Below are 68746 nucleotides of genomic sequence, written 5' to 3' on the forward strand. Positions count from 1 at the left end.
GGCGCCCAGAGACCTGCAGACTGGGGAGAGAAAGGGGGGCCAAGGACAAGTGGGCAGTTGCTTGTGCCAACATGGGCTCTGACCCTGAATGGAGTGTCCTGACAGGCACTTAGGTGGCACAGGAGAGCTGTGCGGCTGTAACAATGCTGCCTTTGGTGGGACACTTCTGAGAGTATCAATTCAGGACAAATTGCTGAGAGCACGGCAGTTACAGCCCCAGGCTGGGGGTCCTTTGCACACCAAGGCAAACCAAACCAGCCAGACAGAGAGGACTTCGGTCTCACCCCACTGGCTAACCACAAGTCACACAAGCAATTCCCTTACACACTCCAGTTTCCCAGTATCCCCACCAGTGCCACTCGTTATGGGGACAAATGGTTATGAAAACCAACACCCAAGTAAAAGAAAAAGGTTCTCCTGATCCCAAAGGACCAAGCCCCAGACCCAGGTCAATATACGAATCAGATCTTACTCACAAATCACGCTGTTACCAATCCTTTAGAATCTAAAATCTAAAGGTTTATTCATAAAAGGAAAAAGATAGAGATGAGAGTTAGAATTGGTTAAATGGAATCAATTACATACAGTAATGCCAAAGTTCTTGGTTCAGGCTTGTAGCAGTGATGGAATAAACTGCAGGTTCAAATCAAGTCTCTGGAACATCCCCAACTAGGATGGGTCCTCAGTCCTTTGTTCAGAGCTTCCATTTGTAGCAAAGTCCCTGCAGAGGTCAGAAGCCGGATTGAAGACAAGATGGAGGAGCTGCAGCAGCCTTTTGTAGTCTCTTGTCATGTGGCCTCTGCTTCCTTTGTTCCAAACCCCAGCTTCCCAGCCCATGGCCTGGAAAAACCTCCGAGTTCTGTCCATAGGCAGGTCCCTGCCTTGCTGAGTCACAAGGCGCATCTGCTTCTCTCAGTGGGTCAGTTGTAGCTGATGGTCCTTAATGGGCCATCAAGCAGGCTAGGCAGAGCTAACATCAGCTTGTCTGGGATGTCACCCAGAAGCATAGCACAAGTTTGAGATACAGACAGTCTAGAGCCAATACTTATAACTTTAAAAACAAAAATGATATATGCACACAGATAGCGTAATCATAGCCAGCCAACCATAACTTTGTCATAGTCACCTTATTTGATCCCCTTTATACAAGATTTGGTGCCACTACAGGACCTTGGTTGCACCAATGATCTATATGGTCCCAGTTCATGCCAGTAACATCACAGTGGCCCTATCACTGGGACAGTCACTGTGTTGTCAGCCTGAAGCAGCCGGGTGCGTGGGTGACACAGCAGAGCTGTGCGGCTGTCACCAGGACAGTCACTCTGCTGTCTGCCTGAAGCAGCCGGGTGTGTGGGTGACACAGGAGAGCTTTGCGGCTCTGTCACCGGGACAGTCACTGTGTTGTCAGCCAGAAGCAGCCGGGTGCGTGGGTGACACAGGAGAGCTGTGCGGCTCTGTCACCGGGACAGTCACTCTGCTGTCAGCCTGAAGCAGCCGGGTGCGTGGGTGACACAGGAGAGCTGTGCGGCTCTGTCACCGGGACAGTCACTGTGTTGTCAGCCTGAAGCAGCCGGGTGCGTGGGTGACACAGGAGAGCTGTGCGGCTCTGTCACCGGGACAGTCACTCTGCTGTCAGCCAGAAGCAGCCGGGTGCGTGGGTGACACAGGAGAGCTGTGCGGCTCTGTCACCGGGACAGTCACTGTGTTGTCAGCCTGAAGCAGCCGGGTGCGTGGGTGACACAGGAGAGCTGTGCGGCTCTGTCACCGGGACAGTCACTGTGTTGTCAGCCTGAAGCAGCCGGGTGCGTGGGTGACACAGGAGAGCTGTGCGGCTCTGTCACCGGGACAGTCACTGTGTTGTCAGCCTGAAGCAGCCGGGTGCGTGGGTGACACAGGAGAGCTGTGCGGCTCTGTCACCGGGACAGTCACTCTGCTGTCAGCCAGAAGCAGCCGGGTGCGTGGGTGACACAGGAGAGCTGTGCGGCTCTGTCACCGGGACAGTCACTGTGTTGTCAGCCTGAAGCAGCCGGGTGCGTGGGTGACACAGGAGAGCTGTGCGGCTCTGTCACCGGGACAGTCACTCTACTGTCAGCCTGAAGCAGCCGGGTGCGTGGGTGACACAGGAGAGCTGTGCGGCTCTGTCACCGGGACAGTCACTGTGTTGTCAGCCTGAAGCAGCCGGGTGCGTGGGTGACACAGGAGAGCTGTGTGGCTCTGTCACTGGGACAGTCACTGTGCTGTCAGCCTGAAGCAGCCGGGTGCGTGGGTAACACGGGAGAGCTGTGTGGCTCTGTCACAGGGACAGTCACTCTGCTGTCAGCCTGAAGCAGCCGGGTGCGTGGGTGACACAGGAGAGCTGTGCGGCTCTGTCACCGGGACAGTCACTGTGTTGTCAGCCTGAAGCAGCCGGGCGCGTGGGTGACACAGGACAGCTGTGCGGCTGTCACCGGGACAGTCACTCTGCTGTCAGCCTGAAGCAGCCGGGTGCGTGGGTGACACAGGAGAGCTGTGCGGCTCTGTCACCGGGACAGTCACTGTGTTGTCAGCCAGAAGCAGCCGGGTGCGTGGGTGACACGGGAGAGCTGTGCGGCTCTGTCACCGGGACAGTCACTGTGCTGTCAGCCTGAAGCAGCCGGGTGCGTGGGTGACACGGGAGAGCTGTGCGGCTCTGTCACCGGGACAGTCACTGTGCTGTCAGCCTGAAGCAGCCGGGTGCGTGGGTGACACGGGAGAGCTGTGCGGCTCTGTCACCGGGACAGTCACTGTGCTGTCAGCCTGAAGCAGCCGGGTGCGTGGGTGACACGGGAGAGCTGTGCGGCTCTGTCACCGGGACAGTCACTGTGCTGTCAGCCTGAAGCAGCCGGGTGCGTGGGTGACACGGGAGAGCTGTGCGGCTCTGTCACCGGGAAAGTCACTGTGCTGTCAGCCTGAAGCAGCCGGGTGCGTGGGTGACACGGGAGAGCTGTGTGGCTCTGTCACTGGGACAGTCACTGTGCTGTCAGCCTGAAGCAGCCGGGTGCGTGGGTAACACGGGAGAGCTGTGTGGCTCTGTCACCGGGACAGTCACTCTGCTGTCAGCCTGAAGCAGCCGGGTGCGTGGGTGACACGGGAGAGCTGTGCGGCTCTGTCACCGGGACAGTCACTGTGTTGTCAGCCTGAAGCAGCCGGGCGCGTGGGTGACACAGGAGAGCTGTGCGGCTCTGTCACCGGGACAGTCACTCTGCTGTCAGCCTGAAGCAGCCTGGTGCGTGGGTGACACAGGACAGCTGTGCGGCTGTCACCGGGACAGTCACTCTGCTGTCAGCCTGAAGCAGCCGGGTGCGTGGGTGACACAGGAGAGCTGTGCGGCTCTGTCACCGGGACAGTCACTGTGTTGTCAGCCTGAAGCAGCCGGGTGCGTGGGTGACACGGGAGAGCTGTGCGGCTCTGTCACCGGGACAGTCACTGTGTTGTCAGCCAGAAGCAGCCGGGTGCGTGGGTGACACGGGAGAGCTGTGCGGCTCTGTCACCGGGACAGTCACTGTGCTGTCAGCCTGAAGCAGCCGGGTGCGTGGGTGACACGGGAGAGCTGTGCGGCTCTGTCACTGGGACAGTCACTGTGCTGTCAGCCTGAAGCAGCCGGGTGCGTGGGTGACACGGGAGAGCTGTGCGGCTCTGTCACCGGGACAGTCACTGTGCTGTCAGCCTGAAGCAGCCGGGTGCGTGGGTGACACGGGAGAGCTGTGCGGCTCTGTCACCGGGACAGTCACTGTGCTGTCAGCCTGAAGCAGCCGGGTGCGTGGGTGACACGGGAGAGCTGTGCGGCTCTGTCACCGGGACAGTCACTGTGCTGTCAGCCTGAAGCAGCCGGGTGCGTGGGTGACACGGGAGAGCTGTGCGGCTCTGTCACCGGGACAGTCACTGTGCTGTCAGCCTGAAGCAGCCGGGTGCGAGGGTGACACGGGAGAGCTGTGCGGCTCTGTCACCGGGACAGTCACTGTGTTGTCAGCCTGAAGCAGCCGGGCGCGAGGGTGACACGGGAGAGCTGTGCGGCTCTGTCACCGGGACAGTCACTGTGTTGTCAGCCTGAAGCAGCCGGGTACGAGGGTGACACGGGAGAGCTGTGCGGCTCTGTCACCGGGACAGTCACTGTGTTGTCAGCCTGAAGCAGCCGGGTACGAGGGTGACACAGGAGAGCTGTGTGGCTCTGTCACCGGGACAGTCACTGTGTTGTCAGCCTGAAGCTGTCCGGGCGCTTGGCCAGCCTGTCTGCTGGGAACAGCCCAGAGAAGGCAGGCAGCTGTGCACCCTGGCAGTGCCCCTGCAGGAGGGAGGGGAACGTGGGTTTCCAAGGGGGCCCTGGCTAGGGGGCTGGGGCCCGAGCGTGCCGGCCTTGCTGGCCCCCTGAGGGGAATTACAGGCGCAGGGGCCCTGGCGTGTGGCACAGTCACCAAGAGCCCAATCCGCTCCCCTGCAGCAATGTCAGCCCCTGAACCCTGCAGCTGCACCCACCCAGCCGGCCTGGAGTAACCAGCACGCGCACGTCCCGGCTTGGCCTCCCTCTGCCTGGTCTCCCTGCGGTGCCTCGCGGCCTGGCCTGGGAGCACATCTGGGCAGGGCCGGCGCTGCGGGGGCTGCTCCCATTCCGGACCCCACGGAGCAGGCTGCCCTCCAGGGTCACCCCACTGCATGGGGCCCTTTTCCTCCCCCCGGGACAGCACCGCAGGGCCACTGGCTGCGATGGGGAGGAGCACACCGGCCTGCCAGGACCCAGCGTCACCAGCCTGGCCCAGAGCCCCCGGCAGCACAGGCCGGGACAGTGAGAGCTGGGGCAACGCGCCACTGCATGAGCGCCTCCCCGTCCAGCCAGGCCCAGGACCCAGTGGCTGGGTCTCGGCTTAGCGCCTGGCTCTCCAGCTGCCCCCCAGCAGTACGGGGGCTGCCCGCTGCCTGCCCCCAGGCTCCCCGCTGGAGCCAGGCCTCACGAGGCAGCGTGACTCAGTGTCACCCGACGCCGCTGACAGCTGCAGCCTCGGCCCGGGATAAAATTGGCTCTGGGATTCCACGGGGCCCACGTGCTGCTAAAATTAGCGCCCGCGCTCACCGCTGGGGCTGGGGCCGCGGCCGGAGCGGGCAGCGAGTGCAGACGGGCAGGGGAGCGGCTCTGGGGCAGACGGACGCAGGGAGAAAGAGGCCCAGACGGGGCGAGTGCAGGCCAGGGCCAGGCAGCCCAAGGGGAGGCCGGGGCAGAGCGTGGGAGCAGGCGTAGGGCACAGGGCAGGGCCGCGGGGATGAACTTTGCGGTGGGATTCAAGCCCATGCTGGGGGACTCGCACAGCATGGACAGCCTGGAGAAGCAGCTGATCTGCCCCATCTGCCTGGAGATGTTCAGCAAGCCCGTGGTCATCCTGCCGTGCCAGCACAACCTGTGCCGCAAGTGTGCCAACGACATCTTCCAGGTGTGTGTGTGCGGGGGGGGGGGGGACTGGAGAGACGGGCTACGGGGATGGGTGGCATTGGGGCTGGGGGCTGCATGGGGGCTGGGAGCGGCACTGGGGGATGGGGATGGGGCTGCGTGGGGGGCCAGGCCCCCCGACACTCATCCACCCCGCAGAGCCTGGTCGGAGTCAGCGTCACATGGCCGGACCTGCAGTGGCCCCCAGCCTTGTCTCATCTCCATGCAGCCACCCCTCACGGCTGGGGAGGGGGGCTCTGTGGTTTTCCCCAGCCCCTGGCGCTCCCTGTGGCCTGCTCACAAGCCTGCGCGTCCCCTCTCCATCTCCAATAGTAACTGGCCTCTGCCCTGGGCTCCTGCCAAGTGCCCGTCTGGGGCTCCCCAGGGCACCCTGGGGACCCCGCCTCTGCAGCCCCTTCCAGAGACATTGGCACAGCTGGTCTATTGGTGTGGGGCAGCCTCCATGGCCGTGAGTGCCCAGCGCGACCAGCAGGGTGGGGGGCGGGAGGGGGCCTCTTGGGCACGGCAGGGTGGGCGCCAGGGGTCCCTGGGTCCTGCTTGGTGCCTGCTGCTTCTGCTCAAGTTGTGGGGGGCCCCTGCTTTGGGTGATTAGTGCAGCCTCCGGACTGGAGGGGTAAGTTAGGGGGCTGGGGTTGGGGTGTTCCTCAGCTCCGGCCGGGGGGAGGTGGGAAGATCGGCCCAGGAATGGGCAGGTGGATCAGAATCAGGGTCCATCTAGCCCCACGTCCCCTCCCTGGTTGGACCAGCACCCAGCCTGCAGGGTCACTGCTCCAGTGAGGGGCCCAGGGGCCCGTGGGCTCGGTTCTGGTCCATGGGGTGCGCTGCCCTCTGGTCCGACGGCTGGCCCTGGACATTGGCCCCAGCTCCTGCGATCGGCATCTGAGACCCCGACGTGCTCCCACGTTCTCCACACGCTGCCAAGGCTGGGGGCTCCCTCGGCGGCCAGTTTGCCCCTCCGGGGTCACCGTGGCCGGGAGGCAGGGAACCGCCTCAGCTGTGGGTTTTTTGAGCTGCCCGCACAGCCCTCAAGAGTCACAGCTGCCGGCTCCCCCTGCGACTGCGGCTCGGACGAGTGTCTGGTGAGCCTGCGTTCACAATGTGCCCCGTCCCTGTGCCATGTGCCCCCCGTGGCCAGAGCCCGCTGTCCCATGGGGGTAGTGCGAGTCAGCCGACGACCCTGTCAGCGAGACTCTCCCCCACGGGCACTGGCTTCCCTGAGCAGCCCCCACTCCTGGGCCGAGGCCTGTTGCATTGATCTCAAGTTATTTATTGACTCTGTCACTGTCCCACCTTAGAACAGCGACTCTCGGGTTTGGGGGGTTTCCAGAGCCCGTGGCTGGCTCAGTGTCACCGACTCACAGGTCGTGGCTCACTCATGGCCCCATGCGGTCCGTGGGGGGTGCCCCTTCCAGTGCGACAGCCCTTCTCGGGGGTCCACTCTCTCCCGGGGTCAGGCCCTCCACCTCCTGGAGCCGCACCTCTCTGAGCCTCAGCACATCTGTCTCTGCCGTGGGCCCCCTCAGGGAGTCCCCTCGCTCTGGGACCCCGGGGCCTCCACCCCCGAAGGGGTTGATGCAACCCTGTTCTCTAGACCGGAGTGACTCTCAGCCAGCATGAAACAGGAGGGTTTATTGAGAGTTGAACACAGCACAGGAAATGCTCAGGGCCTCAGGCCTGGCCTCTCTCAGCCCAGCACATCCCAGTCTCCCTGCATCCAGGGGGGCTCTGCCTGCTCCCCCTCTCCAGCCCAGAGCCCCCTCTGCTCGCAGCTGGGCATCTGAGCTCCCCGGCCCCAGGCCCTGCCTCTGTCCATTGTCTTCTCTCCAGGTAAACAGGGTCGTACACCGGGCCTCCTCTCCTTGCTTCTGTCCTCTGGCTGGAACCGGCTGGTCAGGTCACTGGGGTCCTCTCTTCACTGCCCATGGTCCTCCCACTGGCCAGAACCGGCTGCGTCTCCTGAGCTGGGCCTCTGGGTCACCAGTCGCTGGGGTGTCCGTCCTCCAGGCCATCGGCTGGGGTCCCAAGGTCCCTCTCCGGTCCCGTGTAACAACAAACTCCCTCTCCCTCACCTCGTTAAACCAGCAACACCCAGGGAAACTGAGTCCCACCCCCTCTGCATGCAAACCATTGGAAAAACAAGGAAAAACCAAGAACCCCCCCCAACTTCGTCACACTCGGGTCCTTGGCAAACACCCTCCCGCCCCCCTCCCCTCCCCATTCTTTCTGAGCCCGGCAGGTTCCTCGTCAATCAGGAACGAACAAGAAATTCAAACAAGCATTTACACAGAAACGAAACTGAGTGATTGTGGAGCACAAACGTACGCGAAAGTCTCTCTGCTTTGGCAGTAAAATACCTGCGTCTCCTTTTCATCGCTGAGCGGCCTTGCGGGGACGGAAAGGGCTCCCTGGCCACAGACCTGCTGTGTGAAGAGGGATCACCAGCCGGACACAAGGCGGAGGAGAGTGGAGAGGGAAGCTGGGGAAATGCAACTTTGGAGCACGGGGCAGCTGGTTGGCCACGGACAGGGCTTTGGCTGGCAGGGCGCCCCTGGCCCCTGGTTCACACTCCGGGCTGGGACGTCACATGGCTGGGCCTTGTCTCCTCCGGCCGGCCGGGCTGTGGCCGTCTCGTCTCGCGGGGCCGATGCAGGGCAGGTTATTCAGGCGTTGATGGAAAGTCGGGCGCACGAGACAGGCAAGGAGCAGCTCGCAGGGCCTGGCAGTGAGTTTCCCAACTGTGGGCTCAGGCCTGGCCGTCGGGACAGACCAGGCCCATCCAGACTCCCAGGGGAAGCGTCTTTCAGTCTGGGCTGCTGTCACGGAGCATTGGGGAACTCAGGGCCCTGCACCCCCGGCCTCCTGCGATTCACCATAACTCTCAGCCAGCCAGTAAAGCAGAAGGTTTATTTGGATGACAGGAATACAGTCCAAGACAGGTCTTGCAGGCACAGACAACAGGGACCCCCTCAGTTAAATCCAGCTTGGGGTCCCAGGGCATCCCAGCCCAGCCCCCCTTGGGAGGTCAGAGCCATCTCTGCCCCCCAGCCATCTCTCCAGCCTGCTTCCAGCACTCTGCCTTCAGCGACCCCTCCCACCGCCTTTGTTCAGTTTCCCGGGCTAAGGAGTCACCTGGCCTTCAACCCCTTCCTGGGTTCTCATGTTACACACTCAGGTATGCGCCCTCGGGCAGATCCCATCCTGCAATGCAGACTATCCCAGCCACACTCCCCTGTCAGCATTCACAGACCACAGTGAGAACAGTCCCAGTTCGTCACATCTCCCCCCTTCGAGACCGAACTGAGCGGGGTCACTTTAGCCAGTGACCCGGGGAAGTTCGAACCTACCCCCATTCCCATGGATGCCCCCGCATCCCTCCCATTCCTTGGTGAGAATTACACCAGGCCCCTTCAGTTTCATGCCCCCCCTTAGGTCGGGGGTGCTTGATGGCACTCGCAGTTCGCATGTGGGAAGGTTTATACGGCCTGTGCCCTTTTTCCACCCCCATACCTCTGGGGCTCTGTCACGGAGTATTGGGGGACTCAGGGCCCTGCACCCCCGGCTTCCTGCGATTCACCATGACTCTCAGCCAACCAGTAAAGCAGAAGGTTTATTTGGATGACAGGAATACAGTCCAAGACAGGTCTTGCAGGCACAGACAACAGGGACCCCCTCAGTTAGGTCCATCTTGGGGTCCCAGGGCCTCCCAGCCCACCCCCCTTTGGGGAGGGTCAGAGCCATCTCTGCCTCCCAGCCATCTCTCCAGCTTGCTTCCAGCACTCTGCTTTCAGCGACCCCTCCCACAGCCTTTGTTCAGTTTCCCGGGCTAAGGAGTCACCTGGCCTTCAACCCCTTCCTGGGTTCTCAAGTTACACACTCAGGTATGCGCCCTCGGACCATCTCCCATCCTCCAATGCAGACTATCCCAGCCACACTCCCCTGTCAGCATTCACAGACCACAGTGAGAACAGGCCCAGTTCGTCACATCTCTCCCCCCTTCGAGACCGAACTGAGCAGAGTCACTTTAGCCAGTGACCCGGGGAATTTTGAACCTACCCCCCGTTCCCATGGATGCCCCCGCATCCCTCCCATTCCTTGGTGAGAATTACACCAGGCCCCTTCAGTTTCACGCCCCCCCTTAGGTCGGGGGTGCTTGATGGCACTCGCAGTTCGCATGTGGGAAGGTTTATGCGGCCTGTGCCCTTTCCCCACCCCCATACCTCTGGGGCTCCAACTGGGCTGTGGTCCTCTCCCAGCGCTCCAGTCTGGAGGTCTGTGCTTTGGGCTCTCTTGGTTTAGAGCCGCCCTTTTAACCTTGGCCACCCTCCGGAAAGGATCCTTTATGATGGGCAAGGGTCCTAAAGCTGTTTTCCCCTTGTCCCAGGCCTTCCTCCCCCTCTGACAGGGGTCACAGGATCCGCAGTACTGTCGGACAGTAACAAAGACCCCAGGCCAGTAAAAGCTCCGTAGCAGCCTCTGCTGGGTACGCCAGGTTCCCTGGTGCCCTGAGAGGGGAATGTCATGGGCCCGGCACAGCAGCTGGCGGCGATACTTCTGGGGTACCACCAGCTGCCTCCTGATCCCCCCTGACTCCATTTTCCCTGGGGGAGCCCATTCTCGGTACAGGAACCCCTTCTCCCACAGGAACCTTTTCCGGCCACCTCGTCCCATGGTCTGTACCGCATTGAGGTCGGCCAGGTCCCTTATCTTCCGCAAGGAGGGATCTCTCTGTAACTCGGCCTGGAACTCAGCAGCTGGGACAGGGATGGCCACCTGCTCTTTCTCGCCCGCTGGGTCTGAAGCTGCAGCCTCCCTGAGCCGTGTCCCTGGGCGTTCCCTCCCCACCAGGTTAGGGTCCTGCGCCTCAGGCAAGGCACCCCCCCCAAGGCCAGGGCGCAGTGCCCCTCGCCGGCTCTGACTGCGGGTCACAACCAGTGCCCTCTGGGGGTTGCTTGGCCAGTTCTCCAGGTCCCCCCCCATCAACACCTCAGTGGGTAAATACGGGTGTACCCCCACATCCTTGGGGCCCTCCTTGGCCCCCCACTTCAGGTGTACCCTTGCCACGGGCACTTTGACTGGTGTTCCGCCCACCCCCGTCAGGGTCAGGTAGGTGTTGGGCACCACCTGATCTGGGGCCACCACCTCGGGCCAGGCCAGCGTCACCTCTGCGCCCGTATCCCAGTATCCATCGACCTTCCTCCAATCCACCTCCAGGGGAACAAGGTACTCTCTCCGGAGGGACAGCCCCGCGCCTACCATATAAACCAAAAACCCTGAATCTGGAGCATCCAGCCCCCTAGAGGAGCTAGCCTCCCTCCTTAGCAGGTGGTACTCTGCCAGCCTCCCTTCCCTGGGAATGCTGCCTCTCGCCGGGCTGGGTCTCTACCCAGTCAACCCTCTGTGGGTTCGGTCTGCTCAGCCTGTCTCTGAGCCTGGGGCACTGGGCCCATATGTGGCCCTTTTGGCCACAGTGGTAGCAGCCCATGTCCCATGGGTCCCCTTGAGTGGGACGGATGGTCCTGACGCCGGATGTTCCCCTCTGATGGGGTTTTTCTGTATTTTCCCACGGGGAGGTCCCATGGTGACTCTCTCTCTGCGTTGTGGTGGGACTGCTCCTTTGGGACTCCTCCCTTTTATCTCCTGACCGGCTCTTTACGAACTCATCGGCCAGCCGGCCTGCATGTCGCGGGTTCTCTGGCTTTCTGTCCACCAACCACAGCCTCAGGTCAGATGGGCACCGCTCATACAGTTGCTCCAGTACCAGCAGTTTGACCAGGTCCTCCTTCGTCTGGGCCCCACCAGCCCACTTGCTGGCGTATCTTTCCATGCGGACGGCTAGTTGCAGATATGAGATCTCAGGGGTTTTATCTTGACTCCGGAACCTTTCCCGGTACATCTCAGGAGTCAGCCCAAACTCACGTAGCAGGGCCTTTTTGAATAGTTCGTAGTCCCCTTTCTCTGCCTCTCCCAGTTGGCGGTACAATGCCACGGCTTTGGGGTCCAGTAAGGGGGTAAGGACCCGGAGTCTGTCCGCGGGATCAACCCGGTGCAGCTCGCAGGCCGTCTCAAAGGCCTCCAGGAAGTCATCCATGTCCTCCCACTCCTTGCGTGGGGCCAGGATGCACTTATCAAAGCTCCGTGCAGTCCTGGGTCCCCCCTCACTCACCGCAGCCGGGGGTTCGCTGCCCTTCAATCTCGCCAGTTCCAGGTCATGCTGACGCTGTCTCTCTTCATGCTGTCTCTGTCTCTCATTCTCCTCCCGTTCATGCTGTCTCTGTCTCTCTTTCTCCTCCCGTTCATGCTGATGCTGTCTCTCATTCTCCTGTCTCTGTCTCTCTTTCTCCTCCCGTTCATGCTGTCTCTGTTGTTCACGATCCTCCAGCTCTCTCAGTTTTAGCTCTTTCTCCCATTCCAGCCAATTCCGCTCCACGGATGCTGAACGTCGCCGGGAGGATCCTCTGCTGGCCGGCGAGCGTCGCCGGGAGGGTCCCCAGCTGGCCGGGGGGGCCACGGCGCCTTCGGTATTTGCTGGGCTCCTCCCCACCCTTCCCCTAGGCATAGGAAGGAGGGGTCTCGGGAAGCCCTCAGCAGCCGGCTGACCACTCCCAGCTGGGACAGACACTGGTGCCTGCGCTGCATTTGCCAGGCTGCTTCCCTGAGACACACGGATCAGTTCATTCGCGCGATCTTCCGCCTCCAGCCGGGCAATGAGCTGTGCTTTGGTGAGCCTCCCAATGCACAGCCCCCTCTGCTTGCACAGCTCCACCAGGTCGCTCTTAAGCCGCTTGGCATACATCTTCCTGCTGGCCACTCACCGGCCTGTGTGCTCACAGCTCCCCACAGTTCCCAGGGGGACCCCTAGTGTGCCAGCCCTTCTCGAGGTCACCACCTCTCTGCCAGGGTCGAGCTGCAGACTCCTCCGCCCCTGGGACCACTCGCTGCGATCCCCCCGGGGGACCCTGTTACTGCAAAAGTCCTTCTCGCTGGTCACACACTCCCAGGGGTAATAACCGTCTCTCTCTCACTCTCCAGCACGCCTGGTCCCCGTCAATCCCCCTTCGTTTTACTGCTCCCCAGTCACTTACTGCAGGAAGCGCCGTCCACGGGGTGCAGTAGATCCCGCCGCTGCCACCAGTTGTCACGGAGTATTGGGGAACTCAGGGCCCTGCACCCCCGGCTTCCTGCGATTCACCATGACTCTCAGCCAGCCAGTAAAGCAGAAGGTTTATTTGGATGACAGGAATACAGTCCAAGACAGGTCTTGCAGGCACAGACAACAGGGCCCCCCTCAGTTAGGTCCAGCTTGGGGTCCCAGGGCATCCCAGCCCAGCCCCCCTTTGGGGGGTCAGAGCCATCTCTGCCTCCCAGCCATCTCTCCAGCCTGCTTCCAGCACTCTCCTTCAGCGACCCCTCCCACAGCCTTTGTTCAGTTTCCCGGGCCCCGGAGTCACCTGGCCTCCAACCCCTTCCTGGGTTCTCATGTTACAAGCTCAGGTATGTTCCCTCGGGCAGACTCCCATCCCCCGATGCAGACCATCCTAGTCACACTCCCCTGTCAGCATTCACAGACCACAGTGAGAACAGGCCCAGTTCGTCACAGCTGCTTGTTTGTCTGGGGCTTGGGGAGAGGAGCCCGGTGAGACGCACTGGGGTGCAGGGAGTGACGAGCGGGCGGCCTGGTTCAGCTGTGGGCGGGGCTGGTGTGACCCGGGTGGGGCTGTGGGCGGAGCTGGAGGGCTGTGGGCGGGGCTGGTGTGGCTGGCAGGACTGTGGGCGGGGCTGGTGCGGCTCTGGCGGGGCTGTGGGCGGGGCTGGCAGGACTGTGGGCGGGGCTGGTGCGGCTCTGGCGGGGCTGTGGGAGGGGCTGTGGGCGGGGCTGGCAGGGCTATGGTGGCCCTGGCAGGGCTGTGGGAGGGGCTGGTGCGGCTCTGGTGGGGCTGTGGGCGGGGCTGTGGGCGGGGCTGGCAGGGCTATGATGGCCCTGGCAGGGCTGTGGGAGGGGCTGGTGCGGCTCTGGCAGGGCTGTGGGCGGGGCTGTGGGTGGGGCTGGCAGGGCTATCGAAGGGGCTCGCTCCCCTGAGCCGGGCAGAGCTGGCCCCTTTGCTGCTGTACGTCGCGGCCCAGCCCTGCCCTGGCCTAAGTTTGTGACTCTGCCCTGCGCTCCCCCTGGGTATTGCTGTCTCTGTGCCAAGCGCCTGGGGCGGTGCCCTGCAGCCCGCTCTGGGGCCGGAGCACAGAGGGGCGACCCCGGGTTGGGTGCTCAGCGCTGGGCGGGCATATGTGGGTCTCCCCCTGTTGCGGATTGTGGGGGAGTTAGGGCCCTGCACCCCTCTTCCCGAGATTCACTGCGACTCTCAGCCAGCCAGTAAAGCAGAAGGTTTATTTGGATGACAGGAATACAGTCCAAGACAGGTCTTGCAGGCACAGACAACAGGGCCCCCCCTCAGTTAGGTCCAGCTTGGGGTCCCAGGACATGCCAGCCCACCCCCCTTTGGGGGGGGTCAGAGCCATCCCTGCCTCCCAGCCATCTCTCCAGCCTCCTTCTCCCTGCTTCCAGCCCTCTCCTTTTACCACCCCTCCCACAGCCTTTGTTCAGTTTCCCGGGCTAAGGAGTCGCCTCGCCTTCAACCCCTTCCTGGGTTCTCATGTTACACACTCAGGTATGCGCCCTCGGGCGCCCTCGGGCAGATCCCATTCTGCAATGCAGACTATCCCAGCACACTCCCCTGTCAGCATTCACAGACCACCGTGAGAACAGGCCCAGTTCGTCACACCCCCCATGGCCTCCTGGCCTCAGCGTTCCTGGCGCGGGCTGGCCCCATCCCCCTGACTCGTGCCCGTTCCCTGCCAGGCTTCCAACCCACTGTGGCAGTCGCGGGGCTCGAGCTCAGTGTCGTCGGGGGGGCGGTTCCGGTGCCCCTCCTGCCGCCACGAGGTCGTCCTGGACCGGCACGGCGTCTACGGGCTGCAGCGCAACCTGCTCGTGGAGAACATCATCGACATCTACAAGCAGGAGTCGACCAGGTAGGGGGCAGAGGCCCAGCGAGGGGCATGGGTCTGCCAGGGCCTGGGGGGCCTAAGGGCTTGGGGAGGGGAGGGGAAGATCTGTGCAGGGGGGTACTGAGGGGTCGGGGGGGTGCGCAGGGTTTCCTGAGGGCGTGGGGTGATTACAAGCCATGCAGGGCTCCTGGGGGATGGAGGGTGTGGGGCAATTCTGGGCCATGCAGGGCGGCTGCAGGGCACACGCAGGGTGGGGGGGCCCTGGTGGCCAGCAGGGGGTGCACGGGGTTTCCTGAGGGCGTGGGGCGATTCCAGGCCATGCGGGGGGCTGCAGGGGACACGGAGGGTGGGGGGACCGGCAGCGGGTGCACGGGGTTTCCTGAGGGCGTGGGGCGATTCCAGGCCATGCGGGGGGCTGCAGGGGACACGGAGGGTGGGGGGACCGGCAGGGGGTGCACGGGGTTTCCTGAGGGCGTGGGGCGATTCCAGGCCGTGCAGGGGGCTGCAGGGGACACGGAGGGTGGGGGGCCCGGCAGGGGGTGCACGGGGTTTCCTGAGGGCGTGGGGTGATTCCAGGCCGTGCGGGGGGCTGCAGGGGACACGGAGGGTGGGGGGCCCGGCAGGGGGTGCACGGGGTTTCCTGAGGGCATGGGGCGATTCCAGGCCGTGCAGGGGGCTGCAGGGGACACGGAGGGTGGGGGGCCCGGCAGGGGGTGCACGGGGTTTCCTGAGGGCGTGGGGCGATTCCAGGCCGTGCGGGGGGCTGCAGGGGACACGGAGGGTGGGGGGCCCGGCAGGGGGTGCACGGGGTTTCCTGAGGGCGTGGGGCGATTCCAGGCCGTGCGGGGGGCTGCAGGGGACACGGAGGGTGGGGGGCCCAGCAGGGGGTGCACGGGGTTTCCTGAGGGTGTGAAAAGAACAGGAGTACTTGTGGCACCTTAGAGACTAACAAATTTATTAGAGCATAAGCTTTCGTGGACTACAGCCCACTTCTTCGGATGCATATAGAGTGGAATAAATATTGAGGGGAGATATATATACACACATACAGAGAGCATGAACAGGTGGGAGTGAGGGCGTGAGTTGATTCTGGGCCGTGCAGGGGGCTGCAGGGGACACGGAGGGTGGGGGGGCCGGCAGGGGGTGCACGGGGTTTCCTGAGGGCGTGGGGCGATTCCAGGCCGTGCGGGGGGCTGCAGGGGACACAGAGGGTGGGGGGGCCGGCAGGGGGTGTGCAGGGAGCGGGGCCCATGCTGTGCCCGTCCCCAGGCCCCTGCACGCCAAGGCAGAGCAGCAGCTGATGTGCGATGAACACGAGGATGAGAAGATCAACATCTACTGCCTGAGCTGCGAGGTGCCCACCTGCTCCCTGTGCAAGGTGTTCGGGGCCCACAAGGACTGCGAGGTGGCCCCGCTGCCCAGCGTCTACAAGCGCCAGAAGGTAACTGGGGCTGCTCCTGGGGGGCCAGGAACTGGGGCAAGGGGCGCGTGGCCGGGGGCATGGCGGGGTCCCTGTGCCGCCTTCTCCTCTGCTGCGGTTGGTGCCCGCGGGGGCCCTTGGGCTGCCCTGATCCCCCCAGGAGCCGGCCTGGCCCGGCCTGGCTGGAGCAGCAGGAGGGAGGCAGCCCCACCCCCAGATCTGTGCGATTCAGCGGCTGCCCCCCCTCTGGGCCTGGGGCAGGTCTCTCCTCCCGCGGGGGCGCCGAGGGGCCAGAGCTGCCCCAGGTGCAGGCTCTGTGGGGCTCCTGCCAGAGGGCCAGGGGGTAGTGGGGACCGGCAGGGAGCCTGCAGGGCCCAGTCTGGGCTTGCTGAGCAACCCACGTATTCATTGCTGTGGTGGCCGCTGGCCAGGCCCCCTCCTGCAGCGAGGGGGGCTGCCCCCCCCATGCCCAGCACTGACCCCCCCGCCCCTGCCCACCACTGACCCCCCCATCCCAGCACAGACCCCCCCGCCCGGGCCCACCACTGACCCCCGCCACACATGCCCAGCACCGACCCCCCCCATGCCCAGCACTGACCCCCCCGCCCGTGCCCACCACTGACCCCCGCCGCACATGCCCAGCACAGACCCCCCCGCCCGTGCCCACCACTGACCCCCGCCACACATGCCCAGCACTGACCCGCCCGCCCGTGCCCACCACTGACCCCCGCCGCACATGCCCAGCACCGACCCCTCCCCCCGTGCCCAGCACAGAGCCCCCCATGCCCAGCACTGACCCCCCCCATGCCCAGCACTGACCCCTCTCCCCCCCGTGGCAGAGCGAACTGAGCGACGGCGTCGCCATGCTGGTGGCTGGGAACGACCGCATCCAGGCCATCGTGACCCAGATGGAGGAGATCTGCAAGGCTATCGAGGTGAGAGGGGTCCCGGGGCGGCCCCTGCATGGGGCGAGAGCAGCCGGTGGCCGTGAGCAGGAGGATCTCTCCTCCCACATGGCTCGGGGAGCGGGGCCCTGGGGCACAACGCACCTTGTAGCCAAACGCCAGGTCACAGCCCAGGTGCCTGGGGCTGGGGGTGCACCGGGAAGGCAGGGAAGGGCTCCTGGGAGAAACCAGCTGTTGCGGATTGTGGGGGAGTTAGGGCCCTGCACCCCTCTTCCCGAGATTCACTGCGACTCTCAGCCAGCCAGTAAAGCAGAAGGTTTATTTAAGGACAGGAACACAGTCTCAAGCAGAGCGTGTAGGTACGACCAGACCCCCTCAATTAGGTCCCTCTGGGAGGTTCAGGGAGCTTAGACCCCAGCTTGGGGTTCCCTGCGTTGCACCACCCAGCCCCAACTGAAAACTAAACTCCAAGCCCCTCCCGCTGCTCCTCTCCTTTGTTCAGTCTCCCGGGCAGAAGGTGTTAATTCTCCCCACCCCCGTTCCTGGCTCAGGTTACAGCTCAGGTAGCTTCCTTCAAGGGAAGTCCCACATCCCCACTGCAACCCCCCTGCAACATTCCCAGGTCAAATCTGCCCTGCTCCCTGCTCCGTCACATCTCTCCCCCCTTCGAGACTGAACTGAGCGGGGTCACTCTGACCAGTGACCTGGGGAAGTTCAGGGCTCCCTCTCCGGGACAACGCGTCCGCTATCAGGTTGTCACGTCCCTTCACATGGACCACGTCCATGTCATAATCCTGCAGGAGCAGGCTCCATCTCAGGAGCTTGGCGTTGGCTCCTTTCATCTGGTGCAGCCAGGTCAGGGGAGAGTGGTCGGTGTGCACGGTGAAGTGACGCCCAAAGAGATATGGCTCTAGTTTCTTGAGGGCCCACACCATGGCCAGGCATTCCTTCTCGATGGCCGCGTAGTTCTGCTCCCGGGGTAGCAACTTCTTGCTCAGGTACACGATGGGGTGTCTCTCCCCCTTTTCATCCTCCTGCATTAACACCGCCCCCAGTCCTGTGTCTGAGGCGTCGGTGAACACCATAAAGGGCTTGTCAAAGTCTGGGTTTGCCAGAACTGGGCCACTGACCAGAGCCTCCTTCAGCGTCCGGAGAGCCTCCTGGCACTCCTCCGTCCAGACCACTTTGTCTGGCTTCCCCTTCTTGCACAGCTCAGTGATGGGGGCGGCTATGGCGCTAAAGTGGGGCACGAACCTCCGATAGTATCCTGCCATCCCAATAAAGGCTTGGACCTGCTTTTTGGTTTGAGGAGCGGGCCAGTCTCTGATCACCTCCACTTTGGCAGGTTCCGGCTTTAGGCAGCCGCTTCCCACCCGGTGGCCTAGGTAGGATACCTCAGCCATCCCCACCTTGCACTTCTCCGGTTTTACGGTCAGCCCAGCCTTCTGGAGTCGGTCCAGCACTTGTCTAACCTGGGATATGTGGTCCTCCCAGGTCTGGCTAAAGACACAGATGTCATCGATATACGCCACGGCAAAACTCTCCATCCCCCTCAGTAGCTGATCCACCAGGCGCTGGAAGGTGGCCGGCGCTCCCTTGAGGCCGAAGGGCAGGGTCAGGAACTCATAGAGCCCCAGAGGGGTGACAAAGGCCGATTTCAGCCTGGCATCTGCATCCAGCGGCACTTGCCAATAGCCCTTTGTAAGATCCATGGTGGTAAGGTACCGAGCACCTCCCAGCTTGTCTAGGAGCTCGTCCGGCCTGGGCATGGGGTAGGCATCGGCCACAGTGATGGCATTGAGCTTCCGATAGTCCACACAGAACCGGATCGACCCGTCCTTTTTGGGGACCAGCACCACCGGCGAGGCCCAAGGGCTGGAAGACGGCTGGATCACCCCCAAAGCCAGCATGTCATTGACCTCTCTTTCCAGGTCCTGAGCAGTTTTCCCTGTGGCTCGGAAGGGGGAGCATTTTATAGGCGGGTGCGATCCTGTCTGCACCCGGTGGACAGTCAGATTAGTGCGTCCAGGCTGGTTGGAAAACAGCTGTTGGTACAGATGCAGCACCCCTCCGATCTCAGCTCGCTGGGCAGGGGTTAGCCGATCAGAGAGGGGAATTGCTTCCAGGGGGAAGCCAACTCTTGTCCCAGGGAATAGATCTACTAAAGGGTCATCTCCCTGCCCCTCCCACTGTCCACACACGGCCAACACCATATTCCCCCTGTCATAATATGGCTTCATCATATTCACATGGTACACCCGGTGGTGGTGTGCCCGGTTCGACAGCTCCACCACATAGTTTACCTCGTTTAGTTGCTTGACAACCTTGAAGGGCCCTTCCCAGGCGGCCTGGAGTTTGTTTTTCCTCACGGGGATGAGGACCATCACCTGATCCCCAGTGGCGAAGGCTCGGGCCCGTGCTGTGCGGTCATACCAGACTTTCTGCTTCCTCTGGGCTCTGGCCAGATTCTCCCTGGCCAGGCCCATGAGCTCGGCAAGTCGTTCCCGGAAGGTCAGGACATACTCCACCACCGACTCTCCGTCAGGAGTGGCCTTCCCCTCCCATTCGTCTCTCATCAGGTCCAGGGGCCCCCTTACCCGCCTTCCATATAGCAGTTCGAAAGGCGAAAACCCGGTAGACTCCTGGGGTACCTCCCTGTACGCAAACAGCAAGTGAGGTAAGTACTTGTCCCAGTCCTGCGGGTGCTGATTCATAAATGTTTTCAGCATCATTTTTAGCGTCCCATTGAACCTCTCCACCAGCCCGTTGGATTGGGGGTGATATGCTGAGGCCCAGTTGTGCCGGACCCCACATCTCTCCCACAAGCACCGGAGTAGGGCCGACATGAAGTTGGACTCTTGGTCCGTCAAGACTTCCTTGGGGAACCCCACTCGGCTGAAAATGGTCAGCAGCGCATCCGCCACAGTGTCTGCTTCAATGGACGATAAGGGCACTGCCTCGGGGTAGCGGGTGGCGAAATCTACCACCACCAGGATGTATTTCTTCCCAGACCGGGTCGTCTTGCTGAGAGGTCCCACTATGTCCATGGCCTCCTTCTGGAAAGGCTCCTCTATGATGGGCAAAGGTCTCAATGCTGCCTTCCCCTTGTCCCGGGCCTTCCCCACCCTCTGGCAGGGGTCACAGGATCGGCAGTACTGCCGGACGTTGGTGAAGACCCCGGGCCAGTAAAAGTTCTGTAGCAGCCTCTGCCTGGTGCGCCGGATCCCCTGGTGCCCTGCAAGAGGGATGTCATGGGCCAGGTACAGTAGCTTGTGGCGAAACTTCTGGGGAACCACCAGCTGCCTCCTGATCCCCCACGACTCCACTTCCCCCGGGGGAGCCCACTCTCGGTACAGGAACCCCTTCTCCCACAGGAACCTCTCCTTGCATCCTCTCCTCATGGTCTGTACCACACTGAGGTCAGCCAGGCCCCTTAGCTTCCGCAGGGAGGGGTCCTTCTGCAACTCGGCCTGGAACTCGGCGGCTGGGGAAGGGATGGGGACCTGCTCCCTCTTGTCGGCTGGGTCGGAAGCCCCAGCCACCCCGCGGCCTGTCCTTGGGTGTTCCCTCCCCACCCGGGAAGGGTTCGGTGCCTCCGGTGGGACATCCTTCCCAGGGTCCGGGCGTAGTGCCCCTCGCCGGCTCTGGCTACGGGTCACGACTAAGGCGGTCTGGGGGCTGCTTGGCCAGTCCTCTAGGTCCCCCCCCATCAACACCTCAGTGGGCAAATGGTGGTGCACTCCCACGTCCTTGGGGCCCTCCTTGGCCCCCCATTTCAGGTGTACCCTCGCTTCGGGAACCTTGAATGGGGTCCCGCCCACCCCGGTCAGGGTCAGGAAGGTGTTGGGCACCACCCGATCTGGGGCCACCACCTCGGGCCGGGCCAGTGTCACCTCTGCGCCCGTGTCCCAGTATCCATAAACTTTCTTCCCATCCACCTCCAGGGGAACAAGGCACTCGCTCCGCAGGGACAGCCCCGCGCCAACCCTGTAAACGGAGAACTTTGAATCCGGAGCATCTGGCCCCCCAGAGAAGCTGGCCGGGGGCCCTTCTCTCTCTTGAGCAGTTGATAAGCTGCCAGCCCCTCTTGCGTGGGAAGCCTGCCCCTCGTCCGTCTGGGCCTCTACCAAGTTAACCCGGTGCGGGTTCGGTCTGCTCAGTCTGTCCTTGAGCTTGGGGCACTGGGCCCGAACGTGGCCTCTTCGGCCGCAGTAATAGCAGCTCAGGTCCCGTGGGTCCCCTCGAGCCGGTCGGTTATCCCTGATGCTGGGCCTTCCCCGTGGGAGGGGATTCCCCATATTCCCCCTTTGGGAGGTCCCAGGGTGACTCTCTCTCTGCATCGCGGCGGGCCTGTTCCTTTGGGGCTCCTCCCTGCCACCCCCTGACCGGCTCTTTACAAACTCATCAGCCAGCTGCCCGGCGTGTCGCGGGTTCTCTGGCTTTCTGTCCACCAACCACAGCCTCAGGTCGGATGGGCACCGCTCATACAGTTGCTCCAGTACCAGCAGTTTAATCAGGTCCTCCTTCGTCTGGGCCCCACCAGCCCACTTGCTGGCGTATCTTTCCATGCGGACGGCTAGTTGCAGATATGAGATCTCAGGGGTTTTATCTTGACTCCGGAACCTTTCCCGGTACATCTCAGGAGTCAGCCCAAACTCTCGTAGCAGGGCCCTTTTGAATAGTTCGTAGTCCCCTTTCTCTGCCTCTCCCAGTTGGCGGTACAATGCCACGGATTTGGGGTCCAGTAAGGGGGTAAGGACCCGGAGTCTGTCCGCGGGGTCCACACGGTGCAGCTCGCAGGCCGTCTCAAAGGCCTCCAGGAAGTCATCCATGTCCTCCCCCTCCTTGTATGGGGCCATGATGCACTTATCAAAGCTCCGTGCAGTCCTGGGTCCCCCCTCACTCACCGCAGCCGGGGGTTCGCTGGCCTTCAATCTCGCCAGTTCCAGGTCATGCTGTCTCTGTCTCTCTTTCTCCTCCCGTTCATGCTGTCTCTGTTGTTCACGATCCTCCAGCTCTCTCAGTTTTAGCTCTTTCTCCCATTCCAGCCAATTCCGCTCCACGGATGCCGAACGTCGCCGGGAGGATCCTCTGCTGGCCGGTGGGCTTCGCCGGGGGGACCCCCTGCTGGCCGGGGGGTTCACGGCGCCTTCGGTATTTGCTGGGCTCCTCCCCACCCTTCCCCTAGGCATAGGAAGGAGGGGTCTCGGGACGCCCTCAGCAGCCGGCTGACCACTCCCAGCTGGGACAGACACTGGTGCCTGCGCTGCATTTGCCAGGCTGCTTCCCTGAGACACAGGGATCAGTTCATTCGCGCGATCTTCCGCCTCCAGCTGGGCAATGAGCTGTTCTTTGGTGAGCCTCCCAATGCGCAGCCGCCTCTGCTTGCACAGCTCCACCAGGTCGCTCTTAAGCCGCTTGGCATACATCTTCCTGCTGGCCACTCACCGGCCTGTGTGCTCACAGCTCCCCACAGTTCCCAGGGGGACCCCTAGTGTGCCAGCCCTTCTCGAGGTCACCACCTCTCTGCCAGGGTCGAGCTGCAGACTCCTCCGCCCCTAGGACCACTCGCTGCGATCCCCCCGGGGGACCCTGTTACTGCAAAAGTCCTTCTCGCTGGTCACACACTCCCAGGGGTAATAACCGTCTCTCTCTCACTCTTCAGCACGCCTGGTCCCCGTCAATCCCCCTTCGTTTTACTGCTCCCCAGTCACTTACTGCAGGAAGCGCCGTCCACGGGGTGCAGTAGATCCCACCGCTGCCACCAGTTGTTGCGGATTGTGGGGGAGTTAGGGCCCTGCACCCCTCTTCCCGAGATTCACTGCGACTCTCAGCCAGCCAGTAAAGCAGAAGGTTTATTTAAGGACAGGAACACAGTCTCAAGCAGAGCGTGTAGGTACGACCAGACCCCCTCAATTAGGTCCCTCTGGGAGGTTCAGGGAGCTTAGACCCCAGCTTGGGGTTCCCTGCGTTGCACCACCCAGCCCCAACTGAAAACTAAACTCCAAGCCCCTCCCGCTGCTCCTCTCCTTTGTTCAGTCTCCCGGGCAGAAGGTGTTAATTCTCCCCACCCCCGTTCCTGGCTCAGGTTACAGCTCAGGTAGCTTCCTTCAAGGGAAGTCCCACATCCCCACTGCAACCCCCCTGCAACATTCCCAGGTCAAATCTGCCCTGCTCCCTGCTCCGTCACACCAGCCAGCCCAGCGTAGCCCCGTGAGACGCTGTAGCGAAGAGGGCGAAGGCGCCTTCGATGTACAAGGTGGACTGGCAGAGGTGTTTGCTCTCCAGACAGGGACAGTGCGCCGGGGTCTGGTGCCTGCTCTGCCAACGGGGGGTTGATGGACTGGACAAGGTTCAGGGAACAGGACAGAGGGCTAGAAAATCCGCCGGCTGCGGAGAGCCTGGAGGAGGTGGATCTGATCGTCTCGCCAAAGAGACGGTTGAAAGGTGACTTGCTCAGGGTCTGCTAGTACCTGTGTGGGAAGAGATCTGTGAGAGCAGACGGCTCTTCCCTCTGCCAGAGAGTCTAACACGAGCCGCCGGCTGGGAGCGGGCACGACACGAATTCAGTCTGGGAACAAGGTGCAGATACTGAACAGTGAGGGTGGGACAAAGGAGGAATTTTCTGTAATATTTTTATGATGCCGGCATGTGCCTCAGTTTCCCTTTATGTAGCAGTGTTACCCAGTGGGGGGAAGGGACCGTTTGCTCTCAGGATAGGCTAAGAGACGGAGGTGGGAATGGCGCCCAGCAGTCTGAGCCAGGTGGGGCATTAAAAAGGACTGGCCGAGGCTGACCCCACATCACTGGATGTTGACACCAGCAGCCAACGCCCCAGGGGAGATGGATTTAAGAGCTGGGGGCTGGAAGGAGTCAGGGGCAGGGCTCTCACCCTGGAGTCTGACCAAAGAGGTTGGATGGAAAGTGTGACGGGTTGAATCACAGAACCCCCTTGGGAGCTTCCACCTGATGTGCCAAGACTACCCCTGCCCCTGCTTTCCTCCCCTGTCAGCTTAGGACTTCAGTGCCCTGCCTGGTTTGAGCCAGACCCGCTAGTCTGCTGCAAACCCAGACCCAGGTCTGAACCATGTCCCCTAACAGCTGTAGGCTTGACTGAAAGCAGCTCACAGAAGTGTTCTTGTCTTTAACACTCAGATGCCCAAGTCCCAGTGGGGTCTAAACCCAAATAAATCCATTTTACCCTGTATAAAGCTTATACAGGGTAAACTCATAAATTGTTCGTCCTCTATAGCACTGATAGAGAGATATGCACAGCTGTTTGCTCCCCCAGGTATTAATACATACTCTGGGTTAATTAATGAGTAAAAAGTGATTTTATTAAATACAGAAAATAGGATTTAAGTGGTTCCAAGTAGTAACAGACAGAACAAAGTAAGTCACCAAGCAAAATAAACTAAAACACACAAATCTATGTCTAATCAAACTGAATACAGATAATCTCACCCTCAGAGATGCTTCAGTAAGTTTTTCTCAGTCTGGACTTCTTCCAGCCTGGGCACAATTCTTTCCCCTGGTACAGCTCTTGTTGCAGCTCAGGTGATAGCTAGGGGATTCTTCATGATGGCTCCTCTCCCCTCTGTTCTCTTCCCCCCTTTATATATCTTTTGCATAAGGCGGGAACCCTTTGTCCCGCTCTGGGTCGCCACCCCTCCTTCTCAATGGAAAGACACCAGGTTAAAGATGGATTCCAGTTCAGGTGACATGATCACATATCACTGTGAGACCCCCCAAGCCTTCATTCCTCCCAGCCTGACTCACGGGAAGGACTCCCTGCAAACAGAGCCATCCACAGTCAATTGTCCTGGTTGATGGGAGCCATCAAGATTCCCAACCACCATTAATGGCCCACACTTTGCATAATTACAATAGGCCTCAGAGTTATATTTCATATTTCTAGTCCCAAATACAAGAGTGGTACATTTCTACAAATAGGATGATCACACACAGTAGATTTTAAGCTTTGTAATGATACCTTACAAGAGACCTTCTGCATGAAGCATATCCCAGTTACATTATATTCACTCATTAGCATATATTTATAAAATCATATAGAGTGCACCATCACAGAGAGTCAGACGGAGCTTGAACCACAGGGGTCACTGCAGCTGGGCTAGGCTGTAACCGTCTGTTCTCTGGGCCGCTCGAGGGGCTGCCTGGGCCGTGGGCCAGGTGACCAATAAACCCGCCTGGTTTCACAGCGCTGGGTGAGTGTCCCTGCAGACGCTGGGCGAGGGGCACTGATCCCTGAGGAGAGGACACGTCTCCCCCAGGGTCTGGCTCAGTTACAGTCACTGAACAGAACTCAAGGGGTGAAGCAGGAGGTTTGGAGCCCCAGAAGTTCTGGCTAAGGAGGCGGTGTGGCCATGTGGCCTACACTGAAGGACGAATGAGGCCCCCCCCAAGGGGTCTGGCCCACTGAAGGGTCCTTCCAGAAACTGTTCCCAAGCTGAGGCCATAGCACTGATCCTGTGGAGCCATGGCAGGTGGTGGTAGCGGTGGGATCCCGGATGCACGAGTAGCATTTTGCAATAAGTGATTTGCAACAGTAAAACAAGGCTAGTTTAAAGGAAATGCAAAAAAATGGGGTATAACCACCTCCATAAGAGGGACGTCGCAAACCTGTGCAGCGAGAGAGGGTTAAACATCGGGAAACTCGACAAGCTGCATCTGGTTGCACGGCTGGAGAAGGACAGTCGGTCCAAGAAGCAGGTTCCAGGCCCAAGTGGGGTTCCAGAAAAGTCCCACAGTAATGGAGGCAACAGCAGGACGTCCTCACGACCTGGTTCCCCACTGATGAAGTTGGTGGGAGCTGGAGCTGGAGCTGAGCGAAGGAGCTTTGGCTGGAGGAACAGAGGCTGGCAGCCCATGAGATGCAGCGAAAACACGAGGAAGAAGCACGAGAGGCAGCGAAAGTGTGAACGGGGGCTGGAGAAACCGAGGGCGAGAGGACCCACCGAGGGTAAAATGGGGAAAGGCCCCAGGATGCCGGTTCTAGGGGAGCCTAGATCCCAAATTGTTGCCCAGTTGGAGGAGGGCTATCGGGTCCTACCTCACTGCCTTTGAGAAGGCCTGCGATCGAACCAGGCTGACCCCGCAGGCCGGCTCCGCATCTCACCCCCTTGCTCGGTCCCAGAGCCATAGGGGTGCCCAGCCAGATGGGCGGAGTCGATACTGGGGACTAGGAACCGTTCAGCCAGGCTCCACTGCTCAAGTCTGAATGGGCACCTGAGGCTTATGGGAACAGGTTTTGGGGTGTGCAGCACTAGCGTAGCTGGGGGGGAGCAGGGAGAGCAGCCGCTCCCCCACTCGGCACATTCCCCAAAAGTGGCGCCTTTTTAATTTTTACACTCACGCTGTCAGCTCGCGGCACAGCAGGCGTGCCTGTCCCTTTAAACTGGGCGAGAGGGGGCGTTCCCATGGTGCCTAGCGGCGGGCGGCTTGGATTTTAAATCCTAGCGGCCGGCGGCGAGAGTGGGACAAGGTCAGCGCAGGGCCGGAGCAGGACAGGGGCAGGATCACGAGCGCGGTGGCTGGGAAGGGGGTGAAGCAGGAAGGCGGCTGGGTCTGGGGCCGGGGCCAGGGCACTCACCGGCAGCGGCGGGAAGTGGAGCAATGTGGCCCCAGCCCGCTCCACTCTGCCAGCTCCCAGCTGCGACGCTCCGCTTCCCGCCGCCAGTGAGTGCGGTGAGCAGGGAGGTTGGGGAAAGGATGACCCCCTGCACCCACTGGCGGTGGGAAGCGGAGTGACGCGGCCCCAGCCAGTTCCGCTTCCCTTGCCCGGGCCCCAGCCGTGTTGCTTGGGGCTGGGGAAGGATCCCCCCTCCCCTGCATTCACCGGCGGCGGGAAGCGGAGGGCCGCGGCTGGGAGCTGGTGGAGTGGAGCGGGCTGGGGCCGAGCTGCTCCGCTTCTGCCGCTGCTGGTGAGTTCAGGGGGGGATCCCTTCCCGCAAGCCCCCTCCCCTGAGCGACACGGCTGGGGCTGGGCCGAGGGAAGTGGAGCAGGCTGCTAATCCCCTGGGCCACTCTGGGCCTGCGGGCCCCCAAAAGTGCCCCCCACAGCTCCTGCTTCCCAGTCCCTCCGGGTCTTTGGCGGCGGGACCTGCAGTGCCGCCGAAGACCCGGAGCGAGTGAAGGGCCCCCCGCTGAAGACCCGGAGTGCCGCAGCGGGTGGTGCCTTTTTTTTTATTGCTCCCCCTGTTCCCGCCACATGGCTACACCACTGGTGTGCAGAAGATCCCAGGGGTGACCTACATGGAAGCCGCCCCCCCTGCGTCCCGCTGGGAGGATCTCCCCACAAATGGGTTAGGAGAGGGGTCACTGCGCTGGAGGATTTGTGTAACCTGGCTGGGTCGGAACTACTCCAGGAGATGTGTCCCTACGAGCCTAGACCGTGGGTCGTGGACAGGAAGCCGACGGGGCTGTGCCGAGCAGGCCGGTGGGCAGATCACTTTGGGGACAGTCGGTTTGGGGGTGGAGAGACCCGAAGGGGACTGGCCTAAGCCTGGGTGCTGGGAGACGGATGTGGAGACACCCCAGAAGTGGGACTGGGGTAAACCAAAAGTGGCCAATGCGAGTAGACCTCCGCCTCACCTCAGTCCCTGGAAAAATCATGGAGCAGGTCCTCAAGGAATCAATTATGAAACACTTAGAGGAGAGGAAAGTGATCAGGAACTGTCAGCATGGATTCACCAAGGGCACGTCATGCCTGACCAACCTAATTGCCTTCTATGAGGAGATAACTGGGTCTGTGGATGAGGGGAAAGCAGTGAATGTGTTATTCCTTGACTTTACCAAAGCTTTTGATACGGTCTCCCACAGTATTCTTGCCAGCAAGTTAAAGAAGTATGGGCTGGATGAATGGACTATCAGGTGGATAGAAAGCTGGCTAGATCGTCGGGCTCAACGGGTAGTGATCAATGGCTCTATGTCTAGTTGGCAGCCGGTTTCAAGCGGAGTGCCCCAAGGGTCGGTCCTGGGGCCAGTTTTGTTCAACATCTTCATTAATGATCTGGAGGATGGTGTGGACTGCACTCTCAGCAAGTTTGCAGATGACACTAAACTGGGAGGAGTGGTAGATACGCTGGAGGGTAGGGATCGGATACAGAGGGACCTAGACAAATTAGAGGATTGGGCCAAAAGAAACCTGATGAGGTTCAACAAGGACAAGTGCAGAGTCCTGCACTTAGGACGGAAGAATCCCATGCACTGCTACAGACTAGGGACCGAATGGCTAGGTAGCAGTTCTGCTGAAAAGGACCTAGGGGTCACAGTGGACGAGAAGCTGGATATGAGTCAACAGTGTGCTCTTGTTGCCAAGAAGGCTAACGGCATTTTGGGCTGTATAAGTAGGGGCATTGCCAGCAGATCGAGGGATGTGATCATTCCCCTCTATTCAACATTGGTGAGGCCTCATCTGGAATACTGTGTGGAAAAATTGGAAAGAGTCCAGCGGAGGGCAACAAAAATAATCAGGGGGCTGGAGCACATGACTTATGAGGAGAGGCTGAGGGAACTGGGATTGTTTAGTCTCAAGAAGAGAAAAATGAGGGGGGATTTGATAGCTGCTTTCAACTACCTGAAAGGGGGTTCCAAAGAGGATGGATCTAGACTGTTCTCAGTGGTACCAGATGACAGAACAAGGAGCAATGGTCTCAAGTTGCAGTGGGGGAGGTCCAGGTTGGTGTAACGATGCGGTTCTGGCGGGACCCAACTGAGAATGCCAATTCGGGACAAATTGCTCAAACAGGGCAGTTACAGCCCAAGGCTGGGGTTTTTCCACCTCTAAGGCAAACCAAACCAGCCAGACTAAGAGGACTTCGGTCTCACCCCACTGGCTAACTGCAAGTCTCACAAGCAATTCCCTTAGACACTCCAGTTTCCCAGTATTACCACCAGCGCCACTCGTTATGGGGACAAATGGTTATGAAAACCAATACCCCAGTAAAAGAAAAAAGGTTCTCCTGATCCCATAGGACCAAGCCCCAGACCCAGGTCAATATACAAATCAGATCTTACCCACAAATCACGCTGCTGCCAATCCTTTAGAATCTAAAATCTAAAGGTTTATTCATAAAAGGAAAAAGATAGAGATGAGAGTTAGAATTGGTTAAATGGAATCAATTACATACAGTAATGGCAAAGTTCTTGGTTCAGGCTTGTAGCAGTGATAGAATAAACTGCAGTTTCAAATCAAGTCTCTGGAACATCCCCAGCTGGGATGGGTCCTCAGTCCTTTGTTCAGAGCTTCAGTTTGTAGCAGAGTCCCTCCAGAGGTATGAAGCAGGATTGAAGACCAGATGGAGATGAGGCATCAGCCTTATATAGTCTTTTCCAGGTGTAAGAACACCTCTTTGTCCTTACTGTGGAAAATTACAGCAAAATGGAGTCTGGGGTCACATGGGCCAGTCCCTGCATACTTTGCTGAGTTACAAGGCGTATCTGCCTTCTCTCAATGGGTCCATTGTATAGCTGATGGTCCTTAATGGGCCATCAAGCAGGCTAGGCAGAGCTAACACCAGTTTGTCTGGGATGTCTCCCAGAAGCATAGCATAAGTTTGAAATACAGACAGTATAGAGCCAATATTCATAACTTCAACTACAAAATTGATACACACATATAGACAGCATAATCATAACCAGTAAACCATAACCTTGTTTTAGACACCCCATTTGACCCCCTTTATACAAGATTTGGTGCCACTACGGGACTTTGTTTGCAACAATGATCTATATGGTCCCAGATTATATCAATAACGTCACAGTTGGATATTAGGAAAAACTTTTGCACTAGGGGGGTGGTGAAGCACTGGAATGGGTTACCTAGGGAGGTGGTGGAATCTCCTTCCTTAGAGGTTTTTAAGGTCAGGCTTGACAAAGCCCTGGCTGGGATGATTTAGTTGGGATTAGGTCCTACTTTAAGCAGGGGGTTGGACTAGATACCTCCTGAGGTCCCTTCCAACCCTGATATTCTGTGATTCTATTCTATGATTCAAGGGACCTCAGAGACCTGAGAAGCAGGGGGACTGGAGCCCAGAAGTTCAGTCGAGGAGGCGGTGAGGCCGCGTGGCTCACCCTGGGGGAAGAGTGAGACCCCGGGAGGTCTGGCCCATTGAAGGGCTCCTCCCAGAGACTGTTCCCAGGCTGAGATGTAGCCCCGACCCTGTGGATCCAGGACAGAGGGTATTTAACCACTGCAATGACTGACCGGGGGGAGTAGCGGATTCTCCAGCTCTTGGGGTCTTCCTGTGATGGCTGGGTAGCTGTAAAAGATATGCTGGGGTTCAACCAGCAAGGCAGGACTGGAGGCAGGAATTGCGGGTGGGGTCTCTCTGTTACGGAGTCCCAGGGCTCTGGACTCGCTCTGAATGAGGGTCAGGCAGGAGTCTGGGGCAGCGTCTCCCCTCAGGCACCTGTCACCTGCTCGGCTTCGGCACCTTCTGGGTCTGACCTCGGAGCGTTCAGCCCCCTGCTCGCCCCGGGAGCTCCCTGCAGCGAGTCCCCCTGGGTGCCCCCAAAGGGCCCTGCCCCCACTCCGCAGCCAGCAGTGACCCAGCCAGCGTGTGATGCAGACGGGTTCTTAGTTGTCAGGAACACAACCCGGCACAGAACAGAGCTTGTTAGCTCAGAAATCAATATTTTTTAGCGTAACCCTTCTGCCCGCTGGAGCCGGCAGCAGCTAGGGCCGGGTTCGATATCGAGGGGTTCCTTTTCATACATCCAACACAGAACAGGCTCAAGCCCCCACCCAGTGACCTGGGACAATTACACAGCACCCCAGGGCGCCTCTGAGAGGCAAAACTCCCCCTCTTGCAAGCACAGAGTCTGAGTGTGGAAAAGAAACTTTTAATGAAAGGAGGGAGATCACCCGACATCAATTAGGGAAAATGCCACAAGCAGGATTCATACACATAACACTGCGAGCGGGACGCCCACCCCAGAGGGCAGTGCCTTCCGCCTCATGTTCTAGAGTCCTACAACCAAAATCTCCTTTTGAATGCCCCTCTCTGCTCCCTCACCACACCCCACTCACAGGGTTTGTCCTTGGTCAGAGAGGACCCAGCGTTCAGAGGTGCATCTGTGTGAGTTACCGTCCCACCCGGGGAAGAAGGTACTTTGCTTGCTCTGGCCACCCCACCAGCCGTGGTTCCACTCACTGGACACCTCCTACCACCCTGCTGTGACCTCTGCAGTCCATCTCTGGAGGTGCCACCAGCTCTCAGCCGGCTGCGAAGAGACACTGACCCACCGCCAGTGATTTCAGCTCTTTTGAGCATTTAACATAACAAAAGGCTTCTAATGAAACCTATTTAGCTCAGTTTTAAACAATGGGAGGAACAGGTTAAACCTGACCAGGCACCCTTAGACAGAAGCCACACTTCCTGGCTGAGATCCCTGTCCCCACCCTCTCTTACTTTCCAGGGCTCTGGCATTCAAGCCCCTGGCGTACCGAGGTGCTTTCAGCTGAAGGTGACCCCTCAGTTGGGACAGGTTAAGCACAGTTCTGCTCCCCTCTATTCATACATTAAAGACAACAACATTTCACTCCCCTGCAGTCAGTACTAACGTGATTTGTACCCCACGCCGGCCAAAGCTGATCACTTTGAGCAGCACCGCTCTGCCCGCTGGGTACCGACGCAGAGTTAGGTGTTCATGTAAATACGGTTTGCTCCTGACGTCTCGCCTGCTCCCCGCTGGCTGTCGGGAGAATTCATCCAGACCCGGCTTACAGCAGCAAAGTCCATCTTAGCGGGATCCAGGGCCTAGCACGCTGGACTCCCCCCTCTGAGTCTCAAAGCACGAGACTGACCAGTTCCAGCTGCCTGGTCTCCTCACCCCCATTGCTCCTCCTCCATCCTTTGTCTCTTTCTCCAGCAAGCAGGTGTCACGGAGTATTGGGGGACTCAGGGCCCTGCACCCCCGGCTTCCTGCGATTCACCATGACTCTCAGCCAGCCAGTAAAGCAGAAGGTTTATTTGGATGACAGGAATACAGTCCAAGACAGGTCTTGCAGGCACAGACAACAGGGACCCCCTCAGTTAGGTCCATCTTGGGGTCCCCGGGCATCCAAGCCCAGCCCCCCTTGGGAGGTCAGAGCCATCTATGCCCCCCAGCCCTCTCTCCCTGCCTGCTTCCAGCACTCTGCCTTCAGCGACCCCTCCCACCGCCTTTGTTCAGTTTCCCGGGCTAAGGAGTCGCCTCCCCTTCAACCCCTTCCTGGGTTCTCATGTTACACACTCAGGTATGCGCCCTCGGGCGCCCTCGGGCAGATCCCATCCTGCAATGCAGACTATCCCAGAACACTCCCCTGTCAGCATTCACAGACCACCGTGAGAACAGGCCCAGTTCGTCACATCTCTCCCCCCTTCGAGACCGAACTGAGCAGGGTCACTTTAGCCAGTGACCCGGGGAAGTTCGAACCTACCCCCGTTCCCATGGATGCCCCCGCATCCCTCCAGTTCCTTGGTGGGAATTACACCAGGCCCCTTCAGTTTCACGCCCCCCCCTTAGGTCGGGGTGCTTGATGGCACTCGCAGTTCGCATGTGGGAAGGTTTATGCGGCCTGTGCCCTTTTCCCACCCCCATACCTCTGGGGTTCCAACTGGGCTGTGGTCTTCTCCCAGCGCTCCAGTCTGGAGGTCTGTGCTTTGGGCTCTCTTGGTTTAGAGCCGCCCTTTTAACCTTGGCCACCCTCTGGAAAGGATCCTTTATGCTGGGCAAGGGTCCTAAAGCTGTTTTCCCCTTGTCCCAGGCCTTCCTCCCCCTCTGACAGGGGTCACAGGATCCGCAGTACTGTCGGACAGTAACAAAGACCCCAGGCCAGTAAAAGCTCCGTAGCAGCCTCTGCTGGGTACGCCAGGTTCCCTGGTGCCCTGAGAGGGGAATATCATGGGCCCGGCACAGCAGCTGGCGGCGATACTTCTGGGGTACCACCAGCTGCCTCCTGATCCCCCCTGACTCCATTTCCCCTGGGGGAGCCCATTCTCGGTACAGGAACCCCTTCTCCCACAGGAACCTTTTCCGGCCACCTCGTCCCATGGTCTGTACCGCCTTGAGGTCGGCTAGGTCCCTTATCTTCCGCAAGGAGGGGTCTCTCTGTAACTCGGCCTGGAACTCAGCAGCTGGGACAGGGATGGCCACCTGCTCTTCCTCGCCCGCTGGGCCTGAAGCTGCAGCCTCCCTGAGCCGTGTCCCTGGGCGTTCCCTCCCCACCAGGTTAGGGTCCTGCGCCTCAGGCAAGGCACCCCCCCCAAGGCCAGGGCGCAGTGCCCCTCGCCGGCTCTGACTGCGGGTCACAACCAGTGCCTTTTGGGGGTTGCTTGGCCAGTTCTCCAGGTCCCCCCCCATCAATACCTCAGTGGGCAAATACGGGTGTACCCCCACATCCTTGGGGCCCTCCTTGGCCCCCCACTTCAGGTGTACCCTTGCCACGGGTACTTTGACTGGTGTTCCGCCCACCCCCGTCAGGGTCAGGTAGGTGTTGGGCACCACCTGATCTGGGGCCACCACCTCGGGCCGGGCCAGCGTCACCTCTGCGCCCGTATCCCAGTATCCACTGACCTTCCTCCCATCCACCTCCAGGGGAACAAGGTACTCTCTCCGGAGGGACAGCCCCGCGCCTACCATATAAACCAAAAACCCTGAGTCTGGAGCATCCAGCCCCCTAGAGGAGCTGGCCTGGAGCTCTCCTCCCTCCTTAGCAGGTGGTACTCTGCCAGCCCCTCTTCCCTGGGAATGCTGCCTTTCGCCGGGCTGGGTCTCTACCCAGTTAACCCTCTGTGGGTTCGGTCTGCTCAGTCTGTCCCTGAGCCTAGGGCACTGGGCCCGTATGTGGCCCTTTTGGCCACAGTGGTAGCAGCCCATGTCCCATGGGTCCCCTTGAGTAGGTCGGATGGTCCTGATGCCGGATGCTCCCCTCTGATGGTTTTTTTCTGTATTTTCCCATGGGGAGGTCCCATGGTGACTCTCTCTCTGCGTTGTGGTGGGACTGTTCCTTTGGGACTCCTCCCTTTTATCTCCTGACCGGCTCTTTACAAACTCATCAGCCAGCTGCCCGGCGTGTCGCGGGTTCTCTGGCTTTCTGTCCACCAACCACAGCCTCAGGTCGGATGGGCACCGGTCATACAGTTGCTCCAGTACCAGCAGTTTAATCAGGTCCTCCTTCGTCTGGGCCCCACCAGCCCACTTGCTGGCGTATCTCTCCATGCGGGCGGCTAGTTGCAGATATGAGATCTCAGGGGTTTTATCCTGACTCCGGAACCTTTCCCGGTACATCTCAGGAGTCAGCCCAAACTCTCGTAGCAGGGCCCTTTTGAATAGTTCGTAGTCCCCTTTCTCTGCCTCTCCCAGTTGGCGGTACAATGCCACGGATTTGGGGTCCAGTAAGGGGGTAAGGACCCGGAGTCTGTCCGCGGGGTCCACACGGTGCAGCTCGCAGGCCGTCTCAAAGGCCTCCAGGAAGTCATCCATGTCCTCCCCCTCCTTGTATGGGGCCATGATGCACTTATCAAAGCTCCGTGCAGTCCTGGGTCCCCCCTCACTCACCGCAGCCGGGGGTTCGCTGCCCTTCAATCTCGCCAGTTCCAGGTCATGCTGACGCTGTCTCTCATTCTCCTCCCGTTCATGCTGTCTCTGTCTCTCTTCACGCTGATGCTGTCTCTCTTTCTCCTCCCGTTCATGCTGACGCTGTCTCTCTTTCTCCTCCCGTTCACGCTGATGCTGTCTCTCTTTCTCCTCCCGTTCATGCTGTCTCTGTTGTTCACGATCCTCCAGCTCTCTCAGTTTTAGCTCTTTCTCCCATTCCAGCCAATTCCGCTCCACGGATGCCGAACGTCGCCGGGAGGATCCTCTGCTGGCCGGCGGGCTTCGCCGGGGGGATCCCCTGCTGGCCGGGGGGGTCACGGCGCCCTCGGTATTTGCTGGGCTCCTCCCCACCCTTCCCCTAGGCATAGGAAGGAGGGGTCTCGGGAAGCCCTCAGCAGCCGGCTGACCACTCCCAGCTGGGACAGACACTGGTGCCTGCGCTGCATTTGCCAGGCTGCTTCCCTGAGACACAGGGATCAGTTCATTCGCGCGATCTTCCGCCTCCAGCTGGGCAATGAGCTGTTCTTTGGTGAGCCTCCCAATGCGCAGCCGCCTCTGCTTGCACAGCTCCACCAGGTCGCTCTTAAGCCGCTTGGCATACATCTTCCTGCTGCCCACTCACCGGCCTGTGTGCTCACAGCTCCCCACAGTTCCCAGGGGGACCCCTAGTGTGCCAGCCCTTCTCGAGGTCACCGCCTCTCTGCCAGGGTCGAGCTGCAGACTCCTCCGCCCCTGGGACCACTCGCTGCGATCCCCTCGGGGGACCCTGTTACTGCAAAAGTCCTTCTCGCTGGTCACACACTCCCAGGGGTAATAACCGTCTCTCTCTCACTCTTCAGCACGCCTGGTCCCCGTCAATCCCCCTTCGTTTTACTGCTCCCCAGTCACTTACTGCAGGAAGCGCCGAGGAAGCGCCGTCCACGGGGTGCAGTAGATCCCACCGCTGCCACCAGTTGTCACGGAGTATTGGGGGACTCAGGGCCCTGCACCCCCGGCTTCCTGCGATTCACCATGACTCTCAGCCAGCCAGTAAAGCAGAAGGTTTATTTGGATGACAGGAATACAGTCCAAGACAGGTCTTGCAGGCACAGACAACAGGGACCCCCTCAGTTAGGTCCATCTTGGGGTCCCCGGGCATCCAAGCCCAGCCCCCCTTGGGAGGTCAGAGCCATCTATGCCCCCCAGCCCTCTCTCCCTGCCTGCTTCCAGCACTCTGCCTTCAGCGACCCCTCCCACCGCCTTTGTTCAGTTTCCCGGGCTAAGGAGTCGCCTCCCCTTCAACCCCTTCCTGGGTTCTCATGTTACACACTCAGGTATGCGCCCTCGGGCGCCCTCGGGCAGATCCCATCCTGCAATGCAGACTATCCCAGAACACTCCCCTGTCAGCATTCACAGACCACCGTGAGAACAGGCCCAGTTCGTCACAGCAGGTGTCACGGAGTTTTGGGGGACTCAGGGCCCTGCACCCCCGGCCTCCTGCGATTCACCATGACTCTCAGCCAGCCAGTAAAGCAGAAGGTTTATTTGGATGACAGGAATACAGTCCAAGACAGGTCTTGCAGGCACAGACAACAGGGACCCCCTCAGTTAGGTCCATCTTGGGGTCCCCGGCCATCCCAGCCCCCCTTGGGAGGTCAGAGCCATCTCTGCCTCCCAGCCATCTCTCCAGCCCAGCTTCCCAGACCCTCCTTTCAGCCCCCCCTCCCACAGCCTTTGTTCAGTTTCCCGGGCCCCGGAGTCACCTGACCTCCAACCCCCTCCTGGGTTCTCATGTTAAAAGCTCAGGTATGTTCCCTCGGGCCGACTCCCCTCCCCCGATGCAGACCATCCTAGCCACACTCCCCTGTCAGCATTCACACACCCCAGCAAGAACAGGCCCAGTTCGTCACATCTCTCCCCCCTTCGAGACCGAACTGAGCAGGGTCACTTTAGCCAGTGACCTGGGGAAGTTCGAACCTACCCCCGTTCCCATGGATGCCCCCGCATCCCTCCCATTCCTTGGTGGGAATTACACCAGGCCCCTCCAGTTTCACGCCCCCCCTTAGGTCGGGGGTGCTTGATGGCACTCGCAGTTCGCATGTGGGAAGGTTTATGCGGCCTGTGCCCTTTCCCCACCCCCACACCTCTGGGGTTCCAACTGGGCTGTGGTCTTCTCCCAGCGCTCCAGTCTGGAGGTCTGTGCTTTGGGCTCTCTTGGTTTAGAGCCGCCCTTTTAACCTTGGCCACCCTCCGGAAAGGATCCTTTATGCTGGGCAAGGATCCTAAAGCTGTTTTCCCCTTGTCCCAGGCCTTCCTCCCCCTCTGACAGGGGTCACAGGATCTGCAGTACTGTCGGACAGTAACAAAGACCCCAGGCCAGTAAAAGCTCCGTAGCAGCCTCTGCTGGGTACGCCAGGTTCCCTGGTGCCCTGAGAGGGGAATGTCATGGGCCCGGCACAGCAGCTGGCGGCGATACTTCTGGGGTACCACCAGCTGCCTCCTGATCCCCCCTGACTCCATTTTCCCTGGGGGAGCCCATTCTCGGTACAGGAACCCCTTCTCCCACAGGAACCTTTTCCGGCCACCTCGTCCCATGGTCTGTACCGCATTGAGGTCGGCCAGGTCCCTTATCTTCCGCAAGGAGGGATCTCTCTGCAACTCGGCCTGGAACTCAGCAGCTGGGACAGGGATGGCCACCTGCTCTTTCTCGCCTGCTGGGTCTGAAGCTGCAGCCTCCCTGAGCCGTGTCCCTGGGCGTTCCCTCCCCACCAGGTTAGGGTCCTGCGCCTCAGGCAAGGCACCGCCCCCCAGGCCAGGGCGCAGTGCCCCTCGCCGGCTCTGACTGCGGGTCACAACCAGTGCCTTTTGGGGGTTGCTTGGCCAGTTCTCCAGGTCCCCCCCCATCAATACCTCAGTGGGCAAATACGGGTGTACCCCCACATCCTTGGGGCCCTCCTTGGCCCCCCACTTCAGGTGTACCCTTGCCACGGGCACTTTGACTGGTGTTCCGCCCACCCCCGTCAAGGTCAGGTAGGAGTTGGGCACCACCTGATCTGGGGCCACCACCTCGGGCCGGGCCAGCGTCACCTCTGCGCCCGTATCCCAGTATCCATTGACCTTCCTCCCATCCACCTCCAGGGGAACAAGGTACTCTCTCCGGAGGGACAGCCCCGCGCCCACCGTATAAACCAAAAACCCTGAGTCTGGGGCATCCAGCCCCCTAGAGGAGCTGGCCTGGAGCTCTCCTCCCTCCTTAGCAGGTGGTACTCTGCCAGCCCCTCTTCCCTGGGAATGCTGCCTTTCGCCGGGCTGGGTCTCTACCCAGTCAACCCTCTGTGGGTTCGGTCTGCTCAGTCTGTCCCTGAGCCTAGGGCACTGGGCCCGAACGTGGCCTCTTCGGCCGCAGTAATAGCAGCTCAGGTCCCGTGGGTCCCCTCGAGCCGGTCGGTTGTCCCTGATGCTGGGCATTCCCCGTGGGAGGGGATTCCCCATATTCCCCCTTTGGGAGGTCCCAGGGTGACTCTCTCTCTGCATCGCGGCGGGCCTGTTCCTTTGGGGCTCCTCCCTGCCACCCCCTGACTGGCTCTTTACAAACTCATCAGCCAGCTGCCCGGCGTGTCGCGGGTTCTCTGGCTTTCTGTCCACCAACCACAGCCTCAGGTCGGATGGGCACCGCTCATACAGTTGCTCCAGTACCAGCAGTTTAATCAGGTCCTCCTTCGTCTGGGCCCCACCAGCCCACTTGCTGGCGTATCTTTCCATGTGGACGGCTAGTTGCAGATATGAGATCTCAGGGGTTTTATCTTGACTCCGGAACCTTTCCCGGTACATCTCAGGAGTCAGCCCAAACTCACGTAGCAGGGCCTTTTTGAATAGTTCGTAGTCCCCTTTCTCTGCCTCTCCCAGTTGGCGGTACAATGCTACGGCTTTGGGGTCCAGTAAGGGGATAAGGACCCGGAGTCTGTCCGCGGGATCAACCCGGTGCAGCTCGCAGGCCGTCTCAAAGGCCTCCAGGAAGTCATCCATGTCCTCCCCCTCCTTGTATGGGGCCATGATGCACTTATCAAAGCTCCGTGCAGTCCTGGGTCCCCCCTCACTCACCGCAGCCGGGGGTTCGCTGCCCTTCAATCTCGCCAGTTCCAGGTCATGCTGACGCTGTCTCTCATTCTCCTGTCTCTGTCTCTCTTCATGCTGACGCTGTCTCTCTTTCTCCTCCCGTTCACGCTGATGCTGTCTCTCTTTCTCCTCCCGTTCATGCTGTCTCTGTCGTTCACGATCCTCCAGCTCTCTCAGTTTTAGCTCTTTCTCCCATTCCAGCCAATTCCGCTCCACGGATGCCGAACGTCGCCGGGAGGATCCTCTGCTGGCCGGCGAGCTTCGCCGGGAGGGTCCCCTGCTGGCCGGGGGGGTCACGGCGCCTTCGGTATTTGCTGGGCTCCTCCCCACCCTTCCCCTAGGCATAGGAAGGAGGGGTCTCGGGAAGCCCTCAGCAGCCGGCTGACCACTCCCAGCTGGGACAGACACTGGTGCCTGCGCTGCATTTGCCAGGCTGCTTCCCTGAGACACAGGGATCAGTTCATTCGCGCGATCTTCCGCCTCCAGCTGGGCAATGAGCTGTTCTTTGGTGAGCCTCCCAATGCGCAGCCGCCTCTGCTTGCACAGCTCCACCAGGTCGCTCTTAAGCCGCTTGGCATACATCTTCCTGCTGGCCACTCACCGGCCTGTGTGCTCACAGCTCCCCACAGTTCCCAGGGGGACCCCTAGTGTGCCAGCCCTTCTCGAGGTCACCACCTCTCTGCCAGGGTCGAGCTGCAGACTCCTCCGCCCCTGGGACCACTCGCTGCGATCCCCCCGGGGGACCCTGTTACTGCAAAAGTCCTTCTCGCTGGTCACACACTCCCAGGGGTAATAACCGTCTCTCTCTCACTCTTCAGCACGCCTGGTCCCCGTCAATCCCCCTTCGTTTTACTGCTCCCCAGTCACTTACTGCAGGAAGCGCCGTCCACGGGGTGCAGTAGATCCCGCCGCTGCCACCAGTTGTCACGGAGTATTGGGGGACTCAGGGCCCTGCACCCCCGGCTTCCTGCGATTCACCATGACTCTCAGCCAGCCAGTAAAGCAGAAGGTTTATTTGGATGACAGGAATACAATCCAAGACAGGTCTTGCAGGCACAGACAACAGGGACCCCCTCAGTTAGGTCCATCTTGGGGTCCCCGGCCATCCCAGCCCCCCTTGGGAGGTCAGAGCAATCTCTGCCTCCCAGCCATCTCTCCAGCCCAGCTTCCCAGACCCTCCTTTCAGCCCCCCCTCCCACAGCCTTTGTTCAGTTTCCCGGGCCCCGGAGTCACCTGACCTCCAACCCCCTCCTGGGTTCTCATGTTAAAAGCTCAGGTATGTTCCCTCGGGCCGACTCCCATCCCCCGATGCAGACCATCCTAGTCACACTCCCCTGTCAGCATTCCCACACCCCAGCAAGAACAGGCCCAGTTCGTCAGTTCCAGCTGCCTGGTCTCCTCACCCCCATTGCTCCTCCTCCATCCTTTGTCTCTTTCTCCAGCAAGCAGGTCACCTGGGCTGCACCAACTCCTCCACCCGGCTGCTGCAGAGGAGGGGGCCCGGCCCTCCTTTGCCAGGATACAGGGCCCGGGCAGCCAGGCTGGGCAGGGAGGCTGTCCCTAGCCTCTGTTTGCCAGAAACTGGGAATGGGCGACGGGCTGGATCACTGGACGATTCCCTGCTCTGTTCACTCCCTCTGGGGCACCTGGCATTGGCCACTGGCGGAGGACAGGACACTGGGCTAGAGGGACCTTTGGTCTGACCCAGTGTGGCCGTTCTTAGGAGCAGTCAGACCTGCCATTGAGGGGCTTCTACAATGATCACACACCCTGATCCCGCCACCTAGATCCTCGAGTAACACACAGGGGAAACTGAGGCACAAACCGTATTCAGAAAAAACATTAAGAACATTCCGACTTTGTCACAGACCGGGCGTCTGTAACGGATCCGCTGGGGCCCAACCAGCACGGCGGGGCTTGATGCAGGAATCGCTGGGTGGGGTCTCTGGCCAGAACAGCACAGGGGTCAGGGGGGTGATCTCCTGACTCTGGAGAACAGAAGGGAACGGCCCCAGCGAGTCAGTGCCCTGACGGCTAATCCAACCCTCAAGTCCTGGCTCCCACCCCAGCACTAGACACCTTCCCTCCCAGAGCTGGGGAGAGAACCCAGGAGTCCTGGCCCCCTTGCTCCCTGCTGGAGGTCAGTGGAAGAGGCGGGGGCTATTGTGGGGCTGGAGGGGGGTGGCCCCTGAGCCCCCCCAGTGATGTGCGTGCGGCTCCCCCTGCAGGAGAACAGTCGGCGGCAGAAGCAGCACCTGAGCCAGCGTTTCGACTCCCTCTACAGCACCCTGGAGGAGCGCAAGAAGGAGCTGGTGCAGCGCGTCAGCCGGGAGCAGGAGGAGCGGGTCAGCCACGTGCGCTCCCTCATCCGCCAGTACGGGGAGCACCTGGAGAGCTCCGCCAAGCTGGTGGAGTCGGCCATCCAGGCCATGGAGGAGCCCCAGATGGCCGCGTACCTGCAGGTCTGTGCGGGGAGGGCAGGAGAGGGGCTTCTCCACGCTGGGATCTGGCCAAGCCGTGGGCACCATCCTCCTGGAATGGGCAAAGGGCTCGGGGGCCGGGGCCTGCTAGGCCACGGGCACCTGTGGTTGCCTCTCTGCCCCCCGCCAGAGCTGGTGCCAATACCAGTGCCAGCCTGCAGCTGGTGGGCTCACGGGGCTGGCGGGGGCTGGGCTCCGGGAGCAGGTGCTGACGCTAACCAAGCTCTCTGCCTCTCCCTCTCTGCAGCAATCCAAGGAGCTGCTTAAAAAGTAAGTCTGGGGGGTGGGGTGGGGGGAGACCACAGAGGAGAGAAACCTCCGGTTGGAGCCCATCCCTGTAGGGGTCGGGGGTCCTTGGGGCAGAGTCACAGATCCACGGGGCCAGTGCTAAGCCTCCAGCCTGGGAACAGTCCCTGGGAGGGGCCTTCAGTGACCCTGATCCCCCCGGGGTCTCACTCTTCCCCCAGGGTGAGCCACGCGGCCTCACCACTTCCTGAGACTGGGCCCCTGGGCCTGCAGCCCCCCTGCCCCACCCCGGGAGCACCGGGCAGTGAGTCTGGGACAGACCCTGGGGGAGACGTGTACAATCTGGGGGAGCAGCACCCCCCCCCCGCCTGCGGGGACACTCACCCAGCGCTGTGAAACCAGGCGGGTTTATTGGTCACCTGGCACACGGCCCAGGCAGCCCCTCGGGCGGCCCAGAGAACTGACGGTTACAGCCCAGCCCGGCTGCAGTGACCCCCGTGGTTCAAGCTCTGTCTGTTCACTCCTTGGTCTGACTCCAGGTGACAGCCCTGCCCCCGACTCCTGCCAGCCCCCAGCTCTTATCCCCCCTCGCACCTCCCAGCCCCTGTTCCCCAGCTGGGGAGATGCTGCTCGGCTCCTGCAGAGAGGTGGGGCCAGGTGTCCATGTCCCACAATTAGATTTGCCAGTGTTGCCATGGATTCTCCATTGATCCGGGGTTGGCTTCAGCCAGTTCCTTTCCAATGACCCACGTAGTCCCAGCCACCGGGCGCCATTCCCATCTGTGCCTGAGCCTGCCTGGGGGTGCCCAGCCCTCCCCTCACTGGGTAACGATGCAGCTGTAACGATGCTGGTTCTGGCGGGACCCAACGGAGAGCGCCAATTCAGGACAGATTGCTGAGAGCGGGGCAGCCCCAGCCCCACACACACCCCAGCCCCACACCCCCCAGGCTGGGGGTCCTTTGCACACCAAGGCAAACCAAACCAGCCCCACACACACCTCTGTCAGTGCCCCCATCCCGCCCCCCTGAGCTCCCCCCCCCCACAGCTCTGCCAGTGCCCCAATCCCGCCCCACAGCCCCCTGCTACCCCAGCCCTGGGCGCCCCACACACAGCTCTGCCAGTGCCCCCATCCCCTCCCACAGCCCTCTGCCAGCCCTGCGCTCCCCACACACAGCTCTGCCAGCGCCCCCATCCTGCCCCACGGCCCCCTGCCAGCCCTGAGCTCCCCACACACAGCTCTGCCAGTGCCCCTATCCCCTCCCACAGCCCCCTGGTACCCCAGCCCTGGGCGCCCCACACACAGCTCTACCAGTGCCCCAATCCCACCCCACAGCCCCCTGGTACCCCAGCCCTGGGCGCCCCACACACAGCTCTGCCAGTGCCCCCATCCCGTCCCACGGCCCCCTGGTACCCCAGCCCTGGGCACCCCCCACACAGCTCTGCTGCCCCCCTCAATCCCAGAGGGTGGGGGGGTGCAACGGAGCCAGGCTCGGTGCCCTGCATTGGCTCTGAGTGAAGACTTGTGAGTCTGACAAGCCCCCGGCTCTGCCTGGCAGGATCACGGACACGTCGAAGGTGTCAATGAGTAGCCGCCCGGAGCCCGGCTACGAGAAGATGGACCACTTCTCTGTCAATGTGGACAACCTGGCCGAGATGCTGAGAACCATTGAATTCCAGACAGGTGACCCAGGGGGTGTGGCACCGGCAGGTCCTCCTGGGGCCATGGTGCGAGCTCCGGCCCTGGGTGCTGTGCGGGGTGGGCAGAGCCGCTCCTCGGCCCAGACGTCCATCTGTGTGTCTGTCTGACATGCACCAAGGCGGGGGCAGGGCTGGTGTTGGCTGTGGCAGGGGGATCTGCAGAGGGGTGTGGGGCCCAGGGTGTACGGGCTCTTGGAGGGGGTGTGGCTGGGGTGCAGGTGGGGGGATGGGGCACAGGAGGGGGTGGCAGAGCATTGATCTCAGCCTCCTGGGGTGGCTGCCAGCACGGCCCCTCCGGCAGTGGGTCCCGGCTTCTGCCCCTCTCCGTGCGCAGCTGGCTGTGTGCTGGGGGAAGGATGCCGGGCAGGGACCCCAGGACTGGCTGAGCTGGGGGCAGGTGGCATGGCCGGTGCATCCTGTCTGGCTGCCCCACGCCTCCGCCCCGCTGGGCTCTCTGGGGCGGCCTGGCCAGGGACCCTCCGTGGGGAGGGTGGGGCAGGCTCAGACCCCACCGGCGCGGGTGCTGACTCTGGATTCCCTCGCTCTCCCAGACTCGCAGGGTGAGGATGACATGGACGGGTTTGCGGGCGGGGATGGAGGAGACGCTGGAGCCGACGAGGACAGGCCGGAGGGGCCAGAGGCGCTAGAGGGGGCCGAAGGTGAGTGCCTGGAGTGAGGGACAGTCACCCCGGGCCACACGAGGGTAACAGCTCCCCAGAGCCCCCAGCTAGCAGGGCCCGTGCTTTGCCCCCCGTACGACCCGGGCCAGAGACCTGCCCCAGAGCAGAGCTGGCTGCACTGAGCTGTCAGTGCCGGAGAACCACCCGGCCCCGGGGGATTGTCCACTGGCTAATTACCTCCCTGTTAAACACCGACCCCCATTGCCAGTGGGGATCTGTACCGCTTTGGCTTGGCCCTTCCTCCACCTGCCCGCAGAGCCCCTTGGGCGACGCTTGTTCCCGCCACGGTACTGCCCGGGGGTCGGGACCCAGACTGTGTCGAAGGGTCGTGGGACAGGAGCTGACTGGACTCCCTCTTGGTCCCTGCCAGGGACTACGGATTCTTCCTAAAGGTGGGGGGGCCACGAGGCCCCCTCATCGGCCCCACCCCTGCCCCTCCTCTTCCCCTGAGGCCCCATCCCCTGGCCAAGCCAGAAGCCGGAGCTGGGCCAGGGAGGCTGGGCCCCTTCACCTGCTCGGGGTGGGGGAGCCGAAGAGCAGCCCCTGTGTCCCCGACCCCCAGACCCCCCACCCCGGGCAGGTGGAGGGTCCGCGGCTCCCCACAGCTGCCTGCACAGCTCTTACCCTGGCCTGGCTCCGCCTCCCAGCCTGGCGGGGGGGGAGGGGAGGGCAGGGGCAGGTCCTTGGGGGCCCAAGAGCCGCAGCCGGACCATGGGGTGGGGCCACAGGCCAGGGGCTGCTCTCAGCCCCGCCCCATGCCCTGGGCAGGTAGCAGCTCCCCAGGCTGCAGAGAGCCAAGCCCAACCCCCCCACAGCACAGGAGCTGGGCAGGCCCCAACCCCCCTGGAGCGGCAGGACTTGTTCAAAACCACCCCAGGGCCCCCACCCCCAGACTAGTTACTGGGTCGCGCCATTTACAGATGGGCCCTGAGCCCACAAAGGTGGAGCAGCCGCTGCTCTAGGCTGGGATCACGTCACCCCTTGGACCCTCCCATGGTCTAGGTTGAGCTCCTGGCGGGTCACTGAGGCAGGTTTCTAACCCTTCGATCGTTCCCGCAGCTCTTCCCTGACCCCCCTCCAGTTTATCAACCTCCCTCCTGCTCTCACCCCCAGCCTCTTAGTTCTGAGGCCGCTGGGCTGGTCTCGGCAGGGGCATGTCTGAGCCTCTGTCACAGACCCCCAGGGCCGGGCTACACCCCAGCCTGGGAACAGGCAATTAATTGATCTTTGACTATTAGCGGTAAATATGCGCAATGGCCTGTGGTGGGATGTTCGATGGGGTGGGATCTGAGTTACTACAGAGAATTCTTTCCTGGGTGCTGGCTGGTGAGTCTTGCCCATATGCTCAGGGTTTAGCTGATCGCCATATTTGGGGTCGGGAAGGAATTTTCCTCCAGGGCAGATTGGCAGAGCCCCTGGAGGTTTTTCATCTTCCTCTGCAGTGTGGGGCACGGGTCACTTGCTGGAGGATTCTCTGCCCCTTGAAGTCTTTAAACCATGATTTGAGGACTTCAGTGGCTCAGACATAGCTTAGGGGTTTGTTGCAGGAGTGGGTGGGTGAGATTCTGTGGTCTGCGTTGTGCAGGTCAGACTAGACGATCATAATGGCCCCTTCTGACCTTAAAGTCTATGAGTCTAACAGTCCCTGGGAGGGACCTTCAGTGACCCTCACCCCCCCGGGGTCTCACTCTTCCCCCAGGGTGAGCCACGTGGCCTCGCCACCTCCTGAGACTGGGCCCCTGGGCCTGCAGCCCCCCTGCCCCCCCCCCCCCCGGGAGCGCCGGGCAGCGAGTCTGGGACAGACCTGGGGGCAACGTGTACAATCTGGGGGAGCAGCACCCCCCACCCCAGCGTCTGCGGGGACACCCAGCCAGCGCGGGCAGACAGGCGGGTGTATCCGCGGCCTGGCACATGGCACAGGCAGCCCTGGGGGAGCCCAGAGAAGTGAAGGTCCCAGCGGAGTCCGTTCCGGGCAGCCGGCGCCCAGCTGCAGTGAGCCCTGTGGTTCAAGCTCTGTCTCCTTGGTCCGAGCCCCCACCCCCTGCTAGAGCCTTCAGCAGCCAACACTTATTCGCCCCCACACTCCCCCCAGCCTGTTCTGAGCTGGGGATTGGTGTCCAGCTGCCCTGCGGAGAGGCGGGACGTCCCTCTCCCTCTGGGGTGTTGGGGATTGAATCTGCCACTGTCACCTGCAGAGCTGCGCTGGTGAGGGCCTGGGCAGCTGAGCGACACTCACCCCCGTCTCCCCCTGCCCTGAGAGCACACAGCCCCTTTCCACCCACTCAGTAACGACGCAGCACCGAGGGGAAACTGAGGCACACACAGGGCTCATAAAATATTACAAAAAATGCCCCCTAGTCCCAGCCTGACAGCCCGGGGCTCGCACGGGTCAGAGGCTGCGATTTGGGCCACAGGGAGGTGGGAGGGGCAGGTGCGGCCTGCACTGGGGGTGGGTCTGGCTGGAGGCCCCTGAGCCTAGGGCCCCATGTGCCTTCGCTGCCCCGCTGGCCCCACTCTTAGCCCGCCACTGACCCCTCCTCCATCAGCTCACCCGGCCCGGGCTCCCAAGTGGGGCTGGATGGGGGCGCCGGGCAGCAGGGGCGGGGGGAATATTTGGGGAGGGACAGATGCAGGCAGCCTCCTGCTCCAGCTCACCCACCCTCTCTCCTTCCCTCCCTAGCAGTGGGGCCCAGGCAGAAGCCAGCGAGCTCCCTGCATGGTAAGTGCCGTTCCCGGCCAGGCCCCCACTGGGCCGAGGCACAGCTGGGCCAGCCTGGGGGTGGGGGAGCCCTACACCGAGGGCAGCTGACGTCCAGCCGGAGGTCCCGACCCACAGGGGATAGTGTAGATGGGGGCAGGGGCTGATAAGACAGCAAAGGCCATGGGGGGAGGGGGGCTGGGGGTGACTGGGTGGAACTGCAAACGCCCCAGCAGGGAGATGGGTGCAGCCGGTGGCTCTCCCAGTGGGGGCCGGGATCCCTGCTGCTCGGATGCTTAGGAACCAGCCGGGGGAGAGCCCCGTAGCCCCGACCGTCAGGACAGGCCTGCCCCGGAGCCTCCAGACCCTGCCCCCCAGCGCCTCGCCACGTGCTCAGCCCGGCACCAGGCCTGACCCTCTGGGATCTCAGCCAGTGCCCACCCAGAGGGCTCCAGCGCAGCGGGCGGGTGCTGATCCCCCTCTCCCCGTGCCAGGTCAGCACTGAGAGCCGGCAATGCAGGAAGAGCCCACGAGTGAGACCCCCAGGACGTGGTGTCATCAGCGACTGATTTCCCCAGCCGAGACCCTGCGTTCCTGGCCCTTCTCCCCCGGCCGAGACCCTGCATTCTTGGCCCTTCTCCCCCGGCCGAGACCCTGCGTTCCCAGCCCCTTCTCCCCCGGCCGAGACCCTGCGTTCCCGGACACTTCTCCCCCAGCCGAGACCGTGCGATCCCGGCCCCTTCTCCCCCGGCCAAGACCCTGCGTTCCTGGCCCTTCTCCCCCCGGCCAAGACCCTGCGTTCCCCGCCCCTTCTCCTCCGGCCGAGACCCTGCGTTCCCGGCCCCTTCTCCCCCGGCCGAGACCCTGCCTTCCCGGCCGCTTCTCCCCCAGCCGAGACCGTGCGATCCCGGCCCCTTCTCCCCCGGCCGAGACCCTGCGTTCCCCGCCCCCTCTCTCCCGGCCGAGACCCTGCGTTCCCGGCCCCTTCTCCCACGGCCGCGACCCTGCGTTCCCGGCCCCTTCTCCCCCGGCCGCGACCCTGCGTTCCCGGCCCCTTCTCCCCCGGCCGCGACCCTGCGTTCCCGGCCCCTTCTCCCCCAGCCCCTTCTCTCCTGGCTGCGACCCTGTGTTCCCGGCCCCTTCTCCCCTGGCCGCGACCCTGCGTTCCTGGCCCTTCTCCCCCAGCCGCGACCCTGTGTTCCCGGCCCCTTCTCCCCCGGCCGAGACCCTGCGTTCATGGCCCTTCTCCCCCGGCCGAGACCCTGCGTTCCCGGGCCCTTCTCCCCCAGCCCCTTCTCTCCTGGCCGCGACCCTGCGTTCCCGGCCCCTTCTCCCCCAGCCGCGACCCTGTGTTCCTGGCCCTTCTCCCGCAGCCGCGACCCTGTGTTCCCGGCCCCATCTCGAACCCACCCCCCAGCTAAGTCCCTGCCACGTTCCTGGCCACCTTCCCTCAGGTTTTCTATATTCCAAGAATAATGGAATTTTGTTTGTAATTTTGTTAAAAGCATGTGAAAACCCTCCTGTGTCACTCGCTGGGTGGTGCTGGGAGCAGGGTCGGGGGGAGGGGCTGGGCTTCAGGTGACACTGGTGGGGGCCGGGGCCGGGATCTTCCCATTGCGTCACCAGCTGCGCTCTGAGGGCCCTCAGGCCCCGTCCCGCAGAGCCATGGTCACATACAGGGAGGGGGGCCCCAGCCATCACAGCCCCCCGAGCCCAATGGCCAGGCCTGTCACCCCCCTGATCCGACACCTCCGCCACGCAATGGTGCCTCCACCAGGGCAACACTGGATAGAGCCACAGATTGCAACAGGAGAGCACCCCAGTGCACCCCCTGCCACGCTCCCTGCCCCACAGCGCCCCCTACCGCCGCCGTGGGGCCAGCCCTGGCAGCCAGGGGAGAGCGCCCCCTGCTGAGCCCCCCACACCCTGCTCCCTGCCCCACAGCGCCCCCTAGCGCCGCCCTGGGCCAGCCCTGCCTGCCCAGGGAGAGTGCCCCCTGCTGAGCTGCTCCCTGGCACCGCACTGGGGTCAGTGCCGTGAGGTATTAATATATCGAGGGGGTATAGAATAGGGGAATAGAAGCCAGGTGTCCTGCTCACCTTCTGTGACGGAGCAGGGAGCAGGGCAGATTTGACCTGGGAATGTTGCAGGGGGGTTGCAGTGGGGATGTGGGACTTCCCTTGAAGGAAGCTACCTGAGCTGTAACCTGAGCCAGGAACGGGGGTGGGGAGAATTAACACCTTCTGCCCGGGAGACTGAACAAAGGAGAGGAGCAGCGGGAGGAGTGGGGAGTTTTTAGTTTCGGTTGGGGCTGGGTGGTGCAACGCAGGGAACCCCAAGCTGGGGTCTAAGCTCCCTGAACCTCCCAGAAGGACGTAATTGAGGGGGTCTGGTCGTACCTACACGCTCTGCTTGAGACTGTGTTCCTGTCCTTAAATAAACCTTCTGCTTTACTGGCTGGTTGAGAGTCGCAGTAAATCTTGGGAAGAGGGGTGCAGGGCCCTGACTCCCCCACACTCCGCAACAACTGGTGGCAGCGGCGGGATCTACTGCACCCCGTGGACGGCGCTTCCTGCAGTAAGTGACTGGGGAGCAGTAAAACGAAGGGGGATTGACGGGGACCAGGCGTGCTGAAGAGTGAGAGAGAGACGGTTATTACCCCTGGGAGTGTGTGACCAGCGAGAAGGACTTTTGCAGTAACAGGGTCCCCCGGGGGGATCGCAGCGAGTGGTCCCAGGGGCGGAGGAGTCTGCAGCTCGACCCTGGCAGAGAGGTGGTGACCTCGAGAAGGGCTGGCACACTAGGGGTCTCCCTGGGAACTGTGGGGAGCTGTGAGTACACAGGCCAGTGAGTGGCCAGCAGGAAGATGTATGCCAAGCGGCTTAAGAGCGACCTGGTGGAGCTGTTCAAGCAGAGGGGGCTGCGCAGTGGGAGGCTCACCAAAGAACAGCTCATTGCCCAGCTGGAGGCGGAAGATCGCCCGAATGAACTGATCCCTGTGTCTCAGGGAAGCAGCCTGGCAAATGCAGCGCAGGCACCAGTGTCTGTCCCAGCTGGGAGTGGTCAGCCGGCTGCTGAGGGCTTCCCGAGACCCCTCCTTCCTATGCCTAGGGGAAGGGTGGGGAGGAGCCCAGCAAATACCGAGGGCTCCGTGACCCCCCCGGCCAGCAGGGGATCCTCCCGGCGACGTTCGGCATCCGTGGAGCGGAATTGGCTGGAATGGGAGAAAGAGCTAAAACTGAGAGAGCTGGAGGATCGTGAACAACAGAGACAGCATGAAGAGAGACAGCGTCAGCAGGAACGGGAGGAGAATGAGAGACAGAGACAGGAGAATGAGAGACAGCATCAGCGTGAACTGGAACTGGCGAGACTGAGGGGCAGCGAACCCCCGGCTGCGGTGAGTGAGGGAGGACCCAGGACTGCACGGAGCTTTGATAAGTGCATCCTGGCCCCACACAAGGAGGGGGAGGACATGGATGACTTCCTGGAGGCCTTTGAGACGGCCTGCGAGCTGCACCGGGTTGATCCCGCGGACAGACTCCGGGTCCTTACCCCCTTACTGGACCCCAAAGCCGTGGCATTGTACCGCCAACTGGGAGAGGCAGAGAAAGGGGACTACGAACTATTCAAAAAGGCCCTGCTACGTGAGTTTGGGCTGACTCCTGAGATGTACCGGGAAAGGTTCCGGAGTCAGGATAAAACCCCTGAGATCTCATATCTGCAACTAGCCGTCCGCATGGAAAGATACGCCAGCAAGTGGGCTGGTGGGGCCCAGACGAAGGAGGACCTGATTAAACTGCTGGTACTGGAGCAACTGTATGAGCGGTGCCCATCCGACCTGAGGCTGTGGTTGGTGGACAGAAAGCCAGAGAACCCGCGACACGCAGGGCAGCTGGCTGATGAGTTTGTAAAGAGCCGGTCAGGGGGTGGCAGGGAGGAGCCCCAAAGGAACAGGCCCGCCGCGATGCAGAGAGAGAGTCACCCTGGGACCTCCCAAAGGGGGCATATGGGGAATCCCCTCCCACGGGGAATGCCCAGCATCAGGGACAACCGACCGGCTTGAGGGGACCCACGGGACATGAGCTGCTATTACTGCGGCCGAAGAGGCCACGTTCGGGCCCAGTGCCCCAAGCTCAAAGACAGACTGAGCAGACCGAACCCGCACCGGGTTAACTTGGTAGAGGCCCAGACGGACGAGGGGCAGGCTTCTCACGCAAGAGGGGCTGGCAGCTTATCAACTGCTCAAGAGAGAGAAGGGCCCCAGGCCAGCTTCTCTAGGGGGCCAGATGCTCCGGATTCAAAGTTCTCCGTTTACAGGGTTGGCGTGGGGCTGTCCCTGCGGAGCGAGTGCCTTGTTCCCCTGGAGGTGGATGGGAAGAAAGTTTATGGATACTGGGACACGGGCGCAGAGGTGACACTGGCCCGGCCCGAGGTGGTGGCCCCAGATCGGGTGGTGCCCAACACCTTCCTGACCCTGACCGGGGTGGGCGGGACCCCATTCAAGGTTCCCGTAGCAAGGGTACACCTGAAATGGGGGGCCAAGGAGGGCCCCAAGGACGTGGGAGTGCACCACCATTTGCCCACTGAGGTGTTGATGGGGGGGGACCTAGAGGACTGGCCAAGCAGCCCCCACACCGCCTTAGTCGTGACCCGTAGCCAGAGCCGGCGAGGGGCACTACGCCCTGACCTTGGGAAGGATGTCCCACCGGAGGCACCGAACCCTTCCCAGGTGGGGAGGGAACACCCAAGGACAGGCCTCGGGGTGGCTGGGGCTTCCGACCCAGCCGACGAGAGGGAGCAGGTCCCCATCCCTTCCCCAGCCGCCGAGTTCCAGGCCGAGTTGCAGAAGGACCCCTCCCTGCGGAAGCTAAGGGGCCTGGCTGACCTCAGTGTGGTACAGACCATGAGGAGAGGATGCAAGGAGAGGTTCCTGTGGGAGAAGGGGTTCCTGTACCGAGAGTGGGCTCCCCCAGGGGAAGTGGAGTCGTGGGGGATCAGGAGGCAGCTGGTGGTTCCCCAGAAGTTTCGCCACAAGCTACTGTACCTGGCCCATGACATCCCTCTCGCAGGGCACCAGGGGATCCGGCGCACCAGGCAGAGGCTGCTACAGAACTTTTACTGGCCCGGGGTCTTCACCAACGTCCGGCAGTACTGCCGATCCTGTGACCCCTGCCAGAGGGTGGGGAAGGCCCGGGACAAGGGGAAGGCAGCATTGAGACCTTTGCCCATCATAGAGGAGCCTTTCCAGAAGGAGGCCATGGACATAGTGGGACCTCTCAGCAAGACGACCCGGTCTGGGAAGAAATACATCCTGGTGGTGGTAGATTTCGCCACCCGCTACCCCGAGGCAGTGCCCTTATCGTCCATTGAAGCAGACACTGTGGCGGATGCGCTGCTGACCATTTTCAGCCGAGTGGGGTTCCCCAAGGAAGTCTTGACGGACCAAGAGTCCAACTTCATGTCGGCCCTACTCCGGTGCTTGTGGGAGAGATGTGGGGTCCGGCACAACTGGGCCTCAGCATATCACCCCCAATCCAACGGGCTGGTGGAGAGGTTCAATGGGACGCTAAAAATGATGCTGAAAACATTTATGAATCAGCACCCGCAGGACTGGGACAAGTACTTACCTCACTTGCTGTTTGCGTACAGGGAGGTACCCCAGGAGTCTACCGGGTTTTCGCCTTTCGAACTGCTATATGGAAGGCGGGTAAGGGGGCCCCTGGACCTGATGAGAGACGAATGGGAGGGGAAGGCCACTCCTGACGGAGAGTCGGTGGTGGAGTATGTCCTGACCTTCCGGGAACGACTTGCCGAGCTCATGGGCCTGGCCAGGGAGAATCTGGCCAGAGCCCAGAGGAAGCAGAAAGTCTGGTATGACCGCACAGCACGGGCCCGAGCCTTCGCCACTGGGGATCAGGTGATGGTCCTCATCCCCGTGAGGAAAAACAAACTCCAGGCCGCCTGGGAAGGGCCCTTCAAGGTTGTCAAGCAACTAAACGAGGTAAACTATGTGGTGGAGCTGTCGAACCGGGCACACCACCACCGGGTGTACCATGTGAATATGATGAAGCCATATTATGACAGGGGGAATATGGTGTTGGCCGTGTGTGGACAGTGGGAGGGGCAGGGAGATGACCCTTTAGTAGATCTATTCCCTGGGACAAGAGTTGGCTTCCCCCTGGAAGCAATTCCCCTCTCTGATCGGCTAACCCCTGCCCAGCGAGCTGAGATCGGAGGGGTGCTGCATCTGTACCAACAGCTGTTTTCCAACCAGCCTGGACGCACTAATCTGACTGTCCACCGGGTGCAGACAGGATCGCACCCGCCTATAAAATGCTCCCCCTTCCGAGCCACAGGGAAAACTGCTCAGGACCTGGAAAGAGAGGTCAATGACATGCTGGCTTTGGGGGTGATCCAGCCGTCTTCCAGCCCTTGGGCCTCGCCGGTGGTGCTGGTCCCCAAAAAGGACGGGTCGATCCGGTTCTGTGTGGACCATCGGAAGCTCAATGCCATCACTGTAGCCGATGCCTACCCCATGCCCAGGCCGGACGAGCTCCTAGACAAGCTGGGAGGTGCTCGGTACCTTACCACCATGGATCTTACAAAGGGCTATTGGCAAGTGCCGCTGGATGCAGATGCCAGGCTGAAATCGGCCTTTATCACCCCTCTGGGGCTCTATGAGTTCCTGACCCTGCCCTTCGGCCTCAAGGGAGCGCCGGCCACCTTCCAGCGCCTGGTGGATCAGCTACTGAGGGGGATGGAGAGTTTTGCTGTGGCGTATATCGATGACATCTGTGTCTTTAGCCAGACCTGGGAGGACCACGTGTCCCAGGTTAGACAAGTGCTGGACCGACTCCAGAAGGCTGGGCTGACCGTAAAACCGGAGAAGTGCAAGGTGGGGATGGCTGAGGTATCCTACCTAGGCCACCGGGTGGGAAGCGGCTGCCTAAAGCCGGAACCAGCCAAAGTGGAGGTGATCAGAGACTGGCCCGCTCCTCAAACCAAAAAGCAGGACCAAGCCTTTATTGGGATGGCAGGGTACTATCGGAGGTTCGTGCCCCACTTTAGCGCCATAGCCGCCCCCATCACTGAGCTGTGCAAGAAGGGGAAGCCAGACAAAGTGGTCTGGACCGAGGAGTGCCAGGAGGCTCTCCGGGCGCTGAAGGAGGCTCTGGTCAGTGGCCCAGTTCTGGCAAACCCAGACTTTGACAAGCCCTTTATGGTGTTCACCGACGCCTCAGACACAGGACTGGGGGCGGTGTTAATGCAGGAGGACGAAAAGGGGGAGAGACACCCCATCGTGTACCTGAGCAAGAAGTTGCTACCCCGGGAGCAGAACTACGCGGCCATCGAGAAGGAATGCCTGGCCATGGTGTGGGCACTCAAGAAACTAGAGCCATATCTCTTTGGGCGTCACTTCACCGTGCACACCGACCACTCTCCCCTGACCTGGCTGCACCAGATGAAAGGAGCCAACGCCAAGCTCCTGAGGTGGAGCCTGCTCCTGCAGGATTATGACATGGACGTGGTCCATGTGAAGGGACGTGACAACCTGATAGCGGACGCATTGTCCAGGAGAGGGAGCCCTGAACTTCCCCAGGTCACTGGTCAAAGTGACCCCGCTCAGTTCAGTCTCAAAGGGGGGAGAGATGTGACGGAGCAGGGCAGATTTGACCTGGGAATGTTGCAGGGGGATTGCAGTGAGGAGGGGGGACTTCCCTTGAAGGAAGCTACCTGAGCTGTAACCTGAGCCAGGAACGGGGGTGGGGAGAATTAACACCTTCTGCCCGGGAGACTGGACAAAGGAGAGGAGCAGCGGGAGGAGTTGGGAGTTGAGTTTCGGTTGGGGCTGGGTGGTGCAACGCAGGGAACCCCAAGCTGGGGTCTAAGCTCCCTGAACCTCCCAGAGGAACCTAATTGAGGGGGTCTGGTCGTACCTACACGCTCTGCTTGAGACTGTGTTCCTGTCCTTAAATAAACCTTCTGCTTTACTGGCTGGTTGAGAGTCGCAGTGAATCTCGGGAAGAGGGGTGCAGGGCCCTGACTCCCCCACACTCCGCAACACCTTGCACAGGCTGCCTGGGGTGCAGGGCTCTGGCTTTGCCCTCCTTAGCCTGCTGGGCCTCCCATTGTATCCGGCTGTGGGGGTGGTGGCTCCCCCATGGGCACGGCAGGGGAGGGGGAGCCCCCCGCAGCCCCCCGTTGCCAGGTGCTGTGTCTCATGCAATTTCCTCTGGCGGCAGCGAGCAAACAGGGCTGGAGCGAGCAGGCGGCCGGTAGCGGGGGGCTGTGTGCAATTACTGCCGTGAGCTGGGCGACGCGCCCCCGCCTGCCCCCGGCGCTCTGCCTGCAGCAGCCCACGCCAGCTCCACAAACCTGACCCCGGCCCTGGAGCCGCCGGAGGCCCAGTGACGCAGGAGCCAGCCCCGGCTCAGCACACGCTCGGGCGGGGCTCCGTGCGCAGCCTGGCTTGGCTCTGACGCCACCGCCGAGGCGGATCAGTGCAGAACTTATCGCATGGTGGGGGCTCAGCCCCCCACTCCGCATCCCCCCCATGGGGGGCAAGGACTGGGCTCCCCTCTACTGGGGCTGAAGGAAGCTGATATCCCCTTTCCCAGCTCACTGCTAGTGCCCGGAAAGTGCAGGCGTCTGCCCCAGAGCGGCCTCTGCTTCTTGGGGCCAGGGGCCAGGCTGTGGCCCCCAGACACCAGCCATGGCAGGGCCTGGCCCTCAGGCGTGGGGACTGGCGACCCATCCAGCCTGCAGCCGCCCAGCCCTGCACAGGACGCCACACCCAATGCAAGCAGCCCTGGGGCTGCAGGACGCCACGGGAGCGTCAGGGCAGCCGCAAGACGCAGCTGGTCAGTGTCAGCGCCATGGAGCAGCAACGTTTTATAGCCACTTCCAAGGGCAGCGAGTGGTGCTGTGGCCTGTGAGGAACCCTGAGCCCAGGCCAGCCGGGGGCTCAGGTCAGCAGCCTTGGGACGCCAAGTGCCTGCCAGCGCCCCCAGAACCCAGCCCTGGGCTCACCCCCATAGGCCCGGCCCCACAGGTGTCCAACAGTGGGTCTGTCACGGAGTCCCCGGGCAATGCTCTGGAACTGCTCCCCACAAAGCCAGTCAGGACTTTGGGGAGCCTCCTCTCCCTCGGAGCAGACTGTCTCCAGGGCAAGAAGCTCACACGGCTTCACCTCCTGGGTCTGACCTTGGAGCATTCAGCATTTGCCCCCCGTGCACTTCCCACAGCGAGTCCGCCCGGGCAGGGTCCTGGGGAAGCCAGAGGGCCCCGCACCCCCACTTCGCAGTCAGTCGTGACTCAGCCAGCCGGGAAAACAGAAGGTTTATTAGTCAACAGGAACATGGCGTAGGGCAGAACTTCTTAGCACAGAAATCAGTGACTTTCAGCCAAGTCCATCTTCGGGGAGGGGAACCCAGAGCCTGCACCCTAAGCCAGCCGGGACTGACTCGCTTCCAGCTGTCTGGCCCCTGCCCTGCCCCTTGCTCCTCCTCCAGCCTTTGTCTTGCTTCCTGGGCCAGAGTCATCTGGCCACCTCCCCCTCCTGGGCCTCTGCAAAAGTCACTCCCCTTATTCCCACCACCTAGACATTGGTGCAATACACAGGGAAACTGAGGCACACACAGCATTCATGCAAAACACTCCGACTCACATACAACATAACAAGGGAAAATCCCCACTTTGTCATAGGGTCCATCTCCATGGGCCCCCCAGCGATGCCCACCCCCCGCGGGGCTCCTGGTGCCCGCAGAGCCACCCCTGACATGCAGGTCGCATCCTGGGCGCTGAGTCCCCTCCTCACCATGCAAAGGCCCCTGGTCTGGGGGCAGCGCCGGAACCTGTGGCCTGCGCAGTTCGCTGGCAGTCGGGCCTCAAACAGCGGCTGCCGTTAGAGGGGCTGGTACCAAGAGTCGGGGAAATCTTGGAGTGACCCTGTTTATTCCCACAACGGCCCATTCCCTGGCAGCACCCCCGTTCCTCTGTCCCCATGCTTCTCAGTGCTGCCTGCTCCCCTGTCCCTGTTGTGCCCCATGTCCCTGTGACCCCCTACCTCCTCTGCGCCTCTGTCCCCATGCCCCCCAGCTCCCCGTCCCCATGCTGCCTCTGGTCCCGCTGCACCTCTGTTCCTGTGTCCCCCCAGTGCCCCCACGCCTCTGTCCCCGTACTGCCCAGTGCCGCCCGCTTCTCTGTCCCTGTGTCCCCCCACCTCCTCTGCGCCTCTGCCCCCATGCCCCCCAGCTCCCCTGTCCCCATGCTGCCTGTGGTCCCTCTGCACTTCTGTTCCTGTGTCCCCCCAGTGCCCCCACGCCTCTGTCCCCGTACTGCCCAGTGCCGTCCGCTTCTCTGTCCCTGTGTCCCCACACCTCCTCCGCTCCTCTGTCCCTGTGCTGCAAACCCAGTGCCCCTCAGATCCACCGCTCCTCCATTCCCGTGCCCCCCTGCGTCCCCCATGCTGCAAACCCTGGGCCACCCAGCAAGACCTGGGCCCTACAAGCTGCTTCCCCCAGTGCAGGGGGCTGGACCCACTCCCCACGTCTGCAGCCAAGCAAACCCGTCCAGCCCCCGGCCTGTGCAGAGCTGCAGGGCGCCCAGGGAATCTGCAGGTGTCTTCACTGCACGGAGGGGCTGGTCTGCTGCAGCCCACGCAGGCTCGTACCTGGCTCTGCCCTGCAAGGCCGCAGCAGGTTGCTGAGGTCTGGGTTGTCTTGGGCCCCGGCATCCTGCCAGCAGCACCGGATGGCACCCCTCGGCACCGCGCCACAAAGGGCCAGGCCCTGCCCTGTCTCCCACCCACCCAGGTGCCCCAGTCCCTGTCCCTCCTGGCACGCTGGAGAGCAGGGAAACACCGGAACAAAGCTGCCCCCCCTTGGGAGAAAGGAAGCAGGGGCAGGGGCCAGTCCCATGGACACCCCACCGCCTTCCCCTGGGCTCTGAGCAGGCACCACCGAGCCCCCAACGACAGGATCCGCCGCCCTGGGCACCCAGGGACCTTGAGACGGGCAGCGCGAAACACCAGTCAATATGGACTTTGCAATGGGGGGGGGGGCAACGCCTCCCTCATCCCCTGGCCCATCGGGGTCCCCTGCCCTCCCCCCCGCCTGCAGGTAGAGGGGGTACCCAGGCTGCACCCAGAGGGGGGAGGTGGGCTGAACTCGGGGCGCCCTGCGCACAGGGGGAGGCGCCTCACGCCCGATCTCCCGGCACCCCGTGGGGCCGGCCAAGGTTCCGGGGACTCAGTACCCGCCCCCAACCCGGCTAGGTGTTGGAGGGAGCGCCCCTCCCCCCATTTGTCCCCCCCCAGGCAGCAGGCACACGCACCAGGGGGCCCTCAGTCCCCTGCTCCCCCAGCCAGGCGGGGCCCCCCAGTACTTACCCTGGGCCGGGGCACTGCGCCCCCCAGCCTGCTGCAGGGATCCTGCGGGGGTGAGGCCCGGAGCAATGGGGCTGGAGCCCCTCAGAGCTATTGGCCCACCTCTGCCCGCTCCCTCTCGGGGTCTGGCCCCCTTGGGCCCTCCCTCCCCGAGCTGCCCCCGGGCTCAGACTCCCCCTCCCCCCATCGGGCTCGGACCGGCCGCTGCTTGGGACCCCAGGCAGCTCCGGTGCGGCGCTCCGGGCCCTGGGGCCAGCTCTCTCCCCGCCCGCCCCCTCGGGCTCCGGGGTGCACAGAGATCCCAGGCCCCCCGGCCCCGCAACTCCCGTCCCGGGCAGCGCCGCCCCAGCAGAGCTCATCCCCGCATCGCCCCCACGGATCCAGACCCCAGGCGCCCCCGCCGCACAGACCCGCTCCTCCTCTCAGGCGACCCCCCGCCCCCGGGAGAGCCCCGCACCCCCGCCCCAGCACAGACGCGCAGACGCCGGGGCTTTTCCCAAGACATTTTATTAGAAAATCGCAGCGCCCGGGCGGCGCCTCCAGCTGCGCCCTGGAACGCGCGGGGCGCTGCGGGGCCGGGCGGCGGGCCGGGCTCTCTCGCGCCCCCTGGCGGGCAGGCCCGGCCCGGCGCAGCGCAGCGCGGCGCAGCGCGGCGCAGCGCAGCGGCCCGCGCACGTGGCCTCACTTGCCCACCGAGTCGAAGATGAGCCGGTTCTGCTCGGCCTGCGCGCGTTGGCTCTGCGCCCGCGCCACGTCCAGCATGTGCCGCAACAGGTGGAAGGTCAGGTCGATGGAGAGCGGCGGCTCCTCGCGCCTGGCCCGCGCCAGGCCGCCCACGGGCCGCAGGGCGCGCAGCAGCGGGGCCGGCTCGGGGCGCGGCGCGGGGCCCCGCAGGGACCGGCTCGGGCGGGGCGCGGCCTCGGCGCTGCTGCGGGGCCCGGCGCAGCGCAGCGGGGAGAGCAGCAGCGACACCAGCAGCGCGGTCAGCAGCGCCCGCCTCATGCCGGGCAGGGTCCGGGACCTGCGGAGAGACCGCGAAGGTGACCGGGAACCGGACCCAGCCCCGCCGAGCTCCCTCCCCGCCCCGCCCCGGGCTGCGCGCCCCACCGAGCCCCCTCCCCACACCCCGCCTCGGGCCGCCCCGCCGAGCCACCCCCCGCCTCGGGCTGCCCCGCCGAGCCACCCCCCCGCCTCGGGCTGCGCGCTCCGGTGCAGGGTCCCGCGGCCAGCCCGGTCCTGGGGAATCGGGCGGGGCGCGCGGTCTCTCCGGCGGCCTCACCGAGTGGTGCCGTGCGGGGTGAGTCCGGTCCGGTCCGTCCCGAGCGCGCTGAGCCGGCGGCTCGCGGGATGTTTATATAGAGCCGGGAGCTCCATTGACGTCAGTGGGACATGAACTGATTAGAGATGGAGCGACTCAGGGTCCGGCCTGGGCCAGCGCCGGGACCGGCCGGGTGCGCCCCCCGCCATGGGACCGGCCCGCGCAGCGCTGGCCCCTGGCGAGCCTGAGCCCTGGGGGCACCGAGCGCCGCGGCTCGGGGCGGTTTGTTCTGGCCCGACCCCGGTCCCTGCGTCTCTCCGCTCCCTGCGCTTTATTTTCAGATTCTTAGCTGCCGGCAGGGCGCAGCGCAGCTGCCAGAAAGCCTCCCCCACCCATAGCCAGCCCCATAGGCATGTGGCCCCCATTCAGTTCCTCCTGCATGGCCATGCCCCCTCCTTGGCCACCCCATAACCACCCCATAGCGTATTGCCCCCCGCACTGCCCCCCAGAGCAACCCCTCAGCTATAACTGCTCCACCCAAAGCCCCCCGTACCCACAGCCGTCCCCTAGAGCCAGCCCCCATAACACATTGTCCGCATAGCCCCCCACGTTCATTGCCCCCATAGCCCCCCTCCAATGCCCCCAGATCCCCCCACTCACTGCCCCCCATAGCCCCCCCTCCACTGCCGCCATAGCCCCCACACCCCCCACACTCACTGCCCCCATAGCCCCCCTCCAATGCCCCCAGATCCCCCCACTCACTGCCCCCCACAGCCCCCCACGCTCACTGCCCCATAGCTCCCCACACTCACTGCCCCCATAGACCCCCACACTCACTGCCCCATAGCCCCCCACAGCCCCCCACACTCACTGCCCCCATAGCCCCCCTCCAATGCTGCCACAGCCCCCCACGCTCACTGCCCCCCACAGCCCCCCACGCTCACTGCCCCATAGCTCCCCACACTCACTGCCCCCATAGCCCCCACAGCCCCCCACGCTCACTGCCCCCCACAGCCCCCCACACTCACTGCCCCCCATATGGCTCCCCCCGGGGCCGGAGGTGGCGGCCTGCGCGCGTTGCTGTCCATGGTGCTGAGCTCCGCTGCCGGCCGCTCCGAACCCCGAACCCCGGGGCAGGGAAGCGGCTGCCGCGGTCACCGGGCGCAGGGGCTCCCGGGTCTGGCCTGCACTGGGGTCCATCAGCCCTGCCCCCGGGACCCCGCTGGCAGGTCTGGCGCTCGCCAGGGGCTCGGTCCGCGAAGTGTCACCCCCCCGGCTGCCCAGAGCTGGGGGGAAGCAAGCGAGGGCGGCTGCGGGGCAGGGACTGTGATGTGGCGTCCTCAGAGCGCCGGGCAGGCACCCACCTCCCCGGGCTAGCACCGAGCTGTGGGCCAGGAGCCTGGGGAAACTGCCAGGCGGGACGGGGGGGTTGGCGCCTTAGAGGGGAGACGGATAAGGGAGGCCAGGACACACATATGGGACCCAGTGGCTGGCGGAGAGGGGAGTGTCTGTTCTCCCAGCCATCAAACACAAGGACAAGGGGCCAGTCAGTGGCACACGAGGTGCCAGGCTCAACGTGAGAAGAGGAAACGCTTCTCCACACCAGGTGTACGTAGCCCGTGGAACTCTCTGCCACTGGGCGTCTCTGAGGTCAAGAACTGAGTGTGATTCCAAGGGACTGGCCGGGATCCAGCACCATTAATGCTGTAACGGAGAGACAAGGCCCTGCTTCGGGGCTGAAGGCAACGGCTGCCTGCCAGGGGCTCTCACACCTTCCCCTGCAGCACAGGGTGCTGCCGCCCTCAGCCACAGGGCACGGGGCAAGCTGGGCTAGCTCAGAGCCAGTCAGGCATTTCTGTGTGCCCACAGGGCCTGTGGGGCTGGGCACTGCGCACCCATAGGGCACTCCTGTCCCTGGCTGGGGGGATCCCAGGGCAGGCAGCACCCCATGGGTCTCTGCTGGGGGGGGCAAAATATCCCCCAGGCTGTCTGCCCTGAGCACCACTGCTCCTGGGCCCCGGCCCCCCGACCCTGGTGTGAGGTCACGGGGGGATGTTTATGGAGATGGGAATTCCCAGCCTCTGCCTTTCCCATCCAGGGGACCCTTCTGCTCCTGTCTCAGCAGGCTGGGGGGCCGAGCCCGTCCTGGGGGGCCGTCAAATCACAGTCGGGGAGGGACCCGCTGGCCTGGCTCAGTCTGGGGCATTCCCCGGAGAGCCTGCACTCTGTGGAGCTGGCACCAGCTTGGCCAGGTCCCGGGTCCCGGGTCCAGCTGTCACGGGGAGCAGCAAGGCGCCTGCTGGCAGAGAGGGGGCAGCAGGACTTCGCTCCAGTTTTCACAAACCACCTGCAGCCCTTGGGATTCTGGCCAGCACCTGAAGGCTGGAGGGGCTGTTCCCCACCCGCTGCTCCAGAGCGAGCCGGAGCCGGAGCCCTCGTCAGACTGGTCCTGACTCATGGTGTCCCCTACCCTGCAGAGAGCGAGAGAGAGTGTGTGTGTGCCAGAGATCCATAACAGTGCGTCCCGCCCCCACACAGCGCATCCCCCCCCACACAGCACAGTGCAACCCATCCCACCCCTCACAGCGCATCCCACTCCCACACGGTGCATCCCGCCCCCACCCAGCACAGTGCAACCCATCCCGCTCCCTCACAGCGCATCCCACTCCCACACGGTGCATCCCACCCCCACACAGCACAGTGCAACCCATCCCACCCCCACACAGCACATCCCACTCCCACGCGGTGCATCCCACCCCCCCACAGCACAGTACAATCCATCCCACCCCCACACAGCACATCCCACTCCCACGCGGTGCATCCCGCCCCCACACAGCACAGTGCAACCCATCCCGCTCCCTCACAGCACATCCCACTCCCACATGGTGCATCCCACCCCTACACGGTGCAGCCCGCCCCCACACAACACAGTACAACCCATCCCACCCCCTCACATATCATCCCGGCCCCACATGGCACATCCCACCCCCACATGGTGCAGTTCACCCCCACCCAGTGCATCCCCCCCACAGTGCATCCCACCCCTCACACAACACATGCCCTGCCCAGCAATGCACCAATACGGATGTTCCCCTGCGCCCCCAGCAATGCACCTACATGCAACATCCCTCCCCAAGCCCCAAGGGGTATGCCCTCCCTGGCGTGAAGATTGGCTGGGCGGCTGACGGCCACAGGCAGGGGTCCCCGGGGCTTGGTCCTGTGCGCACCAATGACACTGTGTGACAGGCTGGCTCACAGGTAGAGCACGCCGCAGCCTGCTGAGGGGGAATGGCCAGGCCATCTTCTCCGAGCGCCTTCCTGTCCCTCAAGCAAGGAGCCAGAGGATGCGGGAGGGGAATCGCTGGCTAGGTGAGGCGTGTAGGGGGAGGGCTTTGCGGGAGTGGCATATGGGTCCCTCTTCTACAGGGCGAGGGGGCCATATGGGCTGCATGGCCTCCACCTTTCGAGAGGGGGGTGCTCTCCTCGGGGCGGGCTGGCTGGAGCAGCTGGGGGCACAAGAGCTGGTAAGAAGAGCTGAGCGCTCAGCACAGGATGGAGCTGTTGAGAACACAACTCATTAAGGAGCCGAAGGCCATGGCGAGAAGGGATTTGCCATGTGCTGATGCACTAACGGGGGGTTGGGATGGCTGAATTCTGAGCGTGTTCGTTGTTCTGACACAACTGGTGGGACGAATCGCACAACTGGAGTGTCACAATCAGTGGCTGTGCCCCACCCAGGAAGGATCAAGGGGAGGGGGGAGGGCCATTACCTGGTTCCACGTCATGGATAACTCAGAAGAAAATGATTGGATGTTTCTGGCTCGATGTCCTAGCAGCTAAAGCACAAGACAGGGTGTGAGCTGGTGTCTGTTACAGGCCCCCACCCCCCAGGATGACTAGCTCCGTACGCACCTACCTACAGCATGCAGGGTACCAAGCTGTGACCACTGGGGACTTCATGCTGAGTGACACGCTGGAGGTCTCATCCTGCTGGTGTGAAAGCCTCCTTGGACTGTCTGAGCATTATCGATGGCGATTCTCTACCTCCAAAAGGGTTGCAGCTGACGGGGGGATTGTACATTAGACCTGGTCCTAATATAGGTGCCAACTCCCCAGCTCACCTTCGCCTCCTCCCCTGAGGGCACTGCTGAGTCCTGCTTCTCCCCCATCCCTCCCAGCACTTGCGCCACGGAACAGCTGTTTTGCGCAGCAAGCGCTGGAAGGGAGTGGGGAGGAGCGGGAACACGGCACGCTCGGGGAATAGGTGGGACTGGGGTGGGGATTTGGGGAGGGGTCCAATAGGGGCAGGGAGGGGGTGGAGTCGGGGTGGGCCGGGGGTGGGACCAGAGGCGGGGGGGTGCAAGCACCCACCGGCACCAAGGAAAGTTGGCGCCTGTGGTCCTAACAGAGGGGAACTGATCACAGAGTGAAAAATTACTGGTAGCTTAGGTACAAGTGATCACAACTTGATCATATTTATAATGCGCAACCAGCATAAAGCCCTAAACCTGTTTGCCAGGAGCTGGGAATGGGCGACAGGGGATGGATCACTTGCTGATTCCCTGTTCTGTTCATTCCCCCTGGGGCACCTGGCACTGGCCACTGGGGGAAGACCAGATACTGGGCTAGATGGACCTTTGGTCTGACCCGGTACGGCCGTTCTTCTGTTAAACAAACAGGTGTGAATGTGTCCATCTAGGAACAAAGGGTGCGGCTGTACATACAGGATGGGGGACTCGATCCCGGGCAGCAGAGACTCTGGAAAAGCTTTGGGGCACATGGCAGACAAACATGAGCTCCCAGAGCAATGCTGTGGCCAAAAGAAACCTGATGAGGTTCAACAAGGACAAGTGCGGAGTCCTGCACTTAGGACGGAAGAATCCCATGCACTGCTACAGACTAGGGACCGAATGGCTAGGTAGCAGTTCTGCAGAAAAGGACCTAGGGGGTCACAGTGGACGAGAAGCTGGATATGAGACAACAGTGTGCTCTTGTTGCCAAGAAGGCTAATGGCATTTTGGGCTGTATAAGTAGGGGCATTGCCAGCAGATCGAGGGACGTGATCGTTCCCCTTTATTTGACATTGGTGAGGCCTCATCTGGAATACTGTGTCCAGTTTTGGGCCCCACGCTACAAGAAGGATGTGGAAAAATTGGAAAGAGTCCAGCGGAGGGCAACAAAAATGATTAGGGGTCTGGAGCACATGACTTATGAGGAGAGGCTGAGGGAACTGGGATTGTTTAGTCTCCAGAAGAGAAGAATGAGGGGGGATTTGATAGCTGCTTTCAACTACCTGAAGGGGGGTTCCAAAGAGGATGGAGCTCAGCTGTTCTCAGTGGTGGCAGATGACACAACAAGGAGCAATGGTCTCAAGTGGCAGTGGGGGAGGTCTAGGTTGGATATTAAGAAACACTATTTCACTAGGAGGGTGGTGAAGCACTGGAATGCGTTCCCTAGGGAGGTGGTGGAATTTCCACCCTTAGAGGGTTTTAAGGTCAGGCTTGACAAAGCCCTGGCTTGGATGATTTAGTTGGGGATTGGTCCTGCTTTGAGCAGGGGGTTGGACTAGATACCTCCTGAGGTCCCTTCCAACCCTGATATTCTATGATTCTATGAAAACAACTAATGCGTTCCTGGGATGGACAAACAGGGGAATCTTGAGTCAGAGCCGAGAGGTTATTTTTCCCTCTGGATTTGGTGCTGATGTGTCTGCTGCTGCTATCCCGTGTCCAGGTCTGGTGCCACAATTCTGGGAGGAGGCTGATCAATTGGTGAGGGTCAGAAAAGAGCCATGGTCTATAAGTCTCTACATGGGGAACAAATATTTGCTAACGGGCTCTTCAATCTAGCAGAGGAAGGTTTGACATGAGCCCAGGGCTGGAAGTTGAAGCCAGACAATTTCAGACTGTAAATATGGTGTAAATGAAACTAGGAGACTGATTAGCCATCAGAACAGGGGCCGGGGCCGGTTCTCCAGCACTGGCTGTTTTTCCATCAAGATTGGATGTTTTCCTAAAACATCGGCTCTGGGAAGTATTTTGGGGAAGTTCCATGGCCTGTGTTGTTCAGGGTGGGGAGGGGAGGAGAGGGGAGGGGGCCTGTGCAATGGGGGAGGGGAGGGGTCCATGTGATGGGGCGGGGAGGGGTGTGTGATCAGGGGAGGGGTCCGTGCCCCAGGGCAGTGGGTGTTGTGCCCGGGCTGTGCTCTGGGTTCAGAGGAGCCCCCACACAGGACCCAGGACTCTGAGGGACTCTGGAAGGGGCCTGCTGCCCTGGTCACATGGGGACCCCAGCACCCCGGCTCTAGTGAGGGGTCTTCACCCAGGCTGTGCAGCAGCCGAGCCGGGCATGGCTGGGGGCTCTGAGGATCAGGACCGTGGAAGCTCCAGCTGCTGATGCCAGGAACCAAACTGCTGCTTATGTGGCCGAGGCCGCATGGCCGAGTTTAGGCCTCAGCAGCTCTGCAGCGATGTGTCTGTGGCTGGCTCTGGGGAGGGTGTTGCAGATTGTGGGGGAGTTAGGGCCCTGCACCCCTCTTCCCGAGATTCACTGTGACTCTCAACCAGCCAGTAAGGCAGAAGGTTTATTTAAGGACAGGAACACAGTCTCAAGCAGAGCGTGTAGGTACGACCAGACCCCCTCAATTAGGTCCCTCTGGGAGGTTCAGGGAGCTTAGACCCCAGCTTGGGGTTCCCTGCGTTGCACCACCCTGCCCCAACCGAAAACTAAACTCAAAACTCCTCCAGCTGCTCCTCTCCTTTGTTCAGTCTCCCGGGCAGAAGGTGTTAATTCTCCCCACCCCCGTTCCTGGCTCAGGTTACAGCTCAGGTAGCTTCCTTCAAGGGAAGTCCCACATCCCCACTGCAACCCCCCTGCAACATTCCCAGGTCAAATCTGCCCTGCTCCCTGCTCCGTCACATCTCTCCCCCCTTCGAGACTGAACTGTACGGGGTCACTCTGACCAGTGACCTGGGGAAGTTCAGGGCTCCCTCTCCGGGACAACGCGTCCGCTATCAGGTTGTCACGTCCCTTCACATGGACCACGTCCATGTCATAATCCTGCAGGAGCAGGCTCCATCTCAGGAGCTTGGCGTTGGCTCCTTTCATCTGGTGCAGCCAGGTCAGGGGAGAGTGGTCGGTGTGCACGGTGAAGTGACGCCCAAAGAGATATGGCTCTAGTTTCTTGAGGGCCCACACCATGGCCAGGCATTCCTTCTCGATGGCCGCGTAGTTCTGCTCCCGGGGTAGCAACTTCTTGCTCAGGTACACGATGGGGTGTCTCTCCCCCTTTTCATCCTCCTGCATTAACACCGCCCCCAGTCCTGTGTCTGAGGCGTCGGTGAACACCATAAAGGGCTTGTCAAAGTCTGGGTTTGCCAGAACTGGGCCACTGACCAGAGCCTCCTTCAGCGCCCGGAGAGCCTCCTGGCACTCCTCGGTCCAGACCACTTTGTCTGGCTTCCCCTTCTTGCACAGCTCAGTGATGGGGGCGGCTATGGCGCTAAAGTGGGGCACGAACCTCCGATAGTACCCTGCCATCCCAATAAAGGCTTGGACCTGCTTTTTGGTTTGAGGAGCGGGCCAGTCTCTGATCACCTCCACTTTGGCTGGTTACGGCTTTAGGCAGCCGCTTCCCACCCGGTGGCCTAGGTAGGATACCTCAGCCATCCCCACCTTGCACTTCTCCGGTTTTACGGTCAGCCCAGCCTTCTGGAGTCGGTCCAGCACTTGTCTAACCTGGGATATGTGGTCCTCCCAGGTCTGGCTAAAGACACAGATGTCATCGATATACGCCACGGCAAAACTCTCCATCCCCCTCAGTAGCTGATCCACCAGGCGCTGGAAGGTGGCCGGCGCTCCCTTGAGGCCGAAGGGCAGGGTCAGGAACTCATAGAGCCCCAGAGGGGTGACAAAGGCCGATTTCAGCCTGGCATCTGCATCCAGCGGCACTTGCCAATAGCCCTTTGTAAGATCCATGGTGGTAAGGTACCGAGCACCTCCCAGCTTGTCTAGGAGCTCGTCCGGCCTGGGCATGGGGTAGGCATCGGCTACAGTGATGGCATTGAGCTTCCGATGGTCCACACAGAACCGGATCGACCCGTCCTTTTTGGGGACCAGCACCACCGGCGAGGGCCAAGGGCTGGAAGACGGCTGGATCACCCCCAAAGCCAGCATGTCATTGACCTCTCTTTCCAGGTCCTGAGCAGTTTTCCCTGTGGCTCGGAAGGGGGAGCATTTTATAGGCGGGTGCGATCCTGTCTGCACCCGGTGGACAGTCAGATTAGTGCGTCCAGGCTGGTTGGAAAACAGCTGCTGGTACAGATGCAGCACCCCTCCGATCTCAGCTCGCTGGGCAGGGGTTAGCCGATCAGAGAGAGGAATTGCTTCCAGGGGGAAGCCAACTCTTGTCCCAGGGAATAGATCTACTAAAGGGTCATCTCCCTGCCCCTCCCACTGTCCACACACGGCCAACACCATATTCCCCCTGTCATAATATGGCTTCATCATATTCACATGGTACACCCGGTGGTGGTGTGCCCGGTTCGACAGCTCCACCACATAGTTTACCTCGTTTAGTTGCTTGACAACCTTGAAGGGCCCTTCCCAGGCGGCCTGGAGTTTGTTTTTCCTCACGGGGATGAGGACCATCACCTGATCCCCAGTGGCGAAGGCGCGGGCCCGTGCTGTGCGGTCATACCAGACCTTCTGCTTCCTCTGGGCTCTGGCCAGATTCTCCCTGGCCAGGCCCATGAGCTCGGCAAGTCGTTCCCGGAAGGTCAGGACATACTCCACCACCGACTCTCCGTCAGGAGTGGCCTTCCCCTCCCATTCGTCTCTCATCAGGTCCAGGGGCCCCCTTACCCGCCTTCCATATAGCAGTTCGAAAGGCGAAAACCCGGTAGACTCCTGGGGTACCTCCCTGTACGCAAACAGCAGGTGAGGTAAGTACTTGTCCCAGTCCTGGGGGTGCTGATTCATAAATGTTTTCAGCATCATTTTTAGCGTCCCATTGAACCTCTCCACCAGCCCGTTGGATTGGGGGTGATATGCTGAGGCCCAGTTGTGCCGGACCCCACATCTCTCCCACAAGCACCGGAGTAGGGCCGACATGAAGTTGGACCCTTGGTCTGTCAAGACTTCCTTGGGGAACCCCACTCGGCTGAAAATGGTCAGCAGCGCATCCGCCACAGTGTCTGCTTCAATGGACGATAAGGGCACTGCCTCGGGGTAGCGGGTGGCGAAATCGACCACCACCAGGATGTATTTCTTCCCAGACCGGGTCGTCTTGCTGAGAGGTCCCACTATGTTCATGGCCACCTTCTGGAAAGGCTCCTCTATGATGGGCAAAGGTCTCAATGCTGCCTTCCCCTTGTCCCGGGCCTTCCCCACCCTCTGGCAGGGGTCACAGGATCGGCAGTACTGCCGGACGTTGGTGAAGACCCCGGGCCAGTAAAAGTTCTGTAGCAGCCTCTGCCTGGTGCGCCGGATCCCCTGGTGCCCTGCGAGAGGGATGTCATGGGCCAGGTACAGTAGCTTGTGGCGAAACTTCTGGGGAACCACCAGCTGCCTCCTGATCCCCCACGACTCCACTTCCCCCGGGGGAGCCCACTCTCGGTACAGGAACTCCTTCTCCCACAGGAACCTCTCCTTGCATCCTCTCCTCATGGTCTGTACCACACTGAGGTCAGCCAGGCCCCTTAGCTTCCGCAGGGAGGGGTCCTTCTGCAACTCGGCCTGGAACTCGGCGGCTGGGGAAGGGATGGGGACCTGCTCCCTCTCGTCTTCTGGGTCGGAAGCCCCAGCCACCCCGCGGCCTGTCCTTGGG

The 68746-nt window shown here is 61.8% G+C and overlaps 2 protein-coding genes across 3 annotated transcripts; one reads left to right on the plus strand and one right to left on the minus strand.

Moving 5' to 3' along the window:
* The first annotated feature begins 5107 nt into the window (after positions 1–5107).
* Positions 5108–47793, plus strand: TRIM54 (tripartite motif containing 54). Of its 2 annotated transcripts, none has more exons than XM_054022100.1 (10): positions 5108–5438; positions 14304–14476; positions 15722–15893; positions 16712–16807; positions 40702–40935; positions 41201–41223; positions 42757–42881; positions 43450–43557; positions 46259–46297; positions 46771–47793. In XM_054022100.1, exons 1-10 carry the CDS (start codon positions 5271–5273, stop codon positions 46779–46781), a joined length of 1149 nt encoding a protein of 382 aa, XP_053878075.1. In that variant the 5' UTR covers positions 5108–5270; the 3' UTR covers positions 46782–47793. The 2 variants fall into 2 exon arrangements, with proteins under 2 accessions (XP_053878075.1, XP_053878076.1); XM_054022101.1 differs by having other exon boundaries at positions 46262–46297.
* A 10550-nt stretch (positions 47794–58343) lies between these two features.
* Positions 58344–59535, minus strand: UCN (urocortin). The gene is made up of 2 exons (XM_054022920.1): positions 59474–59535; positions 58344–58683 (listed from the first exon to the last, which is right to left on the minus strand). Exons 1-2 carry the CDS (start codon positions 59533–59535, stop codon positions 58344–58346), a joined length of 402 nt encoding a protein of 133 aa, XP_053878895.1.
* Between the last annotated feature and the right edge of the window lie 9211 nt (positions 59536–68746).

This window comes from Malaclemys terrapin, chromosome 3 (genome assembly GCF_027887155.1).
Source record: "Malaclemys terrapin pileata isolate rMalTer1 chromosome 3, rMalTer1.hap1, whole genome shotgun sequence".
Classification (NCBI taxonomy): Eukaryota; Metazoa; Chordata; order Testudines; family Emydidae; genus Malaclemys; species Malaclemys terrapin.

Coding starts and splice junctions, on each gene's coding strand:
- TRIM54 (XM_054022100.1), top strand. CDS start 5,271: ATGAACTTTGCGGTGGGATTCAAGCCCATGCTGGGGGACTCGCACAGC. Junction 14,477..15,721: donor TACAAGCAGGAGTCGACCAG/GTAGGGGGCAGA, acceptor GCCCGTCCCCAG/GCCCCTGCACGCCAAGGCAG. Junction 43,558..46,258: donor GGCGCTAGAGGGGGCCGAAG/GTGAGTGCCTGG, acceptor TTCCCTCCCTAG/CAGTGGGGCCCAGGCAGAAG.
- UCN (XM_054022920.1), bottom strand. CDS start 59,535: ATGAACGTGGGGGGCTATGCGGACAATGTGTTATGGGGGCTGGCTCTA. Junction 58,684..59,473: donor GCTCTAGGGGACGGCTGTGG/GTACGGGGGGCT, acceptor GTCTCTCCGCAG/GTCCCGGACCCTGCCCGGCA.